Consider the following 72089-nt stretch of genomic DNA (forward strand, 5'->3'; position numbering starts at 1 on the left):
ACAGCAAGGCAGCTTTTACAGTAATTCAGATTAGTTCCCAGAAGTTGCATAAGGGGCAGTTTTCTATGACAATCAATCTTTCTCCCTTATTTCTCCAGGCTGGAGGGATGTACTATCTCTGCTGTACTGTTTAATCATATACTTCTGTATCCTCTCTAGGATTACTATATTCTGACAGATGGCCTTTCTGTCCTTGGTTAAGATTGTAGCTTAGAATCTCTCCACCTAATGCAAAGGAGACTAGAGCCTGATAAACGACAGTTACCTTCCTTTGTTAATATTCTCACTACCTCTCTGAGTTGCCTGGTTCTTATGTAATCTTTCCCTCCTATGGGCTGGTACATGGAACTAACTCTGGAGTTTTGATACCTCTCCAAGATGGCTGCTGAGGTGCAGCTTTGTCCTCAGATATCACACACACACATACTGACCTCCTTCTCCTTCGTACTGTGTGCAGAGCGGAGTCAGCCCTGGGAGGCTTGTTAGAACCTCCCCCTCCCTATGCAACTTTATTGCAACTCATATACAAGCACAATTTACATGAAACACAATCGCAGTATTAAGCAGTGTGTTCCAGGACACTGCATAGAGAAGTTCTATATCAGTAGTTGTGATGCAGTAAAACATTACTAATAGCTGCTGAAGCATGTCTGTACCTCTGTCTCTAAAACCGCTGCCCACTCTGCGCTCTGTCTACCTCCATAGAGTTCTGTTGTTTTAAGATTGATTGCTGGTACCACTGATCATAGATAGAATCTACCTGTATACAAGACAGAGGGCAAAAAAAAAGCTGCAATATATAATAGAAAAAGTAAACATATAGTAAAATTCATAAAAGAGTGGACATAATGAGCAGATATGAGGAAAGGTCTGGATATCTCTTAGTGAGATTGCTTGCTGAACAGTATCTTGGAGGGAATGTATGTGTGAACAGAACCCTTGGGACCCAGAGACTGTGACAAAGACCTTGAGAGAGTAGTCTGAGTGTTTTTGCATGCATGGTGGACACTGAGATGTTGGTATGAGACTGTGAGAAGCAATATAGGCGCACATTTATTAAGACTGGTGTTTTAAACGCCGGTCTTAATAAAGCCCTAAGCTGGCGGTGGTTCCGCCGAAGTTATGAAGAGCCGCAGGCCTATACATAACTTCGGCACATCCAGCGCCAGTTCTAAATATAATGCAATTCAAAGTGTTTATTTATTTATACAGTAGTTTCATCCAATTTCCCAATATTTGTATCCAAAGGTATAAACAGAATCTCTAGACCGGATTTTTCGGTCCAATTAGACCTTCATCAGCGGTCACATTTTATCTGCAATAATATAGAATAATAAAAATGAGCTGGACTAGAAACACTGAAGAGATTGTGGTATATACATTCAATAATATAGAAGTACATCAATCCAAGACGTTGCTAAATATACAGGAGATACAACATAATGGAAAATCCACAAAGTCCATGGAAGGGAGTTATATTAAGGCTTGATCCGGATTTTGTATAATTCATAAAGTCAAGAAAGAATCTGTAATAGTTTGAATTCTTTAGAAAGAGAAATAATGATTAAAAAATCCAAGAAATTCAGACACAGCAGTAGAGTCAACAATCAGTCACAGGACAATGTGAGAGCAGGACCTACTCACACACAGTCGAATCCCAAAGAAACGTTAACCCCTATCAGTATAATGCATCCACTAATAATAGATTTGAGGCTCTATCTTCTCCTTTTTTTTTTAGACCACACTCCCCCACATCGCAAGACGAGAAGACACAAGTCACACTCACTCCGCCACGTGGTTACACGAAAACACAAACATGGACACACGATTACAATTTGAGACCACACTACCACAACCACAGGAACACAGAACAACAGAATTATCCACCGAGACACTAACAACACCAATCGGAACACCACGAAGTCAGGGCACCCACCAGGATAAACATTCACTACGAAAACCAATACGCAGAGGAAGACACAAACAAAAAAGAGCTGTACACAGACAACTCAAGAGACATCCATAATAGTTAATCTAAGTGACACTATGCTCACCTCAGCACAATCTTCACTCTTGAATAAGGGATTGAAATTCTCACCCACTACCCCCCTTGATAGGTTCTCAATTTTTATAGGTATAGAAAAATTTGTAAGGAAACTGTTCTTGAAAAAATATTTTATGAAAAATCCAATAATTAGTGAAGAAAGTATCCCATCTCCGTTTACACACACTGATCTCAAGCCCTCTTCAAAAAAGTATCCCAGACAAGAGATCAGCTGTGAAATTGCCACCTTTAAAAAGAATGTGGAAACAGATCTCCGTAAACTAAAACAACCTAAGGTCACCAATAATTTAACTAAAAGAGAATTTGAGGCCATTAGACAACTACAGTTGACCAAAAATATATGACCAAAAATATAACAATAAGACTAGCCGACAAAAAGGGTGCAATGGTGATTTTAAATAAAATTGACTATGAGAAAGAGTGTAGGAGACAACTTCTGGACACAACCACTTATAGGAAATTACAGTCTGATCCCACGCATGAATATCACCAACAATTGATTGAATATTGCATAAGGGGCCAAGATAGAGGGATACTTTCAGACAACGAATTCAGATATATAATAGGAACCCTAAAGCGCATACCAGTTTTCTATTGCATCCCAAAAATACACAAAAGTCTAAGTAATCCACCAGGCAGGCCAATCATATCAGGCATCGGTTCCCTCTCTTCTAATTTATGACAATATATAGACAAACTCCTACAACCCCTAGTAAGGATGATTCCATCATTCATAAAAGACACTATGGACATCATCACTATCCTTGAAAAAATCACCTTTGATGAAAATTTGGTGATGGGAACCATAGATGTCTCTGCTCTATATACAAGTATAGAACACTCACAAGGTATGGAAGCGTTAGAGAAACAATTCACTCACAATAGCAAATTACATAGAGATCAGATCTCCTTTCTCCTGGATGGAGTCAATTATATACTCACTCACAACTATTTAGCTTTTGATTCAGATTTTTATATTCAAAACTGGGGGGCCGCCATGGGCACCAGATTCACCCCCAGTTATGCGAACTTCTTCATGGCCCAGTGGGAGGAGGATCATATTCTACCTAGACTGGGGACAGATCTGGTGCTATGGCGACGCTACATCGATGATGTTATTTTCATTTGGAGAAACTCAGATCACTCATTAGAGGAATTCCTACAGGACATCAACACAAATTATAGGAATCTTCAATTTACTAGTTCAATTAGCAAGATGAGAATAGAATATCTGGATTTAACAATAACTATAGATCACAATAAATTAGTATGTAGCACATATCATAAACCTGTCATGCGTAAGAGTTACATCCCATTCACTAGTTGCCACCTACCCAGGTGGCTCTTGAATATCCCTACCAGCCAGTTTAAAAGGATTAAAAGAAACTGCTCAGATACAACTCAATTTGAATGTGAGGCTATGGAGCTGAAACAACAGTTTACAATGAAACAATATCCCGATAAGACAATAGAGAGATCCCTAAATAAAGTTTGGACCATGAATAGAGAAGGGTTCTTTAAACCTAACCAAAAGAGAGAAAAAAGACCATTACAGAACAACAACTGCCGTATCATTTTACCATTTAATGCCCACTTCAAATCAACAGAAAGAATTATTAGGAAACACTGGCACCATCTTTTAGGATATAAAATCATTGGAGACACATTAACAGATCCACACATAGTGTACACCAGGGCACCCAATCTAGGCCTGAAAGTGGCACCGACGGTGAACAATAGAACCACCCCCAACAACTCAAATTGGCTCCGTTTTAAAGGTTTCTTTAGATATGGCAGATGTCGGAATTGTCAGATCACATATTTTCCGAAAAAAAACACACAGGTCCAATCGACCCAAAATTCCTTTAAGTTTATGATAAAGGATGGCCTGATCTGTGACTCAATGGATGTGATCTATCTCCTTGACTGTCCTTGCCGTAAACAGTATATAGGCAGGACAAAAAGATCTCTGAAAACACTAGTGGCAGAACATATAGCTAACATCAAAAAAGGTTTGGAATCCCATTCAGTGTCACACCAATTTAAAAACTTTCATAATAGTGACCCTTCCCTACTAAAATATGTAGCAGGTAAAAAGGTAAAAAAAAGTCATGGAGGGGCAGAAACCACATTGCGAATATGTCACGTACTGAATCAAGGAGGATTTTTGACTTTAACACCATCATTCCATTAGGTTTAAACGCCGAATTTGAATTATTAGTTTTTTTGTGATGACTCTCTGGGGTGGATGTTGGGTGGTAACAGGAAATTGAGTGTCCGGCTGTGTATCAGCACCTCAATCTCCTCTTCCCGTCCGACCCCCACTGCCCATCTACTGATCATCTTCGCACTCACTTTTAAATATGACACTTTTCAAAATATTATATTTTTCAAAATATTATATTTTTCAATCCATACGCAGGTGGTGCAGTTCCATCTCTACTTTTACACTAGTTACAAGTGGAACTGCCATCCATAGCAAGTCTTACTGACATTCCCATGCAGATAATGGTATATGTGATGAAAACGTATCAAAAATGCATTGCAACCGCAGATGCGCTGTACTACATGATGTTTGCTACAATGTACTACATGATGTTTGTTTCACCTTTCCAGCCATACTGTGATATATGTAATCAAATTGAATAGGGTACACTATATGTTTTTGAGATGTGGTTCTAACAAATATGCCATTCCAGGTTTTCCAAAAAATCCTGTTAGACACTCCCTTTTAGGGTTTAGCCTGCTATAAAAAGGAGCATTTGCCATCTGGTGCTAACCACTAAGGAACGGGCACGTGCAGCCCCGGAACACGTATGTGCAGTTTCTAGGTAGAAATTTCTCTCAGGGCGAGTGTCAAAAAAAACTCCCCCCCCATCAAAACTGCTCAGTGAAATCATATCAGAAGAGTACTTGCAACCGTCTCACCATATTTTTTATTTATTTTTTATTTTTTATGCTTAACACAAGATTTATTGAGAGTTAAAGAAAATCATAAATTACTGCTTAAACTGCTAAAAGTCGCAGGCAGAGTGGTACAGGAGAACTGCAGTATAAAGGCAATACCCTTAGAAGAGTAGTCATGTCAAAAACTGTCATGTTAGCATTTAATAACTAACTAAAACCCAATCAGGTCTCAACTAGCACACGCAAGTAAATGTACAAAAACCAAGTAACATATAAAACCAGATTCAAAGCATAGATGGCAAGGCGGATTACTGTATACTGTACATAAAATGTATGGAGGTTACACCATGCCGGACAATATAACCTCTGTGCCATGCTGTACAATAAACAGTATAACACCTACACAGTGTAGCGGTATACTCTATATTGTGGGGCACAGTGTAGGCTATATGTGTATAACATAAACATACTCCGCATGAAAACTTACAATTACTTGGCTTGGCCCTTGGGGATCTCGGACACCACTTCAACACTTTGGACGCGGGCTCGGTGGAGCTGATGTTGTGCTTTATCCTAATGAGAAATATTTCATAATAAGGATTTGGAGAAAGGGCAGAGGGATAGCAGAGCAGGGAGAGGCTGGTGCTGCTACTAGGGGGTCATACCATAATAAAGCCCACCATAATTCCCCCCAGTAGAAATAATTCTCCTTATAATGGGCAAAACATACCCCCTTGTAATGCCCCAGTTGAGCTAATGTTCCCATAATGTGCCAATATAAAATACCCCTTCTCAGTGTCCCCGTAGATGACCCCATAGTGCTCCTCTCCCGCCTTCCCCATAGTACCCACCATAATGTGTCCTAGTATAAAATGCCCCTATACAGAGCCCCCCATATAAAATACCCCTTCTTTTTAGCCTCAGTAGATGCCCCTATAGTACCACCCAATAATGTGACAGTAATAAGTGCCCCAATAGATGCTCCCCAATCATGTGCCAGTAAGATGTGCCCCCATAGATGCCCCCTAATCATGTGCCAGTAAGATATGCCCCCATAGATGCCCCCAATCATGTGCCAGTAATAAGAGCTCCCATAGATGCCCCCAATCATGTGCCAGTAATAAGAGCCCCCCCACCATCATGTGCCAGTAGTCAGAGTGCCACCCTATCATGTGCCAGTAGCCCCCCTATCATGTGCCAATAGTCCCCCTTATGTGCCAGTAGTCCCCCTTATGTGCCAGTAGTAGTCCCCCTTATGTCTGTGCCAGTAACCCCCCTTATATGCCAGTATTGTAATTTGTACATATATATATATATATAAAACAACAACTTAAACTTACCTCCTCCAGCGATGTGATGCAGGCCTCTTCCGGCCTGTGTCCCTTGCTGGCTCAGGCGGCGTGATGACGTCATCGCGCCGCCTGCACCGGGCTCTGATAGGCTGCCGGCCAAGTGGAACAGGGAGGGGACATACCTCTCCCTCCCCTGCCGCAGCACAGACATTTGTATCGCCGTCCTGAGGACGGCGATACAGATGACTATGGAGATGAGTGAGCGCTTCCACAATGGAAGCGCAGCGCTCATCTCCTGTTGTACCCTGCCGGCGCCCCCCTTCTGACAGCGCCCCGGGCGGACACCCGGCCCGCCCGGTCCAAAAAATGGCCCTGGGTACCAGCAGCCACTGTCAACTATATCCTTGGAATCAAGCAGCTTCTACAAATTTTATTCAGTTTTTAAGCTTGCAAGATAAAGAAGTTGTACACCATTACAACGCTCCAGCCTGCCCATCGAAGGCAACTCCAACCTCCTCATTGATCATGTGGGACGAAACGGAAGGTCCTTGACACTACAGCAGGTTGAGACACCGCACGCCACTGTATACCACCGCACGCCAGCCAGAAACAACTGGCGTACTACCACCCAACACAACAATCCTCAAGAAGGGTAAAGTAGTACATGAGCAGCGCTGCTTAAGCTATAATGAACTGTCTTTACACCCTAACTGTATATCAAATGCTTGTCTCTACACTGTCACTGTTGGAGTGAGAGACACTCTTCTTGTCCAATAGCTGATACCCCATTATTTGTGGATAAACAAGGAGCAATCATTGTTGACGTTATTTGGGACCTGGCTTTTGAGCAAGTCCCATAACCATCCAGTTTGGACATTGATTGTCTCCACTAATTGGACTGCTACACTTTGCTGCATTTCTTGCACACAATTGCTGCATCTCTTGTGGGAATTCGCTTCTGCCCCATATTTACACCATTTGGTGCCCCTTTTTAGTCTTTTTATCCTTTTAGGTGGATCCACAATTCTTATATGCCATATTATGTCCGTTACACTCTCCTGGTACTGTAATAAATAGTTTTGCTTTTATATCTTCAATTGAGTCCATCTGGTTCCGGCTAACCGAGTGCCCCTTACCAATTTATCCAATTCTTTTTCTTTGACCCGACCAGGGGTAGGTCGAAAGGGTTGTGCGCCAAACCACAGCTGGTACAAGAGGTTAGAGCCGCTTATACTCCCCCTTTTTCTCTTATTATCCAGAAATACGCCTGTATTAGGCATATTTCTTGCGCAGAGTGCGGCGCAATGGTTAGTTGCGCCATAATCTGCAACTTTTCCCCGCTCACGCCAGGTCTAAAAAAAAGTGGGTGTGGCGTGGGCGGGGAAGGGGTTGGGCCGGCTGTTTAAAACGCCAATCTTAATGAATGACCCTCAAATTGTTTAATGTTATATCAATTTGGTTATTCTGCAATGGTAAGAAATGTTGTCACCTTATGTGTACTGAAAACACCAAGAGTGTGCCTCTAATATGACAGTACCGGGAACACTTTGTGCACCACTGTGGAAATTTGGAGGGCAGCGTGGAGATTTTAAATTCTAATATGCTGATTACAAGTGTAACTTTGTGAGTACAATAAACCTTTTTACGGGACGTATATGTGAATGTGCTTCACTATTCTGCTACCCCTTGGTTTTTATAGGATTGGATGAGGGGAGGAATTTTATGACTACTTACATTTCGTCCCGTGCTTGGATCTGATGGTGTAAAACCACATGGTGTGAAAGAGGACCTCAGGAATATCTGCAGCGCGATCCTATTTTCGTACAATTATTTGGCTTATGATTGTCGGTGGAGAGTGTTGTATGTCAGCGAGATCCGCAAACAGTTATCTATTGTGCATTGCCAGCTTCGTGTAGCCATGCACTATATCAACCTGCTGCTGAAAAAGCTGCCACAATGCTTGCTCGGGAGCCTTCACCATTCATGATTTGGCCTTGCAGTTAAGTGTAGTTTGAAAAGAACAGACATATAAGGATCACTGCCTGGATTTTCTGTTAGCTCCATTTATTTCATTAGGTGAATGAAATGGGTTTGGCTTTATACCCTGATGATGAATAAAGTACAATACCAGAAATAACATAATACACCATTATTGAAGCTGCCTTGAGCTGCTGATATAAATCTGTCCTGGCCTTTACCATGAAGCCAGCACCTAGAGGAGACATACATGGGAATTGGCAGACCTCTTTTATTTCTAGCTGGAGGTTCCAGGAAATGTTTTATTTATTCTTCTAAATGTTACATTATTTACTCTGGTTACTTTACTAGATGAAGTCTAGTGGTCCCTTATAATAACTGCACACCTGGGGGCTGCACTGTTCTTTAGATGTGACAGGAGGACATTATGAGCTGGGGTTTCAGGCACCTAAATGCTTCAAACAATATGTGCCACGTAGAATTAGTTCAAACAACTGTAAAAAAAGCAGCATTTTGTGTGAGAATGAGTGATGATGGTGACATTTCAGGCTGTCACTCACCGGCTGTAGTAAGTACTTCATGCCAGCGTTATTTCTCCTTCACAGCGCCAGCATTTACATGGGCACAATGAGGTTCCGGTATAAATACAGGCCGTCAGTGACAAGTCCAGAGGTGGCCTCTGCTGAACTCTGCCAGCTCTATACATCTCTGCCCTCCGTGGCTCAATAATGACATTAATGGCTATTACCATAAATTTGCATGAGCTTTAAACACAATTTTCAATGTAATGATTAATCCAAATATTTGCAGGTGTTAAAGTGAGCAATTTACATCATAAAAAATAGAACGGGAGCGGGAAATTACACTTAAGAAGTAATAAAGATGACAGATCACTGATATATTTCCATTTAAATATGAAACTGCAGCACCTATTTGTGCAAGGCCAGCTACTTCTAACAGGCTGTGGAAATACCGGCCGGAAAATAATGATAGATGTGAGTCAGACCACATAGATATGAGATAGACAGGTAGTTACGAGAGAGGGTGAGAGATAGATAGAAGATAGATATCAGATAGATAGCTAGATAGATATGAGATAGATAGATAGATAGATAGATAGATAGATCGATAGTAGATATGAGATAGATAGATAGATAGATATGAGATCGATAGATACACAGATAGATAGATAGATAGATAGATAGATAGATAGATATGAGATAGATAGATACAGTAGATAGATAATTAGATATTAGATAGAATAGATGGATGGATATACACTCACCTAAAGAATTATTAGGAATACCTGTTCTATTTCTCATTAATGCAATTATCTAGTAAACCAATCACATGGCAGTTGCTTCAATGCATTTAGGGGGGTGGTCCTGGTCAAGACAATCTCCTGAACTCCAAACTGAATGTCAGAATGGGAAAGAAAGGTGATTTAAGCAATTTTGAGCGTGGCATGGTTGTTGGTGCCAGACGGGCCGGTCTGAGTATTTCACAATCTGCTCAGTTACTGATATTTTCACGCACAACCATTTATAGGGTTTACAAAGAATGGTGTGAAAAGGGAAAAACCTCCAGTATGCGGCAGCCCTGTGGGCGAAAATGCCTTGTGGATGCTAGAGGTCAGAGGAGAATGGGCCGACTGATTCAAGCTGATAGAAGAGCAACGTTGACTGAAATAACCACTCGTTACAACCGAGGTATGCAGCAAAGCATTTGTGAAGCCACAACACGCACAACCTTGAGGCGGATGGGCTACAACAGCAAAAGACCCCACCGGGTACCACTCATCTCCACTACAAATAGGAAAAAGAGTCTACAATTTGCACGAGCTCACCAAAATTGGACTGTTGAAGACTGGAAAAATGTTGCCTGGTCTGATGAGTCTCGATTTCTGTTGAGACATTCAAATGGTAGAGTCTGAATTTGGCGTAAACAGAATGAGAACATGTATCCATCCTCTGATGGCTACTTCCAGCAGGATAATGCACCATGTCACAAAGCTCGAATCATTTCAAATTGGTTTCTTGAACATGACAATGAGTTCACTGTACTAAAATGGCCCCCACAGTCACCAGATCTCAACCCAATAGAGCATCTTTGGGATGTGGTGGAACGGGAGCTTCGTGCCCTGGATGTGCATCCCTCAAATCTCCATCAACTGCAAGATGCTATCCTATCAATATGGGCCAACATTTCTAAAGAATGCTATCAGCACCTTGTGGAATCAATGCCACGTAGAATTAAGGCAGTTCTGAAGGCAAAAGGGGGTCCAACACGGTATTAGTATGGTGTTCCTAATAATTCTTTAGGTGAGTGTATACTGTAGATAATTAGATATGATATAGATAGATAGTAGATAGACAGATGGATGGATGGATATATAGATAATTAGATATGAGACAGATAGATAGATACAGTAGATATATAATTAGATATGAGATGGGGGACTGTATGTTGAAGGCGGCTGTGGGAGGGAATGATGTTATTTACATGGGACTGTGTGTTGGAGGTGGCTGGGGAGGCATTGATGTTATTTACATGGGACTGTATGTTGAAGGCAGCTGTGGTAGGGATTGATGTTATTTACATGGGAATGTATGTTGATGGGTGTGAGTTATGGTATTTACATGAGACTGAATGTTGAGAGGGCTGTGGGATGGAGTGATGTTGTTTACATGGGACTATGTATTGGAGGTGGCTGGGGAGGCAGTGATGTAATTTAAATGGGACTGTATGTTGATGGCTGTGGGAGTGAGTGATGTTATTTACATGGGACTGAATGTTGAGGGGATTTGTTATTTACATTGGACTCCATGTTGAAGGCGGCTGGGGGGAGTAATGTTATTTACATGGGACTGAATGTTGTGGGGCTGATGTTGTTTACATGGGATTGCATGTTGAAGGCAGCTGGGGGAGGGGGTGATGTTATTTACATGGGACTGTATTTTGGAGGGGGCTGTAGATAGAGAGGGATGTTATTTACATGGAACTGTATATTGGAGGGGACTGGAGAGATGGTGTGATGTTATTTACATGGGACTCTATGGCGGAGGGAGGGAGGGAAATAGTGTTATTTACATGGAACGGTATGGTGAAGGGGCTGAGGAATTATAAGCGTACTTTCATACTTGCGTTGTTGGATTCCGGCAGGCAGTTCCGGCAATCTGTATGCAAATGGATACCATTTGTAGACGGATCCGGATGCGGAGCCGTCTCACAAATGCATTGCAATACCGGATCCGTCTCTCCGGTTGTCATCCGGAAAAACAGATCTGGCATTTATCTTTTTCACATTTTTAAAGGTCTGCGCATACGCAGACCGCAAAACCAGACCCGTTTTTCCGGAACACTTGGGGCCGGATCCGGCATTAATGCATTTCAATGGAAAATAATGCCGGATCTGGCATTCCGGCAAGCTGCGGTATTTTTTCCGTCCAAAAACCGTACAGTGAATGAACTGAAGACATCCTGATGCATACTAATCGGATTGCTCTCCATTAAGAATGCATTAGGATAAAACTGATCATTTTTTTCGGGCTCAATACCGGAAAAGTTTAAAGCAAGTGTGAAAGTACGATAATTTCTGAGGACACTAAAGGGAGGAATATAACTACAGGGGGCACTATAGGGGGCATTATAAATACTGGGGGCACTTCAGGGTGAGCATTATAACAAGAGGGGGATATAAATACTGGGGGATCTATAGCAGTGACTTATATGTCGTACTTATTTCTAAGAGCACTATGGGGGGCCTTATTACTACTGAGAGGTCTGTAGAGAGCTTTATTACCACTGGGGGAACAATGGGGCCTTATTTCTACTAGGGGCTCTGTAAGAGCATTATTAATACTGGAGGGCTCTTCTATTAATGGAGGAACTTTTAGGGAGCATTATCACTTTTGGGGGCAATATAGGGGGCATTATTACTAATGAGGGCACTCTAGAAGGGAATTACTATTGGTAGGACTATGAGGAGCACTATTACTATTGGGGGCACTCATTTTCCTTCAGGATAGTATTTGGGGGTATTGGGGAGCACAGCGAGCAGCAGGATAACACTGTGGGGACTCAAGGTTGGGGGATGATGATAGAAAAGTGAGGAAGCTAAGATGTCTGTGGGTCAAACTCTGCTGAGACAAGGCACGGCTGAAAGAAGTTGTACGGACCAAATGTACGGACCAAATGGAGAAGGTGATGACAGAGAAGATCTACATTAGAGTAGACATCACCTGGGAGGCACTGGATGTGAGATGTATGGGCTGCTGTATAGCAAGTTCAGTAGAATGCGGTGTGTGAGGGGAGGGTTGACTTAGAGAACAGGGCCATATGCATTGGGGCTTGGGCCCCGGATCTTTTGAGACCCTAGCAATGCCCCTGCCTGGGGGTATCTGCAATTGCTGTGTTTTATATGTAATGTATTGTATTTTCATGGTTATACCTAGAGATGAGCGAAGTTCTCTAAAATTCAGTTCGGCTGCTTTGCTGAATTTTACAACAAAATTTGCTTTGTGACGAATTACTTCGTCACAAAGCACATTTCTTTGTAAATAGCGGGGTGCAATCACAGGGAACAGTGATTGCGCTGCCCCCCAACATTGAACCCTTCAGATGTCACATTCACCGCTGATCCCAGCATCTGAGCTCCATATTAAATCATTTGAGAGCAAAGAGGCTGCCACGGCCATCTTGCTTGAAGATCCAGTGTGAACACGTCGGCCGGTGTGGTGATGACATACATCACAGAGCACGAGATTTTGCACGGGATCTTCAAGCAAGATGGCTGTGGCAGCCTATTCGCGCTCAAGTGGATGAGATAAGTATGATTTTTTTATATTTCTACCAGCATTTGAGGGAAAATTGATTAGTTACCAGAAAGCACAATGAAATTTGGCTTCGCAGAGAAATACATTTTCCTGAAATTCGGATCAATGTCCACTTCGTGAACTTCAATTCGTTTAACACTAGTTATGTTCTGGTTCTGGCCAAGCTGCCAGTTCGGTTGATGTACTGCTCCAAATTAATTAATTAATGTACGTGCACGGAGAGATCAGACTGAGACAACTCACAGCTAGGAGTTAAACAGGATCTCTAGTTTATTTCGTAAAACAACACACAATACATAAGTTTTACGACAGGGAGGGGGGGTGAAAGATAAAGTATATCTTTTCTATTGGCTACAAACACTCTATGCTTCTCTGTAACCTTGACGGCCAGAAGAAGAAATTCCTCCACCCTCCCCCCTTGCTCGTGGGAGATACCGTTACTTCTTTCTTTGTAACTGCTTGCTTGAGCTGAACGGAAACCTCTTTGTAACTGCTTGCTTGAGCTGAACGGAAACCACAAAGAAACACATGATAAAACACAAAATAAGATTCTAGTTTATAGGTGTTGGCTGAATGCCTGGCCGCCATCTTAGCTAAACATAGTCCTCAACAAGCAAGTATCCATTTTGTATCAATAGTCCATAACAGTCCCCCCTTGGAAACTTGATTGTAGACTTTCCCTTCGCCTAGCGAATCCCCTGGGCATACCATTCGTATCCTCTTCACCCGCAGTGGCGACAACCTACCCCTTATAGGTAGGCTCCCGATTGCTCGGACTTGTGGTAATACCCTGGGATTCATCTCACCCTATCTCAGCCAGGCATCATTGTGAGGAGGGGGAGCTGTGTTGAATGATGTTTCCTTCTGTCCTTCCTCATCGTAGAGGAGCATAATAGGTCGTTCATCAGTTTTCTTCATTCTTTTTGAAAAGCGGGTCACACAAATAAGAACGAGCTTAATCACTACATATATCACCAATATTATTAGGGCTACCTGCAATATTACTTGGACAATTCCCATGAATCAACCCCCAATACCTTTGAACCAGTTATTGGGGTTAAGGGAAGAGAAGGTATCAGACCACCATGTATCTTTATCAACTTTATGTGCATCCAGCCATTTATCTCTTAAATCCGCCATCTTCTCTATATCCACCTTAACTTGCAAATTACCCTGCGGGTCTATGTAATGGCAACAAGAGGGTCCCACAACCTGGCACATACCTCCATCTTTAGCTCTAACATAATCTAGAACTAATGTGTGTTGGTTGGTGACAATGATTAACTGGTTTTGCACAATGTTTTAGGTATTCATAAGTCTCATCACCTCCCATATTTGGTCATCCAGGTAGTCTGTTGCTACTACCAGATGATCCCACATCTGCATTATCATGGGATATATGAAGATGGAACTAACAATTTTGTTGGTAATGCTCATCTCTACTACATGTGGCTTGCCATTTGGTCTGGGTGTGTTATCTTTGGCCCTACGATACAAGGTGTGTTTAGGTACTGCATTTATGTCAATTTCAGAGTGTGGTACTATAAAGGTAGCAGGAGTATGCCTGGCAATGGTGCACAGTCCTGTGACATTCTCGGATAACCATTTGTATGCTTTGTGTCCACAAACTAAGTATATGTCGTCTGGAACTGCTACTGCTGTGCCATTGAATAATCGGGTAATTAGTTTGGCTAATTGTGTCCCTTTCGCCAACTCATATCCTTTTGACTGACTTTCGGTGTCGTTAGCTAATATACCTGTTCGGAGATCCTGTACAGTACGGTTGTTACAGGGCAGATCCTTTCCGTTCACAGCATCTACATCATACACTGCACGTGGCTGTCTGTTTTTGAATCATTGCAACCTGAGTGTATGTGTGGACTAAATGTCATACCTTTGGTTTGTACTTGGAGACAATAACAGTGTGTCCAGCTAGAAAAACATGTGACATTAGCCCAGTGTCCCTCTTGCCAAGGAGTAGAGCTATGATCTACCGAGGGTCCTGATCTGTTTATCATGAGCCATGGGGCATCTGCCCACCCTGCAACAGGTAAGGCTACTTCCCTGTCCTTGTTTGTACTGGATTTAACTTGGTGTATACTAGTGAGAAAGATGGTAGAATTAGACAGGTCAATCAGTTCAGAAAGGTCCAGGGGTATTGCAAAATAAGGCATACTGGTTGAACTCACGGGACTGTGGGTACAGATCCAACAATCTCTCAGAGTTTCAGTCTCCTTCAACCCCTGGACTAAAATTTGATGGTGCCGTATCAGTGAATTGTCCCATTCATCACCCAGTGGCGTGAATACTGCAGATATGCCCACTGTCAAAGTCATGATCAGTATGTGAATCCTCATGGCTTATGGTTCCTGGGACGGTGGGACAGCCTTCACTCTTTTACAATGTGAAGCGTGGATCCAGGTGGGTCTCCCTTCGAGTTTCACAGAGGTTGGGGTGGTCAGCAACACCTGGGAAGGTCCCTCGTATCGTGGTTCGAGGGTGCTTCTGACGTGTTTCTTGACCACCACCCACTCTCCAGGTTTGAGAGTGTGGCTTCCCTCCAGGGAGTTAGGATCTGGAATGGAAGAGAAAACTTGTGCATGTATATTAGACAATTGCTTGCTCAAGGCTATCACATATTTTGCAACAGATTCATAATGCATTTGTAACTGTTGTGGGAAATACTGTCCCATTCTTGGCCCTGTTCCAAATAAGATCTCATATGGGGTTAGTTTGTGTGGGGGCCTTGGTGTATGCCTAACTGAAAAGAGGGTTATAGGCAAACACTGAACCCAATTAAGCCCTGTCTCCCTGGTCATCTTCAGCATTTTAGATTTTAACACCCTGTTCAATCTTTCGACTTTGCCGCTGCTTTGGGGCCTGTATGGGGTATGATACGCCAGGTGTGACCCTACCATCTTCCAGACCTCTTGGGTTAGACTAGCAGTGAATGCTGGGCCCTGATCACTCTCAATGACCTCAGGTACTCCGAACCTACAGACAAGCTCCTGGTTTCGGACGGGGTAGGCTTCTGGCCACCCAGAGAACAAGTCTATCACTACTAGCACATATTTGAAACCCTTGGCACATTGGAGTGGGAATGGGCTCGGTTCTGCCGGGGTTACACTCTGCACAGATGAGACACGCTTGAGTATGTCTCACCAGGACAGGGGTTATCCCTGGGGCCACCCATATTTTGTCAATTAGTTCTTTCATGATGGTTTTGGATTGGTGGGTGGGCCCATGGGCCACTGAGGCTATTAGGGGATAAAGAGCTCTGGGTAGGCAGACTCTCTTTCCTTGTGTCCAGAGTCCAGATTCTTCTTCGAGGGCTGATTCTTTCAGCCAGATTTCTTTTTCCCTGGGAGTGGCCTGTTTCTGCATTTGTTTCAGTAGGTCCCATGTGATTTCTTCTTGTTCCAGGTCCTCCTGTGTTATCATAATCTGGTCTGACTGGACTCTTTCCTCTTTCACTGCTGCTTCCTTGGCCGCTTGGTCAGCTAGGGCGTTTCCTCTGGCCTCAGGGGTGTCAGCTCGAGTATGGGCCTTTACTTTGATCACTGCCACTTGGTTGGGCAGGAGTACTGCTGCCATTAGGGCTGCTACTGCTGCAGCATTCTTAATCGGGGTTCCTGCAGCTGTGATGTAATCCCGGGCCTTCCATATTAGTCCAAAGTCATGAACCACTCCAAAGGCATATCTAGAATCTGTGTAGATATTGGCGGTAGAGTCTTTTGCCATGAGGCAGGCTTCAGTGAGGGCAATGAGTTCAGCTTCTTGTGCTGACTGGTCTGGGCGCAATTGTCTTGCACACAGCACTTCATGTTCACTTGTGACTGCCATGCCTGTATGGAACTTCCCCTTGTCATCGGCGTACCTTGAGCCGTCCACAAAGAGAATCCAATGAGGGTTTGTCAGAGGAGTGTCTTGGACTGATGGTGGTGTCCCTACTTCAGCTTCCATCATTGTGATGCAATCATGTTCTTGTTCCTTGTAAAGAGAGTCGGTTGAGGCCCATAGTTCTTCTTCCTGAAGATCCTCTTCAGCATGTAGATCAATAAAATCTTCAGAATCTCCATTATACTCCCCCCTTGGAAGAGGAAGGAGTGCAGCAGGATTGAGGATGTGGCACCTCTGAATGGTGACATTATCTGGCAGGAGCAGACTACACTGAAGCCGGAGGTGGCGCTGTGCAGTGAAGTGTTTAGGTTAAGTCTGCTGGAGGATGGCAGAAATGTCATGGGGAGCCAGAATAGTGAGGGGATGACCCAGCACAACGTCAGATGTGACGTTTAGAAGAGAGCTGGCAGCATGGATAGCTCTGACACAGGAAGGGGCAGCTCTGGCTACCGGGTCAAGACGCTTAGAATAGTAACCCAAGGGTCGATTGCGGCCACCATGAGTTTGAGTGAGGACTCCAGTGGCGTGACCTTGGCGTTCCATGACATACAGCCGGAAAGGAAGGTTGTAGTTGGGGATGCCAAGAGCAGGGGCAGATGCAATGGCGGCCTTCAATGACTGAAAAGCTTCTCCGGCCTCCATTGTCATCTGGAAAGGAGTAGCAGCATTACGAGGTATACAGTCATATAAGGGCTGCATGAGGACAGAAGCATCAGATATCCAAGGCCTGCAGTAGGAGATGAGTCCCAGAAAGGTTTGCAGCTGATGAGGAGTGTCCGGGAGTTGGATGTCAGAGATAGCCTTCTTCCTCGCCTCAGTTAGGTGCTTGTGACCTTGAGAGATGCAATGACCTAGGAAGACAACTTTGGGGAGACACAGTTGTAGTTTGGCTTGTGAGACTCGACATCCAGCAGAGGCTAAAAACTGGAGAAGTGAGACAGATTTTGTCATGCAGATTTGGGGAGAGACCGCACAGAGGAGAAGGTCATCCACATACTGGAGGAGTTCCACATCCGGGTGATCTGCTTGCCAGGGTTGCAGAACAGAGGACATAGCCTTGCTGAAGCAGGAAGGGCTGTTTTGAGCCCCTTGAGGCATAACAGTCCAGGTGTACTGTTTGCCTGCATGTGTGAAAGCAAAAAGAAACTGACATTTCTCATGTAAGGGAACAGAAAAGAATGCATTGGCCAGATCAATGACAGTGAAAGTAGTGGCAGTGGGTGGAATGCCAGCAAGGAGTGTGTGCAGATTGGGGACAATAGGTGTCTCAAGAACAGTAGCCTCATTGACAGCTCGGAGGTCCTGCACCATGCGGTACGTTGGAGGCTGTCCTTTCTCCCTTTTCTTCCGTACTGGGTAAAGGGGTGAGTTACAGGGAGAAGTAGTGATCTTGATTGCCCCATTCTGCAGGAGGGCCTGCACCTGGAGGGTAATAGCATCCTGTTGTGAGATAGAAAGCGGATATTGCGCTTTGTATGGCAGAACCTTGGGATCCTTCAGGGTCACAGTGACCGGTGGGACATTGAGGCGTCCGATATCATGGGGTCCTTTGGTCCAGAGAGTATCGGGGATGAGGTGCAAAATGGTTTGCAGCGGATCCCCTTGTTCATATGAGTCAGCGTCCTGAGGTGTGGTTAATGCCATAAGGAGGCAAGTATCCTCCGGGTGTAGGGCTGTACCGAGGGTGACTGTTCCATCCTCTTTGAACTGTATGTTAGTCTGGATTTTCTGAAGAAAATCAGAGCCTAACAGATTGAAGGGGCATGTTTGGCTGACAACAAACTGTGACATGACTCCTGCAGGGAGGTGGAGTTGGGGGATTTTAGTCCGGGAGAATCTAGGAGAAGTGACTGTGAGTGGCTTGGTCACGGAGTTATGTTGCACAACCCCCTCTAGTCCAGAACAAGGTAATTGAATGTCAGTGAGCCAAGAATGAGGTACGGCAGTCTCACATAATACACTGCGGGCTGCACCAGTGTCCACAAGAAATGAAAGTTCCTTCCCTGCAACCTCGAGAGTCACTCGAGGGGTGGGACCGGTAGGAGGGGTAGAGACTGTCATACATGGAATGTCCCCTCCCTGCACTGGTTTGCCAGCGTCCTATTGCGATGAAGGGGGCTGAGTGTCCCCCTGTCGCCGTTGATTGGTTGGCCACAGATGTTTGCTACGGCAGTGTCGTTTTATGTGACCGGGCTTGCCGCACCCATAACAGACATAAGGGGGTGGGTGTTCTCCACCATCTTCTCCTGACATTACGGCTATCACAGCAGCACGGGTTTTCTTTGTGTTACTCTCTAGACCCTTTGCAATCTGCTCCAACATATCTAGTGTCAAGGATTTCCACTCGGGGCGACAGGTCACAAGGGCTTTGTTTATCTCTGGTCGTAGACCATCGACAAACGAGCGGGCCAAGAGTCGGAGATGAACAGGCTCATTCTGACTAAAACCCATGTCTTTGTAACTTTGTTTAATCCTCTGAGCAAATTTCTCGACAGTTTCAACTTTTTCCTGTGTCATATCCTGTAATGTGGTGGATTGGTCTGCTAATCTTGCTTTCGCCCATTTCTGCAGTTGTTCTATAAAGAATTCTCCAGACTCATGATCCCGGGGGTCAAAGTTGGCACCTTTAAGTTCAGGGATGTGGATTTGATCCATTATCAGTGTGGAGTATTCACCTGTCTTGTTTTCCACTATACTTTGCAGGTCCGACCATGTGCACCCATAGGTTTGATGCACTTGGGACAGTTTCCTGAAAAAGGGCATGGGATGGGTCTCAGGGTCAGGCAGTAAATTCACTATGGTGAATAACTGTTGTGGGGTGAAAGACACATATTTTGGTGGTCCCTGTGGCCGGTTAAGTGCTAGGGCTTCTTTCAGTGTCTCAAGGTTTCCCTGCTCAATTTTCTGTAAGTTCTTTTGTAACTCTGTAATCTGACCCTGCAGTATTTGATCTTGTGAACGTCGTGATGGGCGCACGACCATGGGCACAGTCCACTGTGGTGCCAGGGATAAAGTTGGCGGATCACCGTAGTCTGTCAGGGTACCCCGCGAAGGAGTCTGCATATTACCCGGTGCATTTTGTATGCCCATTGTGGATTCTGCAGCACCGTCTGCATCCCCCTGTTCTGCTTCATCAGGTTGCCCTCCTACCATTATAGGAGTAAGGGTGGCAGGTGAGTGTGATAGCATGAATGTACCGTCCGGGTTAACCATGGGGTACAAGGTAGTAGGAAGGGGCAAGGGTGACATAGGAGTGACGGGGGGGTCCGGACCGGATGATATTAAAGGTCCGTTCATGGGCGTTGCCTGGGGACAAGATGGCGCTGTAGCTAACACGGGAAGTGATGGGACGTGCCGGGGAGTAGTTACCAAGGTGTGGTTTTGTGGGTGGGGAGCCCCACAAGCAAGGCACGTATTTCGGGAGGAGGGATTCTGTTGACCACATGTTTTGCAGGTCCACCCACCTGCTTTCTTCCCGGCGCCATTATAAAGTGTTGGCAAGTCATGTATCAATGCAACACCAGGTTTACAGAAATATCTCTGTCTTTTCTCATCAAAATTTTGTTCTCCCCCCCGTCTGTTCAAATTCTTTACAACAGTCCAACCACACACGGACCATGTCTGTCAATTTATCATCTTCTAACTTCCCCCTCTTCTCGTTTAACAACACTTGCCAGGTGGCACTACAAAGGATGCCTCCTTTACAGACACTATAACTCTTCTCCAACTTAGTTAATCCTTTTATGAAACGTTTGCCTCTCCTGTCCGCCACGTACTGTTCAGGAGAACAGTAACCCTTCGGGACACTTTCCTCATTTCCCATCTTCTGGATCCTTCACCTTGTTCTGGACAACACAGAAACCCGATATAACACGTTGAGCCTAATGTCCCACACACTCTGGGTAGACACTGGCCGGTCTCCTCCCTTCTGTCGCCTCTCGGTCACAACACCAGGGTGACCGATTGACACAGGCACTTTAGGAGACCTTTGGGTTTCTATCAGTCTGTGTTTCCGTTACAAAGGGTCGCACATTAAAAACAATAAACCACAATACATCAAGGAAGAACCCTTGCGTACTGTCTAATCGTCTCTCGCACCTACTGGAGCCGCCTAAAGACCTCTGTATAAAGTAATCACTGGACGTGAAGACCTTTGAGTCCAGGCAGCACACTCTGGGCTACCCCGAACCGCTCTCCACCCATCTGTGATCGTCCCCTTTATGGAGATTTGAGTCAGACGCCGGGCTGAACTCCGATACAGGCACACAGGAGAACTCCGTGTCTCAGTCAGTGATACTTGTCAACAGGATCTTCACAACTTATAGGCACAACACAGTACATCAAGACTTTAAAAAACATATGGGGTTCTTACTTTCATGCCCTCGAGGACGTCCCAGACTGCTTCCGCACCCCTCCCTCAGACGAACTCCAAGAGGCTACACCAGGGGACACTTTATAGGCAAGATGACTCAATTTTCTCACCTCATATCACGGGTTGCGATCCCGGTGTCCGTTAGTGCGCCTCTCCTCGTCTGGTCTCCGGGGGTACGGGAACAGAGGGTCCAATCCTCGAGCCCCACGTTTGGGCACCAAAATTGTTCTGGTTCTGGCCAAGCTGCCAGTTCGGTTGATGTACTGCTCCAAATTAATTAATTAATGTACGTGCACGGAGAGATCAGACTGAGACAACTCACAGCTAGGAGTTAAACAGGATCTCTAGTTTATTTCGTAAAACAACACACAATACATAAGTTTTACGACAGGGAGGGGGGGTGAAAGATAAAGTATATCTTTTCTATTGGCTACAAACACTCTATGCTTCTCTGTAACCTTGACGGCCAGAAGAAGAAATTCCTCCACCCTCCCCCCTTGCTCGTGGGAGATACCGTTACTTCTTTCTTTGTAACTGCTTGCTTGAGCTGAACGGAAACCTCTTTGTAACTGCTTGCTTGAGCTTGCTTGAACCACAAAGAAACACATGATAAAACACAAAATAAGATTCTAGTTTATAGGTGTTGGCTGAATGCCTGGCCGCCATCTTAGCTAAACATAGTCCTCAACAAGCAAGTATCCATTTTGTATCAATAGTCCATAACAGTTATACCAGCAGTGGAGAAAATGTTGGCAATGGTTGGCAAGAACAGGGCTAAACACCCTTTTCCTCCCCACGTGGTCAGAGTGCGCTTGTCCTGCTTCCTGCCAGGAGGGGGAGTGCTAATATAGTGTGACAGAAAAGAGAGAGAAAAGGGCCGTTCATGTTCGGCTTGCAGGGGAGTGAGGAAACACATGACAGAGCTCCCGCTCCCAGGAACCACACAGCCAGGGCAAGTAACGAGTGGCTTCGTAAAAAGCATTTAGAGGCCCTGGAGTGGCATAGCCAGTCTCCAGACCTGAACCCAATAGATAATCTTTGGAGCGAGCTGAAACTCAATGTAGCCCAACGACAGCCCCGAAACCTAAAAGATCTGGAGAAGATCTGTTTGGAGGAGTGGGCCAAAGTCCCTGCTGCAATGTATGCAAACTTGGTCAAGAACTATACAAGATCTCATCAGGGAAAGAGATCTAAGAATTTATTTGTTGCTGAAAATTGTGAAACGGCGCCAGTTGCGATGCTTTGACATAATAGGGGTGAACCTGTCCAGAAAATAAGTGTTCCCCAGTGGTCTGTTATGATATGGCGAGATGAGGGTGAAATGCTGGCTCCAGTCAAGAATATCGAGGCGGTCACAGAAGCACGGCTCCGACAGTTTAGAACGGCTGCCCATCTGCAACTCAAGGCCTGCGGGAGTCCACTCACAGGACTTTCCACTATGGGCCTCTGCCTCATCCCAAGTTGGAACCTTTGACTCTTTGGTTGTTAGATTCCCAAACTTTTGCTGCCCTGCTACTGGCCTGGCCACTGAGAGCCCCAACATCAGCATTTGGGCCACCTATGTGCTTCCCGGGAAGTTATTGCCAGATCAACAGGCTTCGTACCGGGAGGCACACAGCCCAAGACTGCCCCCTGAAGCATATCTGCCACCACCGTTGGAACCAGAGCTTCTCCACTCCTCTGCTTCGGCCATATGATCTGGGCTGAGGACAGTGGCGTACCTACCATATAGGCAGACAGCTGCTATATGGCCCGTGAGGAAGGGGGGCCCGCAGTGGAGGAGAGTCCCCCCCCATCTATCGTCCTACCTTTCTCCCGTCTGCTAGCCCCGCCTCCTAGCTCCGCCTCCCGCCTGATTCCTCTGGATTGCCACAACCCCACCAGTAATGAAGTGATGACTTGTAGGTGAGGACAGTGCAGAGGTGTATGTGTGTGGGGGGAGGGGGGTCACTCAGCTTTCCCAGGCTATTCCTCTGCACATATGCCATTCAGAACAGGAGGAAAGCTGGGTGCTATTATGTAATGTGACTGAGCTTTCCTGATGTCCTGCATGGCACAAGTGCAGAGGCATGAGAAGATATGAGGGGAGGTGGGAGTTGTGTTAGGCTACTTTCACACTTGCGTTCGGGGTTCCGCTTGTGAGTTCCGTTTGAAGGCTCCCACAAGCGGCCCCGAACGGATCCGTACAGCCCCAATGCATTCTGAGTGGATGCGGATCCGCTCAGAATGCATCAGTCTGGCTCCGTTTGGCCTCCGTTCTACTCAGCAGGCGGACACCTGAACTCAGCTTGCAGCGTTCGGGTGTCCGCCTGGCTGTGCGGAGCCAAACGGATCCGTCCAGACTTACAATGTAAGTCAATGGGGACGGATCCGTTTGAAGTTGACACAATATGGTGCAATTTCAAACGGATCCGTCCCCCATTGACTTTCAATGCAAAGTCAGGACGGATTCATCTGAACAACTTTTACACTTAGATTTTTTTCTGAAATATAATGCAGACGGATCCGTTCTGAACGCAAGTGTGAAAGTAGCCTTACTCAGCTTTCTCAGACTATTCTCATGTCTCTCCACATGTGCCATGCAGGGCAGCAGAAAAGCTGGGTGCTATTACATCATGTGATGTCACTCAGATTTCCTGCTATCCTGCAAGGCATAAATGCAGATAATAAGAACATGGAAAGGCAGGGGGGAGGGGTTCACTCAGCTTTCCCAGAGACTCATGTCTCTGCGCATGTCATGCAGGATAGCAAGTAATGTCAGTGTCTCCCAGCTGTCCTGCGTGACACAGAGGATGGGGGAAGGGGGGCACTCACTTCCTCAAACTTTTCTCATGTCGCTGCGCATGTGCAATGCTGGACAGCAGGAAAGTTGGGTGGTATTACATCATGTAATGCCCCAGATTCTTGTCAATATATGCTGAACACCGCCGGGAGCCAGGGTGGGCGGGGCTAGTATACTGGCACTGGAACGGGTGGGATGGATCCGACCCAGTTTAATCAACTAACCTACCAGTAACTGGAACCCTCCCCCCCAAATGCACATTTCTCCAGTCCAACTGTCCAAACAGAACCAGGGCGGGCTAGTATACTGGCACTGGGATGGGTGAGATGGTGCCTGGGATGGATCCGATCCAGTTTAATCAACCAACCTACCAGTAACTGGTTGGTTGATTGAACTGGATCGGGATCCATCCCAGGCACCATCTCACCCATCCCAGTGCCAGTATACTAGCCCGCCCTGGTTCTGTTTGGACAGTTGGACTGGAGAAATGTGCATTTGGGGGGGAGGGGTCCAGTTACTGGTAGGTTGGTTGATTAAACTGGGTCGGATCCATCCCACCCATCCCAGTGCCAGTATACTAGCCAGCCCTGGTTCTGTTTGGACAGTTGGACTGGAGAAATGTGCATTTGGGGGGTGTGAGGGGGCCAGTTACTGGTAGGTTGGTTGATTAAAATGGGTCGGATCCATCCCAGGCACCATCTCACCCGTGCCAGTGTACTTGCTCGCCCTGGTTCTGTTTGGAGTCAGTTGGACTGGAGAAATGTGCATTTGGGGGGATTTTTACTTGTACATGTTGCTTTGCCACTTGCATTTGTTTACAATACGGGACGTTAAAGTCAGCAAGTGTCATGTGGGGGGGGGGCCCTTATTGTTTTCCGCCCCAGGGCCCCATTTCACCTAGAACCGGCCCTGCGTGGGCCCTTGATCAGGATGCCAGCCTTCTGAGAGAGAGAGGGACAGCTAGCTCAGGCCTTTCCTCAGCATCAAACCCTTCTTCTGCCAGGGAAGAGACTCTGCCAGACTACTGAGTGACCAGAAAAAGATGCTGAGACGGGGATAAGCTGCCACAGACCCTGGATCTCCAGCTTTGGACCAGGGTGCCAGTCTTCTGAAGAGAAAATGAGACAGCTAGCTCAGGCCTTTCTTCAGCATCAAACCCTTCTTCTGCCAGGGAGGAGACTGGAGAAGCCAGCCCAATATTTTGCATGTATTGTTTTGTACCTGAATTCCTCCAGTAAAGAAGCACCCTGGTTTACTACAGACCCTGACTCTCTGGACTTATTTCCCATTGGGATACACTACGCCTTACCATCCCTTCCGGAGAGCAGCAACACGTGGTGACACCTCGGGCCACCCCAAACCCGGCCACTGCACCAGCTGCCGCCATCTTGATTGAAGATCCGGCGCAATATCTCAAGCGACCCATAATGACATCATCATGTTGGCCATCGTGGTTGTGTCATACATCACCGCGCAAGGGATTTCATGCGAGATCTTCAAGCAAGATGGCGGCGGCCAACTCTTCGCACACAAATGGATGAGATAAGTTAAATTTTTATTTTTTACCATTCAGGGTAAATTGATTTGCTACCACGAAGCACAAGGAAATTCCTTTTCCCTGAAATACTGGTCAAATTCCACTTCGTGGAGTTCGATTCGCTCAACAGTAGTCATGGGTTCAGACGCCGGAGCATGGCGCTACATTGTCTCCATGGAGACCTGAGTCAATATATGGGGCTTTTATGTGCACCTTGGGCTGGGGAAGACCTGGAGAATAGGCGGCCAAGGGCTGATGGTCATTGCCCTGAGCTGCTCTTGGATCCTATTCAGACTATGGCCATTTTCTGCTGAATCACGTTCTGGGAAGTATGCCACGTACATCTAGTGTCTGCATTGGTTCTGATAAAGGAGACCTGTCTCTTACACTGCATTTGCCTTTACTTTTCACCATGTCGTGCTAACAAAGCAGCTGACAAATAAATCTGGTGTCTGTAACCACTAAGAACAGCACCTGATTTAGTATAAAGCAAGGGAGAGCAGGAGGAATAAATGGGTTGTCCAGGATCAGACAAACATGGCTGATTTCATCCAAAAACAGCGCCACCTATTTTCACAGGTCTTGTGCAGTATTGCAGCTCTGACCAGTTGACTCCAATGGAGCCAATCTGCAATAACAGATGCAAACCATGGACAGGATGCTGCTGTTTTTGTAAGAAAGCAGAAATGTTTTTTCTAATTTTGGACAATCCCATTAAAGGGGATAACCTGTAAATCATATTGATGACCTAACATCGATATCAGATTGTTGGGGGTCTGACACCCGAGAACCCAGCCGATCACCTGTTAGAAGAGGCTGGCGCTCGGTGAGTGGTTACGTCACATGGCCTATTTGCAGCTCAGCCCCATTGAAAAGATTGAATATAAAGTGATTAAAAAGTCATACAATACACAATCCAAAATGGTATCAATAAAAACTACAGTCATGCAAAAAATTAGCCCTCACACAGCTCCGTAGATGTATAACCCAAATTCCACAAAAGTTGGGGTGCGGTGTTATATGTAAATAAGTGTAAATAAAACAGCGTGCAATGATCTGCAAATCTCACAGACCCATATTTTATTACCAATAGATCCCAGAACAAATATCAGATTTTGAAAGTAAAACATTTTACCATTTCATGAAAAAAAATTAACTCATTTAGGACTTGATGGCAGCAACGCATATCAAAAAAGGTGGGATGGGGCAACAAAAGGCTGGAAAAGTAAGTGGCACTAATGAAAAACAGCTGGAAGAGCAATTTGCAACTAAGTCACATCACTGGGTATAAAACGAGCAGGTTAGAGAGGCTGAGACTCTCAGAGCAAAGATGGGCGGAGGTTCACCAATCTGTGAAAAACTGCATCTAAAAATTGTGGAACAATTTAAAAAAAATGTTCCTCAATGTAAACTTTCGAAGACTTTAATATCCAGCCATCTATAGTACATAATATCATCAAAGGATTCAGAAAAACTGGAGAAATCCATGTCCACAGGGACAAAACTGACAGTCAGTACTGGATACTCATGAGTAGGGATGAGCGAACCTGTGGAAGTTAGGGTTCAACGGGTTCGGCCAAACTTCAGGTCAAAGTTCGGCTTCGGGACTTTAACTTGACCCCGAACCCCATTTAAGTCAATGGGGACCCGAGCTTCACTTTATTATTTTCTGTTATGACATGGTTATATCGGAAAATAATAGCATTCTTAGGACAGAATGCAAAACAATATGCATGGCAGAGTGAGGTGACGTCGTCGCGCACCTTGCAGGTCCTTTGGCAGGTCCTGTTCAGTGAAGAAGAAGCTGCTGCAGGGCGATCAAGTGGATAAGGTATGTTGTTGGTGTTTTTTAACCCCTAAATGGCCATATCGTTTTGCATTCTGTCTTAAAAATGCTATTATTCTCCGATATAACCATTTTATTATGAAAAATAATAAAATCACCCGAACACCAAACCCGAACCCAGACTTCGGTGAAACTTTGCAGTTCGGGTTCGCTCATCCCTACTCATGATCTATGGGCCCTCAGGTGACACTGGATTAAAAACCGCCATGAATCTGTACGGGATATCACTGCATGGGCTCAGAAAAGCTTCCAGAAATCCTTGTCTATGAACACAATTCTCTCTGCAATCCCCAAATGCAAGTTAAAGCTGTATCATGCAAAGAAGAAGCCATGTAATCTGGTCTTCACACGATGGTCTTCTCTATGCCAAAATGAAAGACTTCTGTAATCAGATGAATCAAAATTTTAAATTCTTTTTGACAACCACGGAAACCGTGTTCTGTGGACTGAAGAGGAGAGGAACCATCCAGATTGGTACCAGCTCAAAAGCCTGCATCTCTGATGGTATTGGTTTGCATTAGGGCCTATAGTGTGTGCAGCTTACACATCATGAAAGGCACTATCAATGATGGATAGTGTGTAGGTTTCAGAACAACACAAGCTCCTACCCACACAATATAAATATAGAAAATATATAGGGATCAGAATATAGCAGTACAAAGTTTTTGATTTTTAAAACGTATAACATAGTAACATAGTAACATAGTAACATAGTACATAAGGCCGAAAAAAGACATTTGTCCATCCAGTTCGGCCTGTTATCCTGCAAGTTGATCCAGAGGAAGGCAAAAAAACCCTGTGAGGTAAAAGCCAATTTTCCTCACTTTAGGGGAATAAAAAATTCCTTCCCGACTCCAATCCGGCAATCAGAATAACTCCCTGGATCAACGACCCCTCTCTAGTAGCTATAGCCTGTAATATTATTACGCTCCAGAAACACATCCAGGCCCCTCTTGAATTCCTTTATTGTACTCACCATCACCACCTCCTCAGGCAGAGAGTTCCATAGTCTCACTCTTACCGTAAAGAACCCTTTTCTATGTTTGTGTACAAACCTTCTTTCCTCCAAACGCAGAGGATGTCCCCTCGTCACAGTCACAGTCCTGGGGATAAATAAATGATGGGATAGATCTCTGTACTGACCCCTGATATATTTATACATAGTAATTAGATCTCCCCTCAGTCGTCTTTTTTCTAACGTGAATAACCCTAATTGTGATAATCTTTCAGGGTACTGTAGTTGCCCTATTCCAGTTATTACTTTAGTTGCCCTCCTCTGGACCCTCTCCAGCTCTGCTATGTCTGCCTTGTTCACTGGAGCCCAGAACTGTACACAGTACTCCATGTGTGGTCTGACTAATGATTTGTAAAGTAGTAGGAATATGTTCTCATCACGGGCATCTATGCCCCTTTTGATGCAACCCATTATAACACAAGAAAAAAACTGTAAAAATGATTATAACACAAACTATAAAAATGTGGTATCACTGTGATTGCAGTGACCCATAGAATGAAGTTGAAAGGTCATTTTTACTGCATAGGGGACGCTATTAAAACAAGGGCGGAATATTTTTATTTATATTTTTCAATTCTACCCTATTTCGAAAGCACAACTTGTCCCACAAAAAAACAAGTCCTCATGTGACTATGTGAATGGAAAAATAAAAAAGTTATGGCTCCTGCAAGGCCACAAGTGGAAGGCTGAAAAGTCAGCCTGAATTTGTGGGAGGGGCATCTTACCTTCTTAAAAGGTTTCTGTCACCCCACAAAACTCTTCTTTTTTTTTTTTGGATAGTTAGATTCCTTATAGGGCGATATAGGAGAATATAATAGTCTTACTTACTTTCATGCGGCCGATTCTTTATAAAACGAAGTTTTATAATATGTAAATGAGGGCTCTACCAGCAAGTAGGGCGTCTACTTGCTGGTAGCTGCTGCAGAAATCCGCCCCCTCGCCGTGTTGATTGACAGGGCCAGCCGTGATCTCCTCCTCCGGCCGGCCCTGTCAGTAGTTCAAAAATCGGGCGCCTCTGGTCATTCGGCGCAGGCGCTCTGAGATGAGGAGGCTCGTCTCCTCAGCACTCCCTCAGTGCGCCTGCGCCGATGACGTCTTCTCTTTCGGTGATGTCATCGGCGCAGGCGCGCGATTTTTGAAATACTGACAGGGCCGGCCGGAGGAGGAGATCACGGCTGGCCCTGTCAATCAACACGGCGAGGGGGCGGATTTCTGCAGCAGCTACCAGCAAGTAGACGCCCTACTTGCTGGTAGAGCCCTGATTTACATATTATAAAACTTCGTTTTATAAAGAATCGGCCGCATGAAAGTAAGTAAGACTATTATATTCTCCTATATCGCCCTATAAGGAATCTAACTATCCAAAAAAAAAAAAATGAGTTTTGTGGGGTGACAGAAACCCTTTAAGCTCCAGCCCCCAGCTCCTCAGGGCGCTTCTGTTCACAGTCTGGATAAGGAGTCGCTTGCTCTGGTACTGCATCCGTGCACGTCATGAGTTGCTTTCATCTGGTTTGTTCGTTTCGTTTTCATACACTGCCGTCACGTCTTCAGGAGAGGTAACTCTGTGCAAACAATGCGCCACAAGGGCTCCATCAGCGGCGGTCACATACCTCCGGCTCCCTGAGTCGGCGTGCGTTCCAGCGTGGAACGCATGCCGATACACACTTCTGCCCAAAATAGTTTTTCTTTCTTGTTTCTCCCCTGTCTTTTCCCATCCAACTCCCTCCCGAGACAGCAGGGGGGGCAGGGTCTGACCCGCGGGTTCCCCCCTCCACACCGCCTCCCCCGTCCTTACCTCGGGATCCGCTGCAGGCCGACGTGCGTTCCAGCATGGAGCGCACGCCGGAAATCCGCCACCGGGCATGATCCGGGTCACGTGGTCGGCGTGCGTTCTGGCTTGGAGCGCACGCCGGAGTCCCTCAGCCGGGCCTGGTCACGTGTTCGGCGTGCGTTCCAGCTTGGAGCGCACGCCGGAGTGCCTCCGTCGGGCCTGGGCTGGGTCACATGTTTGGCGTGCATTCCAGGGTGGAGCGCACGCCGGAGGTCCGCCGCAGGCATGGGCCGGGTCACGTGGTCGGCGTGCGTTCCGGCTTGGAGTGCACGCCGGAGTCCCTCAGCCGGCCCTGGGCCTGGTCGCGGATTCGGCGTGCGTTCCAGGGTGGAGTGCACGCCGGAATCGCCATTCGGGCCCGGCTGATTCATGCCATGGTGGCTCCGGTGCCTTGGCTCCTACCTGGGTCATCCCTGTCCCCTCTGGGTCCCTCCCCTTCTTCTATTACACCCTGTTTCTGGCCTTACTATTAGGTCTACGGCCCCCAGACTGGCACCCCCGTCGAAACAGGCCACACGCAGGGGTATCTAGCGCCTGGGCAACGACAGCCCATGCCCACAAACAGCAAAAAAAAAAAAAATATATACAATGAAATCGGTAGGTTCCAATCATGAGCCATTTCATACGCACTCCCGCCGTGCCGCAGCAGGAGGAAGGCAAGTCATCCTCGGTTCCTCATTTAGGGGGAGGGCCCCGGGGTCCCTGCTGGGTGGAAGGGACCTAGTTTCAGCACGGTGTTCAAAGGAACCGGGGTCTCACCACGAGTAGGCCAGGTCATCATTGCACGCCATACCCATTCAGCGGTCACTAAACGCTCATTGCAGTCATCTATTCTATGGTGGCAACAGTGCCATGTGTTATAGGTATGTACTTCACGTTATATGCTGCTGTCTCATCTACTGGTTCGCCAGGCTCATACCTTCTTCTGTCTCCTGGATCACCCAGGCTCACACCTACTTCTGTCTCCTGGATCGCCCAGGCTCATACCTACCTCTGCCTCCTGGATCGCCCAGGCACGCACCTACCTCTGTCTCCTGGTTCGTCCAGGCTCATACCTACCTCTGCCTCCTGTATCGCCCAGGCACGCACCTACCTCTGCCTCCTGGATCGCCCAGGCACGCACCTACCTCTGTCTCCTGGTTCGTCCAGGCTCATACCTACCTCTGCCTCCTGGATCGCCCAGGCACGCACCTACCTCTGCCTCCTGGATCGCCCAGGCACGCACCTACCTCTGTCTCCTGGTTCGTCCAGGCTCATACCTACCTCTGCCTCCTGGATCGCCCAGGCACGCACCTTCTTCTGTCTCCTGGATCACCAGGCTCATACCTACCTCTGCCTCCTGGATCGCCCAGGCTCGCACCTACTTCTGTCTCCTGGATCGCCCAGGCTCATACCTACCTCTATCTCCTGGTTCTCCCAGTCCCGTCACCCTCCTCAGTTATGTTCTCTTTTTCCTTCCGAACCTTATGATTTGCCCTCTCAGGAACGTGTCCTGATCGTTCACTTATGCGACATTTGGATCAAGGTCAGGTGACCCAACACATCGATACAGGTAGTAGCCTCTAAGCCAGGTACGTTGCCCAGACCGACTCAAGCCTTCTCGTAGGCACCAGTCGTACTACGTTCCGATTTCATATCCCTCCTTGCTCACGCCAGGAACCTGGTTCAGCACTCCCTCTCCTCCAATACCATCAGGAACTACCAAGCCGGTGTCAGGGTTTACGAAGGTTTCGCCAGGTCCCACCCGCAAGGTGGCTTGGACGATGTCTCCTACACCCTGGCGTTTATAGCCCACTATCACCGCAATCTCAGGCTGTCATTCAACACCATCAAGCTGTACTTAGCGGGGAGACAGCACTGCGCAATGCTCCATAACCCGAATGGAGGTTCCATTTTTTCAGTGCAGGCGGTAAAAGCTGCCCTTAGGGGGATCCAGAAGTGCGGGGACGTCCCTCCCGCCCGTAGGCAGCCTGTCTCCGGCGAGATGTTTAGGCGACTCTCGTCCGCGCTGGATGGATTTTCTTTTTGGGCACTCTCCTAGTTTGATTATTAAGGCAGCCATGTATCTCGGGTTTTACGGGTTCCTCAGGCCAGGTGAGTTCACCAGCACCTCCCCTAAACGTCAGGGGTTGCAGGTGCGACAGTTGTCCTGGGCCCATGACCATTTTGTCCTCTGGCTCCCTTCCACGAAGGCCAATCAGCATGGACCACCCTCGGAGGCCAGGTTTTAAAACCTCCAACGATTGGTGCCCAGTCATGGTCCCCCGTCAATTGCTGGCCCTGTTGCAAGATGCCTCCCCAGAGGCCCCGCTGCTTCCTTGGCGTGGGGGGGCCCCTGACGTCAATCCAGTTTGTGTCCCACATCAGAACGCTGGCCTCAGGTCTCGGTTATAACCCGCTGGCCATCACAGGACACTCGCTCCGAACCGGAGCCGCGTCCTCAGCATCAAAAACAGGGTCCCAGCGCACGTGATTAAATGCATGGGTAGGTGGCGCTCTTCTTGCTTCACGAGATACATACCGAACCCGCATGTTGAGATTTCCCAAGCATTTTGTAATCTTGCTCTCTGGGTGGTATTAAAGACTTTTGGTCACTACTCTGCTCTCCTCGTTTATTTTGCCCACTACTAGGCTTACCCTCGCTCCTGGCTTCCGGAACAACACAGCCAGCTAGGTCAGGGGAAGCGCTTCACCCACTCATCACAGTTAAGCCTCTCCCATAAGTGGAAGGCTGAAAAGTCAGCCTGAATTTGTGGGAGGGGCATCTTACCTTCTTAAGCTCCAGCCCCCAGCTCCTCAGGGCGCTTCTGTTCACACCCACCCACCCCCCCTGTTCTCAAACACTCCCTTTAGGGTACGCCCACTACTAGGCTTACCCTTGCTCCTGGCTTCCGGCACAACACAGCAAGCTAGGTCAGGGGAAGCGCTTCACCCACTCATCACAGTTAAGCCTCTCCCATAAGTAAAAGATGAAAATGGCTCATCAGAAAAGGGTTAGAGGGATCCAGACTACATTGTTACAGACCTAAAATTAGGGTAACAGTCCTTGCATTATGAGTTACAGTACTAGAGAGTTTCTATTTACAGTGGCAAAGAGAAAACTGAGGTTTTTCACGATCTTTGAATGTTAGAACCAGAGGTGTTGAATATTAGGATCCAATAAAAGTACTTGCTGAGACCTCTGAGGGCCGGCCTCTCTCTAGATGCTGTTTTGTTTGTATTGGTGGAGGAAAGGAACTCTAGTCTCCCGTTCTAGCACACTCTATCATTCCCCTGGGTATGGGAGTGGAGGAGATGCTACAAGCGGAATCTGGCCACATCAGCAACCCTTTTTTGTTACCTGAACCTGCCATAACCCTAAGCAGAGCATCCAGCCACATACTATGCCCGGCGGAAACATGGCACCGATAAGTGTATTTTGAGGTTTAGATTCCTTTGGAGATGATGGGTTGCTGGATTCTATCCCTCCAAGGGTCCTTTGATGTAGATGGTGGTTGTTTGGTGTTGCGACTGGAAATTTAGGCCATGGCTTCTGCAGCTCAGAAGGTGCACTTATTGCAGGAGAGGTGATTTACCCCTGATGATGTTGGCAGTGAGGTAACAATTGTAAGGGATCGCCTCTTATTTGGGGGGTCATTCTCACAGATACGACTTTAGGACACCAGGTTTCAGGTCCAAACCGTGCATTTATTGTGCACACTCCAACCAATACAGGTTATCATGAAGTCGCAGCTTCACCTAACACATGTGACATCCACATAAAATAATAAACACTTGCCCGGCTAGGCTCTAACTAACACAGAGTTTCCTGACTCACCTAAGTCCTTGTTCACCCTGTGAACACAAGCGGCTTTCTCAGCCAATGTCCCACAGCCTCCTGGCTGTACAGAGCACAGTACACCCACTGCCTCCAGTCCAGTGTCTCAGCACACATGGGGAATAGTGGTCTCTCAGCCCTCCTGGCTTGGACCACACAGAGCCTCCAGGCCTCTGTCCACAGGCAACACACTCCCCCCTTTCTGACACTCTGGGAGGTGCCTTATGCCAGGCTGATTACCTCCAGCTTCTCTCACCTGTGGTGGAACAGGGGTGTGGACCGCACTATCCACCCCTTCCTTGCCTCTAACCTGAGTGAGACCTGTCACTGTCTCACATATCCCCCCCCCCTTTGTTCAAGCCCGTGAGGGTGAACACCTGCATAACCACGGGAGGCTGGTGAGAGGGTATCGACCTGGCCTGGACGTGGGGAACAGCCACCCACCCTGCTCTTTGGCTGCTCCCAATAAGAACCGGCCCAGATTGGCTTTACAGCCACACTAAGTAACCCAGTGTCAGCGAGCACTAGCTGCCGCTGACACAGAAAATTACCGGTTCTTATTTCACCGAGGCCAGGAACCTCGGTGACACGTACCTTCCCTTTGTTCTGCCAGACCCACGCCAGCAGAGCATGGTTTATCACCAAAACCAGCATCTTGCCTAAAGGCCTCATGTGCCCATCTCATGGCCAGATACTCTTTTCTTACTCTTTCCCGAGTGATGATGATGCGCTGTCGTATATTTTGATCTCTCTCTCTTTTTAGATCCTCTGGCTCCTGTACATGCGCCTCACGTCCTTTCTTGGACTGCTGCAGCTCTTGCCTAAACTGTTCCGAGTCATGGTCATATCCCGACACTTTCTCCTTTGCTTTGCAGGGCTCCTTCAGCAGAGCATGCTTGCCCCTACTCGCTTCTTTTACGTGCATCTGGGTCACTTCTTCCTTCTTTCCAACAGTAGTTACTCCAGCTACTATGACAGTTTTAGAGACCTCTGCTTCTTTAGCGGCTTTTTCCACTTCGGCTGCGGCTCCCTTTGGCTTAATTTTGGTCTCTGTAGAACCTGGGGACTTCATGTCAACCAACATATCGGCCTTAACTTTTTCAGTCTTTGTCTTCTTGAAGTCTCCAGTCTCTTTGACCGCCTTCTCATCCTTCTCGGACATGGCACCATACACTTGCCCTGTTAACCCCTCCCCCTCTTTCTCATCGAGGCAGGAGGCACCAGGGTCTTCAGCAGACTCCTCGTCTTCTGTCATTTTCTCCAGAGGGTCACCCAGGACCCTGTTCTCATTTTGTGGAGGATTCAGGAGATACAGCCCATTGTAATAGCTCGGATCCGAAAACTGATCGTTCACCTCCTCGTACTTCTTCCCCAGCAGGCTGCTGGCTATTTGGAAGGCCTTGTATGCATCGGGGACATCTTCCAGGCCTAGGCTACACGCTACCACGGGTCTGTGGTCTTCGGCATCCACATCAGCCCCATCATCTGGTTTAGCAGAAGCATCTTCCATCTTCTCTGCCACAGCCAGCACCACAGTGCCACCCTCTCCAGTCCCATTTTTAACAGGCTCTGGCTTCTTGACGTCTTCCAGAGAACTCTCCTCTTCAGGTTTCTCACCTTCCACCTGCTGTTTGAGAGCACACTTAGATTTCTCCAACTCATCTTTTAAGCTCATGAGATTTTCATTCTCTGCTCTGAGTTGCTTGTTCAGCCTCTCCAATTCAGCATGCTCCTCAAGCGCTTTTTCCAGGGCTTTAGCCAAGGAGAGGGCCTTGGTCTCCTTTTCCCAAGCATCAGTCTCTGTTTGGTCACGTTTTTCACCATATCGAGCCGAGATGTATTTCTCTTCAGCTAGGAGCCAGTCACACTTCTCCTGTTTCTTCACTGGATTAGACATAACTTGCTTCTGGTGGTCCAGGTCCACCATCAGATCATCCAATCCTCGCTGAAGTTTGTTCTTGGTTTTCTCCACCTTTTTGTATGTCACACCCTGTTTCTCCAGGCGCTGAACCACCAACTCCATGTTTTTCAGCAGTTTCTTTTCAGCTTTTTGCACAAGCTTGTGGGAAGTGCCCCGCTTTTGGGCCTCCGGTTCCAGCTGCTCCTTGCTCGGCTCTGCTGCAGCAGATGTAGGAGTATCACCATTCTCTTTCTTTGCCCTTTCTGAAATTTTCTTCAGTTGCTCTGTGAAGACAGCTAGTCCCGTCTCTAACGTTTCTAGGGAGCGTGAGGAGAGAGAGAGATCATCCTCCTGTTTGCAGTTGTACTGTAGTGTCAGGTCATCTACAACTGTCTGGATATGGGCTTCAGACCCTAGGCTGATGTCACCCGACTTAATTCCCATCTCGTCAGATAGAACTGTCTGGTCGCTACTAGTAACCACCTTTGTTTCACAGGACCTTGACATGGCAGCTTCACTCTCTGGGTTGCTACCGGTCACAGCACATACGTCAACTATACCGCTCGTGTCATTATTAATCCTGACCTCTAGGGGCACAGATGAGCTAATCCCCACCTGGGACACTTCCTTAGTAACCAACCAACATTGTGGAGACTGCATTTCCACCTCTGGTACGTGCGGTACACCCTCTAACCCTATCATATTTTCCTGCACCTTCAAACACTGAGCTGGAGCTGGGCTTTGCTCCACACTACTTATAGGCATGTCTTCAACCCTTTTGATTACGTCATATCGCGCTTCATGAAACATAGCAGATGCAGAAAATAAAGTTTCATCATCATTTACATTTTTACCACCAGGGGGCGCTTCTCCCCTGATCACAACCTGCAACAGAAAAGTTATATCACTGTCACCACATATTTCATATGACATCATATTTTCCTTATGCATTTCCGCACTTTTGTCACCATCACTTTGCACTTGACCAGCACCATTGTTTCCAATGGTCAATATTCTTTCCCCATGCAGGTCAAAGTGAAGCTCCCTTAGATCCTCACTTAAAGGGACAGGTACAGGTTCTGCAGGAGTTTCGTCACTATCTGCAGAAGTGTCTACCTTATCCCACAGCAACAAACCGATATCACGGCCCAACACTCCCTCATGCATGAGCGTATCTGTAACATCAAATTCATCAGTCTCTATTCTCATTGGAGTCTCACGCTCAGTGAAAATCAGCGGATAGTCCTTATCCGCACGACTGTCCAGCACCTTTAATATTTTACCAGTCTCAGGTTTCAATATTGTGCTGCCTCTTACCCGGGCTAGCATGGGATCCCGGATCCTTGTGTAGTGTCCCACTAGATAGGCGTGGGCACTACACTAGGGTCAATTGGTGTGTACGTTACTCATCCTCACTAGGGACAGAAATGTCATATTTAATTGTGCATCTTTTGTATTTTCTAATGTAATTGTTGTATGCAATGTTCCCCTGTAATATGCAATAGCAGGCCTAGTTGGATGCAGTTAGTCATCCCAGACGTTAGAGGGAGTTAGAGAACCCCTAGTATAAAGGTCCAGGCCCAGACAGGGAGTGGGAGTTCAAGGTCAGGAGTCTGCAGAGGCAAGTTGGAAGGCACAAGCCAGAGCCTTCTCCTGACATGCAACTAGACAGCCCAGGCTTCTAGTTGTTATCAGGAGGCTAGTAGAGGGATCCTAGCCTACCTGCTGATCAAGAGAGCCATGGTTAGCTCAGAAGATTCACCCCAGGGGAAGAGTTTGCCTCCTGGGAGAAAACCTGCAGTTCCCACCAGGTCAAGCAGAGTCAGCATGTCCAGCTAGTACAAGTAAGCTGAAGGGCAGAAAGGGTAGTAATGTAAAGCAAGGATGAGTACCTGAGGAAGATTGTTACCAAGGATAAAAGCCAGCATTGAGGCATCCGGGCCTTGGGATCAAAACCAGACAGGAGTTCTAAGGAACAGTGTACACTATCTCCGAGGAGTCTGTACAGCCTGATTCTGCGCGTGTGGATGTTTACCCTCTGTGTATCTTGCCAGGAAACAGTATACCTGCCATGATTGTGAAATCTTGCTTGTGAAGTGTACTTGATATGTGGAACTGAATTGACATCCAACTGTATTAAGTTGAACTGATTACAGTAAAGCAAAGTTTGGTTCACCATACCATCTGTGTACCTCACTTATTAAGACCATCCATTGGTGTGCCACCGTTACCGGCACTGGCGTCACGAACCTTAAAGGGACCTTGCCCCAGGCACATAAAACACCTGCAACATCCAGGGCACCTCATCCACCACCAGGCCTGGTCCCTAAATACAGAGCGTGCCCCAGAGGACTCCTGTGCCAGCCTCTCCTTCACTGCTGTACGCCTGCCCAGGGTTTCCCTCCAGAACTGTGAGTAACCATCGCTTGCTGTTCACCGTGACCTCACAATCGCAATACCCTGCAGGTCTGGTTTACTGCATAAATTGGCGTCACGAACAGGATACAGAACATTCCTGCGCCATTGCGGATATAAAACTGTGTGCTGAAGACTACCTTAAAGTGACAAGCCCTAATTGTTTTATTGAAAATTGCTGGGCCCAAAAGACTGTCCTAAGTTGCGGTGTGAAAATAGTGTTTTCTGGACTGTTTGCTGCTTGTTTAAGCCACCGCTTGCTGTCAGTGAATAGACAGCGTTTTTACTAAAGATGGCCGCTGAGCTTGCTTGAGTTTACTGCTGCGTCATCTTCATCCTGAATTGGCGGTAAAAGTTGGCGCCTTTTTGCTGAGAAGAGCGGGAAAAGGCTCAAAGTCGGCGCCACCGCCCTGTCTGGACATTTGCATGTCTGCAGAAATGGACTCCGCCTCCCCATACTGGAGTACCTGGGGGGCGGCCTCCCAGTGCAATGGGAGGAACTGTCTGAACTTATTGGCGCCACCCTGTCTCTCTCCAGAGAAGGATCGAGCATGTTGCAGAGTGAAGACTGCTCTGCTGGGATGTCTGCGCCTGATTTACTGGAAATGCATGATGTTGGTGTAGAGCCAGAGGACGCTCCACCGGCCTACTCTCCGGGACCGGAGAAGCCCGCCTGCCCGCCACTGGGGACGCAACCGGAGAACTACTATGGCTCCTGGAGGGACTTCTTTCAGCCCTCGTTCAAGTGGTCAGCACTAATGGCAGAGATTCGGGAGGCCGCCATAAAGAAAAATACCAAGACCAAGATATACTACGAAGAACTGGCAAAGACCGTTCACGAGCGACACACTAACGCCCAACCCCGCCTGGAAAGGAGGAAGGGGTTAGTTGTGTCCTTCGATAAGAACCGTGGCTACGGGTTCATACAAGACTATACTACCGGCAGAGACTTATATGTAAACCGGAGATCTGTCAAGCGGGGTTACCTCCCCGGGCATCTGCATAAGCTCCGCGAGGGAGAGGAAGTGGAATTCACCCCTGCCGAGAGCCTGCGAGGTCCATATGCTACTGCCGTGACCCGTCCCAAGAAAGAACCGGAGGACTGGGAGGCAGATGAGGACTACTCTGGCTGTGAGTGCAAACCAGCGCGCTCTCCAGAACCGGCCCATCACGCATTCCAAGAGCGGGGCTCTTTCATTGGCCCTAACGTATTTTGGCAGCCAACCGTGTTAGAGAAATGGGTGAGTCCCTATCCATCCCCCGAGCTGCCTCGCCGGGAGAAAACAATCCAAGAAATGGAGAAGCTGAAAGGACTCTGCGTTACCCTGGATAATATCCGGAAGGGTAAGAGACCTGATGCGGCACCGGAGCCTGCAGCGGCTGCGTCCGATGCATCATCTACTGTACCTGTGCCGGCGGCGACAGCGGAGGACAGCGACCCTGAGACCGAGAGCCTCGACGACCAGATCGTCCGTCTGGAGGAGAAGTTGCGGGAGTTACGCAAGATTGCCACCTCCAGGATCCAGACGCCGCCTAAGAAGGAAGAGGTAAGGGTACCTGTCCCTATCGGCCGGCCACCTTCTGCTACCACAGCTGCATCAAGGCCCTCAAGAAGGTCCTCTCACCCTGTGACTTGCTGCGCAGAGCCCACCGGACCGCTTGCGGCGGCGGTACCTAGGCCAGCACAGCCTACCATAATTATGCCTGGACCGGTGCGGTCCCCAACTGTCGTTACCCCTAGGCCTATGGGGCCAATACCTATTAGGGGTCCCTTCATGCTGCAGCTGCCCCCTAACACCGTGTTGTGGGCACATCCACCTGTGGAGGATTATTACCGGCCTCATTTGCCAGCAGAGCCAGGTGATTATGATATGCCCCTGTGAATTAGCCTGCTAGGCCGTTGATTTATTGCTTTCATCAAGGGACCTCATTACTGAGAATTTAACCCTTCCAGGACAGGAGTCCTTTGTTTTGGTCCTTTGTTGCTGCTGCCAGTTACCCACGGCTCAGTGGTAGTGGTCACCCACTGAAATAAAAATGTCAGCAAAACCATCTTGTTTCCAGGACCTCCTGCCTGTTTCTACTATCACGGTCGGCGTGGCTATCACATACGTGACACAGAGGGAGGGAACGAAGAAGGCCCTGCCCAAGTGAGAGGGAAGATGGTGACCCCTGACTCACCTGGCGGCTGGCACCTGGCTGCCCTGACGTCCCTAGACGGGTTCCTCACCCGTACGCCGATCACGTGCCTAAAGCCCTGGCTTTCCCTGAGCTGAGCCCTAGGTAGTGAACAGGGCGATGGGAACACTAGTCCGCACCACTAACTCTAAGGGAAAACACCAAGGGGAGGACAGACAACACAGACTCAACATATATTCCCAGGTGGGCGACAACAGGAGACAACAATAAGCCAAACAGGGATCCGGAGGGTAGCACACAGGAACAACAACCAGGATTAACCACTCCAGTGGGTCAGTATAGATGTCCAGGCAGGAAGCTCTATAACTGGCAACTAGAGAAGTGTGAGGGGAGAATATAAGGAGGTAGGGAGTGGCAGACAAGAAACAGCTGAGGAGGAGAAGCTACAGATCCCTGAGAGAGACAAAAAGGATAGCAAGGCAAACACAGAAAACAATAACTAAGAAACACCATGATCTTTAGATATAGAGCGCGCAGCCACCCGCTGCGACTTCCTGACCCCGGGTATAACGGAGTCAGACGTGGCTCTTGATACCCTCGTGACAGTACCCCCCCTTTCACGAGGGGCCTCCGGACACTCAGGACCAGGTCTCTCCGGATGAGAGGCATGGAAAGTCTGAATTAACCTGTTGGCGTTTACCTCTGACGCTGGAACCCACATTCTTTCCTCGGGACCGTAACCCCTCCAATGCACAAGATACTGAAGAGAGCGGCGGACCCGACGAGAATCAACAATTCTGGCTATTTGAAACTCCAGATTACCATCCACAATAACAGGAGGAGGTGGCAGCGGCGATGGTTCTAGAGGTGGAACATACTTCTTGAGTAACGATTTATGGAAGACGTTATGGATCTTAAAAGTCTGAGGTAGCTCCAGGCGAAAAGCCACAGGGTTAATGACGGCTACTATTTTATAGGGACCAATGAACCTAGGACCCAGTTTCCAAGAAGGAACCTTCAACTTAATATTCCTAGTAGACAACCACACATAGTCATTCACTCCTAGGTCCGGACCTGGCGACCATTTCTTATCGGCCATGCATTTATATTTACCACTCATCTTTTTCAAGTTAACTTGCACCTTCTGCCATACCGATGAACGAGATGAAGAAAACCTTTCCTCTTCGGGAACCCCAGAAGACCCCCCCTCTTTGAAAGTACAAAATTGGGGATGAAAACCGTATGCACCAAGGAATGGTGACTTGCCAGTGGACTCCTGATAATGATTATTTATGGCAAACTCAGCTAACGGTAAATATGATGACCACAACTCTTGGTTTTCAGACACAAAACACCTTAAATATGTTTCTAGGTTTTGGTTGGTACGCTCAGTCTGTCCATTCGACTGAGGATGGAAAGCTGAGGAAAAGGACAAGTGAACCCCCAAACGGGAACAAAAAGCTTTCCAAAACTTAGAAATAAACTGGGTTCCCCGATCCGAAACCACATCGGAAGGGACCCCGTGAAGCTTCACGATTTCACTGATAAACACCTGAGCGAGAGTTTTAGCATTAGGAAGTGCGGGTAGCGCAATAAAGTGTACCATTTTGCTAAACCTGTCTACTACTACCAAGATAACTGTTTTACCCGCCGACAACGGTAAGTCAGTGATGAAATCCATTGACAGATGTGTCCATGGCCTATTGGGGATGAAAAGTGGCAATAAAGACCCTGCTGGACGTGTATGAGAGACTTTCGCGCGTGCACAAGTAGAACAAGTAGACACGAAATCCATTACATCCTGACGCAACCTTGGCCACCAAAAACGACGAGATAAAAGCTCCAAGGTTGCTTTACTACCCGGGTGTCCAGCAAGTGCCGAATTATGATGTTCTTTTAATAATTCAAGACGCAGGTTTAACGGTACAAACAATTTCTCTGAGGGGCAAGAGGCCGGGGCGTCCCCCTGAGCCTCTAACACCTTTCCCTCTAGAACAGAGTGTACCGCAGAGACAACCACTCCTCTTTGTAAAATAGGTACCGGATCACAAACATTACCCCCTCCAGGGAAACTACAAGATAATGCGTCTGCCTTGGTATTTTTTGCCCCAGGACGATAGGTGATTACAAAGTTAAATCTGGTAAAGAATAGCGACCACCTAGCTTGTCTAGGGGTGAGACGTTTAGCCGATTCTAGGTACAGAAGGTTCTTGTGATCCGTAATCACCGTGACGGGGTGGATTGCTCCCTCTAAGAAGTGACGCCACTCTTCAAGCGCCAGTTTAATCGCCAACAGTTCCCTATTTCCAATATCATAATTCTTCTCCGCAGAAGATAATTTTTTGGAAAAGAAAGCGCAAGGACGCCATTTGCCAGGAGACGGACCCTGAGACAATACAGCTCCCACTCCCACCTCTGACGCATCTACCTCGACAATAAAAGGCTGGGAGACATCAGGTTGAATTAGAACAGGTGCCGAGGTAAACCTCTCCTTTAGAGAGGAAAATGCATCTTTAGCGGCGTCAGACCATTTGGAAAAATCCGTCCCCTTCCTAGTCATGTCGGTAAGGGGTTTAACGATCACTGAATAATTTTTAATGAACTTTCTATAGAAATTAGCGAAACCCAAAAACCGTTGTAGGGCTTTAAGGTTCTCAGGAAGATCCCAATCTAAAATTGCCTGGACCTTCCCAGGATCCATGCGGAAACCTGAAGCAGATAATAGATATCCCAGGAACTGTAATTCCTGAACAGCGAAGACACATTTTTCTATTTTCGCATATAATTTATTCGTCCGTAGGACCTGCAGTACTTGCCTGACATGCACCTCATGAGTTTTCAGATCAGCCAAATAAATTAAGATATCATCTAGGTATATGACTACAAACCTGCCGATGAGATGACTAAAAATATCATTAACGAAATGTTGGAAGACAGCAGGGGCATTGGTCAGACCGAAAGGCATAACAAGATTTTCATAATGCCCCTCAGGGGTGTTAAAAGCTGTCTTCCACTCATCCCCTTCCCTGATACGAATCAGATTGTAGGCCCCCCTAAGATCAAGTTTGGAGAACCACTTAGCACCCGCAATCTGATTAAAAAGGTCAGGAATGAGAGGAAGAGGGTATGGGTCACGGATGGTTATCTGGTTTAACTCACGGAAATCTAAGCAAGGACGCAGGCCCCCATCTTTCTTTTTAACAAAGAAAAACCCTGCAACCACGGGTGAAGAAGAGGGTCTGATGTGTCCCTTAGCCAGACTCTCGGAGATATAATCTTTTTAATGGCTTGTCTCTCGGGACCCGAAAGATTATACAACCTGGACTTGGGTAATTTTGCCCCGGGAATCAGGTTAACCGGGCAATCATAAGGACGATGAGGTGGTAGTTTCTGACAACCCTTTTCAGAAAAAACGTCCTCAAAGTCCGAAATAAATGTAGGTAGGGAAGCTATGGAGGCGATTAAGCAATTGTTATTTAAGCAATTCTCTCTGCAATGCTCACTCCACTCCAATATCTCCCTGGCCTGCCAATCCACCACTGGATTGTGCGCTACCAACCAGGGAAGACCCAATACCACCGGAGAGGGAAGGCCCTCCAGAACGTAACATGAAAGACACTCATTATGGTGGTCCCCTACCCGAAGGTGTAAATTACGAACAATGTGGGTGAGGTTTCTCTGAGACAGAGGAGCAGAATCTATAGCGAATACGGGAATAGGTCTCTGCAGCGTACAGAGAGACAAACCCATAGTGCGGGCAAAATGGGCATCAATCAAGTTTACCCCTGCTCCACTGTCTAGAAAAACAGAAATAGACTCTGTCTTAACACCAAAAACAATGACCGCTGGTAACACAAATTGAGATGTTCGTATGGAGGAAACGTATACCCCCCGGCTGACATCCTCCGCACAGCCCGGGGTTAGTAGTTTTTTCCGACGGTCTTTTGTTTTTGAGAAAGGAGGGACAGACATTAATGAAATGACCCCTCCCCCCACAGAAAAAACAAGCCCCCCCCCCTACGGCGAATCTCGGGAGGACGGACCTGACGAGAAGTTCCGCCTAGCTGCATAGGCTCATCTAAGTCAGTACAGGCTGACGGTTGCTTGGGAGAGGTAACCAATTGCTCCGGAATTTTCGATCTCTCCCTAAGACGTCTATCAATTCTGATAGAGAGGGACATAACAGCATCAAGGGAAAGGGGGGTCTCATACAGCGCCAGTGCATCCTTAACCCTTTCAGATAACCCAGAGCAGAACTGACTCCTGAGAGCCGGGTCGTTCCACTGAGTATCCGTAGCCCACCTACGGAACTCTGAGCAATATTCCTCTGCTGACCGATCTCCCTGTAGGAGTCTCCGTAACTTCGACTCAGCCAGGGCGACTCGGTCAGGGTCATCATATATGAGACCCAAAGCCCCAAAAAATCCCTCCACTGACCGAAGAGCCTGAGAACCAGGGGGTAACGAGAACGCCCAGGATTGCGGATTCCCCTGAAGCAGGGAAATGACAATCCCTACCCGCTGTTCTTCATGACCTGAGGAGTAAGGGCGCAACTTAAAATATAATTTGCAGGCCTCACGGAACGTTGCAAATTTGTCCCTTCCCCCAGAAAATCTGTCGGGAAGAGCAACCTTGGGTTCAGTGACAACCTGGTTACCCATAGCAACCGCTGGGGGTGCGGTCTGCTGCATTTGCTGCTGTTGTTGGAGAACAGACGCCTTCAATCCTGCCACCTCCAAAGACAGGCTTTGAAGCTGTTCTGCCAAGGCATCAATAGGATCCATATTGGATTCTAAGTAGAGAGAGAAAAAAAAACAACAAACAAAAAATTAAAAAAAAAATTTTTTTTTTTTCTCAAAAAGTAAGGGCCAGTTATAATATCACGGTCGGCGTGGCTATCACATACGTGACACAGAGGGAGGGAACGAGGAAGGCCCTGCCCAAGTGAGAGGGAAGATGGTGACCCCTGACTCACCTGGCGGCTGGCACCTGGCTGCCCTGACGTCCCTAGACGGGTTCCTCACCCGTACGCCGATCACGTGCCTAAAGCCCTGGCTTTCCCTGAGCTGAGCCCTAGGTAGTGAACAGGGCGATGGGAACACTAGTCCGCACCACTAACTCTAAGGGAAAACACCAAGGGGAGGACAGACAACACAGACTCAACATATATTCCCAGGTGGGCGACAACAGGAGACAACAATAAGCCAAACAGGGATCCGGAGGGTAGCACACAGGAACAACAACCAGGATTAACCACTCCAGTGGGTCAGTATAGATGTCCAGGCAGGAAGCTCTATAACTGGCAACTAGAGAAGTGTGAGGGGAGAATATAAGGAGGTAGGGAGTGGCAGACAAGAAACAGCTGAGGAGGAGAAGCTACGGATCCCTGAGAGAGACAAAAAGGATAGCAAGGCAAACACAGAAAACAATAACTAAGAAACACCATGATCTTTAGATATAGAGCGCGCAGCCACCCGCTGCGACTTCCTGACCCCGGGTATAACGGAGTCAGACGTGGCTCTTGATACCCTCGTGACATCTACGATCTCACACCAAGTTGTGCCTGTTTTTGTTGCACCTTTAACCCTTTTACCCCCTTTTCAGGTTGATTAAGGGTATTACAGCACTTGTTTTTATATTGCGCCATTTGAAAGGATGAGCTATCTTTTATGTGCTGTCATTTTGTTGTGCAACCTAATTCTAAAGAAATGTGCCCAGTGATAGACTCAAAAGTACCTGAGCCTCTGAGATTTTTGCTCTTTTAAAGAAATGTGCCCAGAGATGGACTCCACTGTAAGCGAGCCTCTGTGATTGGCTACCTTACCTTGCTGGTGACAGACACTCACACTAAATAAGAAAGGAACCTGGGTACGGACTCATATTTGTTCCTTGAGCCTCCAAGAACTTTTAAATTGTTTACATTTTTCTGCTGTTCTATTAAGGACAATTTGCACTTATGGACTATCCTGGTAATAATGCTACGCTGTGCCAGGTCAGCGCCCCTGTTCCCTCACACTATCCTGAGAGAAGAGAACGACGCCCCTTTTCACCGTCACTTGTTCCTAAGCCAGTGGAACTGCCTGATTTATGCATATAATGTGCTTCTGCAAATGTAGATGAAATTTTCCTGCTTTGCGTTGTTTTCTCTTTTTCAGATGCAGTATCCAGCTGGGCAGGGCCCCTCCATGTTGCGCCGAGGTCAGGCAACGTTATAGCGTGGTGGTATGTAGTGTCCCACTAGATAGGCGTGGGCACTACACAAGGGTCAATTGGTGTGTACGTTACTCATCCTCACTAGGGACAGAAATGTCATATTTAATTGTGCATCTTTTGTATTTTCTAATGTAATTGTTGTATGCAATGTTCCCCTGTAATATGCAATAGCAGGCCTAGTTGGATGCAGTTAGTCATCCCAGACGTTAGAGGGAGTTAGAGAACCCCTAGTATAAAGGTCCAGGCCCAGACAGGGAGTGGGAGTTCAAGGTCAGGAGTCTGCAGAGGCAAGTTGGAAGGCACAAGCCAGAGCCTTCTCCTGACATGCAACTAGACAGCCCAGGCTTCTAGTTGTTATCAGGAGGCTAGTAGAGGGATCCTAGCCTACCTGCTGATCAAGAGAGCCATGGTTAGCTCAGAAGATTCACCCCAGGGGAAGAGTTTGCCTCCCGGGAGAAAACCTGCAGTTCCCACCAAGTCAAGCAGAGTCAGCATGTCCAGCTAGTACAAGTAAGCTGAAGGGCAGAAAGGGTAGTAATGTAAAGCAAGGATGAGTACCTGAGGAAGATTGTTACCAAGGATAAAAGCCAGCATTGAGGCATCCGGGCCTTGGGATCAAAACCAGACAGGAGTTCTAAGGAACAGTGTACACTATCTCCGAGGAGTCTGTACAGCCTGATTCTGCGCGTGTGGATGTTTACCCTCTGTGTATCTTGCCAGGAAACAGTATACCTGCCATGATTGTGAAATCCTGCTTGTGAAGTGTACTTGATATGTGGAACTGAATTGACATCCAACTGTATTAAGTTGAACTGATTACAGTAAAGCAAAGTTTGGTTCACCATACCATCTGTGTACCTCACTTATTAAGACCATCCATCGGTGTGCCACCGTTACCGGCACTGGCGTCACGAACCTTAAAGGGACCTTGCCCCAGGCACATAAAACACCTGCAACATCCAGGGCACCTCATCCACCACCAGGCCTGGTCCCTAAATACAGAGCGTGCCCCAGAGGACTCCTGTGCCAGCCTCTCCTTCACTGCTGTACGCCTGCCCAGGGTTTCCCTCCAGAACTGTGAATAACCCTCGCTTGCTGTTCACCGTGACCTCACAATCGCAATACCCTGCAGGTCTGGTTTACTGCACTTGTCATCCCATGTCTAGCCTTGATTCCGGGCATTTTGGGTAACACAAGAACATTCTCCCCTGCAGATTCCTGCGAGTGAGCAATCACAACAAGCTTACCCGCCTGTTCAGACACTGGTTTTTCCATGTTATCACACATTTTCGCAATAGTTTCTTGCCTCCGCGACTTATCACCTACCGGCCCGACAGGTATCAACTGCCGCCGGCTCACTGTCACTGGATCTGCCACATAATCAATAACAGGAACAATCTTTCCCAGCGATGTCACGGGTTTAGCAGTCCTGGGAGCCAAGGATACTCCAGCCGCAGAATATGAGCCACTTGCTCCGCTCCATAACTGCTGGACAGCCGCACGCTGTTGTGGTTGGTCGCCCTTAGCAACCGCCTCGCAGATCCTCGGCACATCCTTTCTAGGACTCTGTCTCCACTGGTAGGGAACACTCGACCTCCTGAGAGCCGAACCGCTCTCCCCCTTTTTATCTTCCCGACGGTTGCCCTTGGCAACGGCATATCTTTGCTTTTCCCTCGATAGTCCCGGCACACCACCAACCTCTTGGAACTTTGTACAGGGTCCATACAGTGTTGAGAACCCATTTCTCAAGGCCAGCTGCAACTGCGCCTCCAAAGCCTCTCGCTCTGCATTAAATTTTGCCAATTCATTTTTAGTGTAGCCAATTGCTATGGCCATTTCTTCTGCCTGCTGTATGCGCCAGCGCTGCCGGACGTACTCTTCCCCGAGACCCATGGTAGGAGGAAAAACTTTCAGCCACAAGTCCACTTTTGCTGGGCTACTGGCCCTTTAATTCACTAGTTTTACTTACACTACAGCAAAATAGTCCACAAAAGCATGGCCAGCACCTGCTCCACTGGACAAACAGGCTTCCAGCCATTTAACTCCAGAGCACAGCAGGATTCAGCAGCACCTGCTCTTTCTCATCGTTGCTCCTAGCAACCGACCGTTGCCCTTCTCTCATGGACAACTTGCCCGCATCCTCCACCAATTGTAAGGGATCGCCTCTTATTTGGGGGGTCATTCTCACAGATGAGGCTGAAAGCACATTTTGCGCAACCGTCTCTGCCTGTTCAACGCACTGACATTGTACCAGCTGAAACATGCCTGTATTTGAAAGATCTGGGACTCAGTAATAAGTCCACATTCATGCCGCTGAAAACGTACCATCCGGTGGAGACATATGCACAATTAATACTTAAAGAAATAAGAGAGCATTGTGACAAGGTAAAGCATGGTGGACTATTCATGACTCCAAACATTACTGTGGAAGAAAAAAGAGCGATCAGGGCTCTTATGGAGGACAATACTCTTATGATAAAACCTGCTGATAAGGGGGGTTCGATTGTGGTGATGGATAGGGAGAAATATATCAATGAAGTCATGAGACAGCTGTCTGATGTTCAAACATACCAACTACTTGATAGAGATCCAGTTTGGAGAATTAAAGAGAAAATTGTCACTATGGTTAAGCATTTTGAAACAGCTGGAACGATCGACTCAGACATGAGTAGATTCTTCATTAAGCAATCCCCCATCACCCCGGTATTATACATTTTACCTAAAGTGCACAAGACCCTTATAGATCCCCCTGGACGCCCTATTGTGTCCTCAGTAGATTCTATTCTTAGTCCACTGGCCATAGTATTAGAAAAAGCCCTGACACCACTTGTTAGAAACACTAAATATTTTCTATTAGATACTCCTCATTTTCTACGACTGATTAATGATTTGGGCCATATTCCTGAGGATAGCCTCCTTGTGACTATCGACGTTGTGAGTCTTTACACGTCGATTAGCCACAGGGAGGGGATCCAGGTGGTTTCTAAGATTTTGGAGACTAGTGAATACACTGCATCTTTAAGTGATTTTTTTCTACATCTGTTGAATATTGTTCTGATAGAAAATTATTTTCTATTTGGGGATAATTATTATCTCCAGAAGCGTGGGACCGCGATGGGGTCAAACGTGGCCCCGCCCTATGCAAATATATTCATGGCTGCATTTGAGGAAACATATGTGTATACCAATGAATTATATATATTGAGAATATTTTGGTTTGGAAAAGGTTTATTGATGATATTTTTTGCATATGGGCGGGGCCACGTGAGACCCTGGTGGCGTTTATGGATCATCTGAATTCAGCATGTGAAGGTCTACAGTTTACAATGACATGCGATAGAGATAAAGTCAGCTTTTTGGATACATTGGTTAAAAAAAAACAGGAAGGTGAATTATCCACTGACCTCTATAGGAAGGAAACAGTATTTTGCATTATTCGAGTGCACACCCCCCTTCCTTAAAAAGGTCTATACCTAAATCTCAGTATCAGCGGGTAAGGCGAATTGCTACGGATCCGCTCTTACAGGATCAGAGGCAGGGGGAAATGACTACTAGATTCAGAAAAAGAGGATATCCCTTAGATGTATTATCGAACAGTGGTGCTTGTCAAGTGAGGGTTAAACATAAGAAAAAGGATGATGCTAGGATAGCATTTGTCCATAAATTTCACCCCTTTAATGCATACATTGACAATATTGTAAGAAAACACTGGCATTTATTGGGTAAGGCCTATCCAGAGGTCTCAGAATTTACATAGGAAGAACCCCAGTTATAGGGATATGCTAGTGAAAGCGGATATAGGGGGCACTAAACATTGGTTGCGTCAAAGTGTATTATCAACACCACGTAAAGGTACGTTCCCCTGCCTGCATTGTCTTTAATGTTCACACATCATAAAGGGCCCTACATTTTATCATCCACACACCGGGAATCCGTTTGAAGTAAAAGGTTTTTTTACATGTGAGTCTTCAAATGTTGTTTATCTGATTAAATGCCCTTGTGGTCTGTTGTACATTGGTCAGACAATGCAGGCAGTGAGGGACAGAATTAACAAGCATAAATCGACCATTAGAACTAAAAACTTATTATTACCTATCCCAAGCCACTTTGAAAAGTGCAGACATTCTATTGCCCAACTGAAATTTCAGGTTATAGAGCGGGTGATTCGACCACGGAGGGGGGGTGACATTAATAAGATGTTGCTACGGAGGGAAGCCTTTTGGATCCATACATTGGACACATTGCACCCTAGAGGCCTCAATAGGGAATATGAGGTTATGTATCTGTAATAGAATAATTTTGTTATATATTTATAATATATCTGTTGTTTATTTCTCAGGTATTGAAAATTTGAACGTTATACAAGAGTATTATCTACAAATGTAAGATGAAATATCTATCTAGATGCTTTTTTTCTCTGCTTTTTTTCTCTGCTTTGGCTTGTTTATTATTAAATTGATTACACCTGTAACTTTGTGGCCATTCCCTCTATGGGATGGACTTTAGCTCCTGTGGGCGGTGACTGTAGAGCATATATAGTTTGTTAAGATTGTATTTGGACTACCTGTTGATGAAGGCACACTGCCGAAACCTGGTCCTGGTCTTTTCATTTATGGAATAAAAGACATCTGATTCACAAAGACGCGACTGCTGGGATCCTTTGTTCATATTCTCACAGATACGACTTTAGGACACCAGGTTTCAGGTCCAAACCGTGCATTTATTGTGCACACTCCAACCAATACAGGTTATCATGAAGTCGCAGCTTCACCTAACACATGTGACATCCACATAAAATAATAAACACTTGCCCGGCTAGGCTCTAACTAACACAGAGTTTCCTGACTCACCTAAGTCCTTGTTCACCCTGTGAACACAAGCGGCTTTCTCAGCCAATGTCCCACAGCCTCCTGGCTGTACAGAGCACAGTACACCCACTGCCTCCAGTCCAGTGTCTCAGCACACATGGGGAATAGTGGTCTCTCAGCCCTCCTGGCTTGGACCACACAGAGCCTCCAGGCCTCTGTCCACAGGCAACACACTCCCCCCTTTCTGACACTCTGGGAGGTGCCTTATGCCAGGCTGATTACCTCCAGCTTCTCTCACCTGTGGTGGAACAGGGGTGTGGACCGCACTATCCACCCCTTCCTTGCCTCTAACCTGAGTGAGACCTGTCACTGTCTCACACAATCCATGTTTGACTTGCAAATGAGGCAAAAATGAGCAGGATTGTCTCTTTGCAAACTGGCTGCACAGACCATAACTTCCAAGTGACTTTCGTATTCTCATTTAAAAGGGTATTCCCATCTCAAACAATGGGGACATATCGCCAGAGGTGGGACCCGAGATTGGAGCGAGGAAGTTGGTGGCCGGAGGACCCCGGGTGGCTTTCCATGATCTGGCCACTGCGAAGCACTCTCCCTATAGAAGTTAATGGGAGCGCACAACGCTTGCACGGCCACTGCTCACATTCATTTCTATGGGACCGTCAGAAATAGCCGAGCCAGCGCTCGGCTATATTCTGCTGCCGCCTTATAGAAACTAATGGAGGGTGGCTGCGCATGCACAGTGCACCCTTCACAACTTTCAGGGATCCTTTCTCATTGTAGGTGCAGGTCCCAGAGGTAGGACCCGCACCTATCAGACAATGGGGGCATATCCTAGCGATATGTCCCAATTGTCTGAGAATACACCTTTAATCTTAACCAGGGTTAAGTTTCAATTCACTGCCCATAGTCAGTATTTGAATACCTTGGCCAAGGAACACTGGCTTTCTACGCCCCTGCTCAAATGCCCAGATGTTCTAATGTCCAGAAGCTTTGCCATGTGGAGGTGCAGGACTTGAACTGTCTGCAAAACTTACAGTATACCTTTTTTCATTAAAAAGTGTATGCTAACTAGTGACCGAATTACCTGCTGAAAAGAAGTGGTTTTGCTCTGCAGCAGTTCATCATGATCACACTCTCGTAGATATATTGGATGCCCCTTTACACATTTTCCACAAATGTAATTTATAATGCATAAAATGGCAACCTCTGCACTCAAATATATCTATTGGAATATCCAGCCTTGCCATTACCACCTTCTTCATGCCACTTCCAGAACATGCCTCTTGGTCACCTCCACAATGTTCCCTAGTTACAATAAGTTGCCTATAATGATAAATAAAGAGACTCGGACACATTGTTTGCTACCTCATCTTGTGGCTTTTATTAATAACAAGGCAGTAGATTGGAAATAGCCCTGTGAATCCCTGACTCTTGCAAAGAGTCGTACTTCAACACTCAGGAGAGGAAAAACCCCCAGTGGAGGAAACCTCTAAGGAGCCATGGCTGAAGGACTACCCCTCCTCTGGGCATAGGGGGTAAAAAGCCAACATTTTACGTGAGGTAGCTGAGGAAAGTCTGATAAATGACAAGTCCGGTATTGAGAACAGAAACCGAGCCCGGAATCTGCCTCTTCATGCAGCAGAATATATCTGACTGCGGAAAGTCCAGTAAATGTCAAGTCCGGTATTGAGAACAGAAACCGAGCCCGGAATCTGCCTCTTCATGCAGCAGAATATATCTGACTGCGGAAAGTCCGATAAATGCCAAGTCCGGTATTGAGAACAGAAACCGAGCCCGGAATCTGCCTCTTCATGCAGCAGAATATATCTGACTGTGGAAAGTCCGGTGAATGTCTTGTCCAGCGATGTACAGATGGATTAAGTTGTCTTCCTGGCGCTCTGCCCCTGTTTTTTAACTTTAGATTTCATTAGGGGTTTTCTGGGTCCTGGGTCTTTTGCCTCAGAATGATGGAGACGCCTTCTCTGGACAACATTAATGACAAACGCTGAGAAAAATAGAAGAAAGAACATGTATCATAAAATGTCTCTCTACAATATATTCTTATCTAAAATGTTTCTGGGCACATGCGATCTTCACACATCATCTACTCACCTGGAAATCCGTATAGTACATGATCGGGAATATTGTCAGGCCAAAAAATCCCATCCACTCGCCCACCATGCCTGTCATAGAGAAGATCTGCATAAGATAGAGGGAGAGAGTAGAGGATGTTAGTGCCCAAATATTCTCACCAGTGGCTCTGGTATGGAGTGAGATGGGAGGATGGCATGTCCTTCAAGAGTTTCTCTATTACAATTACACAAGATTGTGAATATTGACAGGAACTCACCTCTTTACAGTGATCGGTGGTACATAGGCGGAAGAAGCCCACACCTACATCAACTGGAAGAACATGTTAAGGAGAAGTAACAGAAGTGTATTATTATAGTGTTTACTGTCATGTCTGATCAGCTCTACAATGGAGTCCCAGACAGCTGATAATCTCCAGTGTATCTAGCACACAACATTGCACTGTACCAGCCAGGTATAAAAGGATACAGATCAGCAGTGCCACAATGGTCACCAAGGTTGATGCCAGTCTTATGTGGCACAGCCGACGACTGCTGAAGGATTTCTCATACAGGCATATAGCTTGGCTCAGGTTGTAAACGGCAAAGAAGAAAAATCCAGTTCCTGCGCCGATACTGTGGGCTATCGGACTGATCTTCATCTAGAACATAAACAGAAATATAAATGTCATCAATGAGGTCACCAAGAAAATCTGAGAATAGAGAACAGCAGAGGATGCAGGTGGAGTGTAATTATACAGGGGCAGTAATACATGAGGATAAACACTTGGGGGTGACACTGAAATGTATCCTCCACTGGGGACTATAGAAAACTATTAGTAATATACAGTATATACCACTGAGCACCTCTATAACTACTTGTACTGAGCCCTCTGTCTACTACTGGATACTTTTATAAAACCTGATAACTCACCGAACATACACCAGTCACGGCGTTCGCAATACAAGCGAGCCATCCTATGGCGTATAGGATTTTCTGGCAGATGATATTTCGCTTCTCAGATGGTTCAGAATGGAGGATCATGAACCTGTATTGGATGGAAGCGACGCCAGCTCCTGAAATATACAATACATGTCATCATTATCATTTTTATACACACTTGTAATAACCTACAGGAGTCAGTGATGATTATAATCTCCAGTGATGACCACCGCTCAGCGCTAAATAATGATTACAGCTCTGGAGTCGCTGAGCTCTTCATCATCTTATCTCTATAGAGGAAGCTGCATACACTTACCTAGAATGGAAGTCACCATGAAGACGACAGTGAAGACCACCGATTCAGGAAATTGTTCTCCTATGGCACTGGGGAAAAAAGCAAAATATTTGGAGTTAATAGGAGACAAGTGGCATACATTTCTCATCATGAAGAGCAGAGGAGACTTTATGTACTTTTACCTGCCCCACTATATATCCATTACTTCCACAGTACAATTAATAATACAGTAATAATAATAGTGATAATAATGTAATAATAACATCCCCGGAATGACACCGATAACAAGACAGTAATAATTACACTGCACGGTCAGGAACCCTCGTTCTGTCCCCTCTTACCTGATGTATGGTAATTTTGAATGGCCTAAGATGACAGTAATGGCGATCCCGGCGCAAAGGCCTAAAAGCGTCCATGTGACTAAGAGGATAGGCAAGAATGCTAAACCCCGAATCTCCATGGCGCAAAGGAAAAGATTCGCAAAGCGAAAACAAAGATTTGCTCAGCAAAAGCAAACGCCTGTCTGTCTGTCTCTGTATTCACAGATAATCTGGCTCAGGTAATGTCAGGCAGTGGTTTTCCTAGGCTCAGAACTCGGTGATGTCACTAGCTTCTATGATGTCATCAGTGCCTGAATCTGATTGGTCCTCATACATACCTGGATTCAGTGGCGTAGGGATCGCCATAGCAACCATAGCAGTGGCTATGGATCCCTACACCACTGGGGGCCCGTCCGGGCCGCCTTCTGTTTATTTTTTTATTTTTATAATTTCTTTATTTAGACACACACTACACACAGGCAGCCAGGCCCGAGCCGCGGACCGCCCGCCCACTACACTAGTGTAGTGGGCGGGGCGCTGGCGGGCCGCGGCTGGGGCCTGGCTGGGGAGAAGAGAAGGAGTCAGTAGGCGGTGGAGGGGGCCTGAACGGGGGGCGTACCTGAGGGACGGAGGCAGAGGTGGACACCAGCGGCCACAGCGCAGGAAATTGGAATGGAATCCTAAGTTCCGGAATCCATTGTGAGCTGCCTGCAGGGCAGGCTAGAAGAGGGCCGAGGGCGGGCGCCGGGCACAATTAGTGGGCGGTCCGTCCGTGGCCCAGGCCGGCTCGGGCCTGGCTGGGGAGTGGGGAGGAGTCAGGAGCAGTACCAATGCCAGCAGTAGATAAGGAGGTAGATAAGTAGATAAGTAGATGCCAGCAGTGATAAGTAGGGGCACACTCTAGTTCTGGGTTCCCCCCCCCCCCCCCCCCTTATATGACAGACTAAGGGTACTTTTACACTTGCGGCAGGACGGATCCGGCAGGCTGTTCAGCCTGTCGGATCCGTCCTGCCGCTATTTTGCTAGACCACTGCTCCGTCCCCATTGACTATAAAGGGGATGGGGGCGGAGCTCCGGCGCAGCACTGCGCGGTGAGAGGCCACCGGACGAAAAAGTCGGACTTGCAGTACTTTTCGCCCGCCAGGCTTTCACCGCACACTGCCGCGCTGCATCGGAGCTCCGTCCCCGTTCCCATTATAGTCAATGGGGATGGAGTGGCGGCAAGGCGAAATAGCGGCAGGACGGATCGAACAGGCAGAACAGCCTGTCGGATCCGTCCTGCCGCAAGTGTGAAACTACCCTAAGTTCTGCTCCTTATTGAAGGTTGCTGTACTTGCAGTAGATGGTTCCACTGTGGGCGGGCTCAGGGCTGGTGGTCTGGTGGTGGCAGAGGCACTACTGTGGCAGGCACAAGCTTAGTCTGGACTGGGAGTCTGATGGGACTGACTTGTAAAAGTTAGATGAGAGAGAAAAGTCTGAGTGCCCTCAGACTTTTCTCTCTCATCTAACTGAAGACGCATGGTAAGGCCCCATTCACACGTCCGTAATGTTTTGCGGATCCACGGGCCCGTGGATCTGCAAAACACTGACATCAGTAATGTGTGATCCCTAATTTGCGGACCGCACATTGCCGACACTGCATAGAATATGCCTACTTTTGTCCGCAGTTGCGGACAAGAGTAGGACATGTTCTATTTTTTTTTTTATACTTATTTGTTTTTCCTCTGACTTTTCTATGCTCATGGCGGTGGGAGATCTAGGATGGGTGTTTGGGTGGGAGCTCTGGAAGGGGTGGTGGGAGGCCCGATAGATATGTGGGGGCTAGGGGGGGCCCATAATTTTTTTTTGCTATGGGGCCCATGCATTTCTAGCTACGCCCCTGGCTGAGGAGGTGCTCATCCTGTGTGCAAGCAACCAGAGCATCTGCAGCACCCCATCCCTGCCAGAGCTTCTTCCACAGAATTCTCAGCATCAGGATGCCTTCTGATTCATCTTGGAGAAGAGAGAGGAGAAGGGAGCTCCTGTTTGGAAAGTGAGGGTGTGGGCAGAAGTGTAAGCCGTGTACCGGGGTGGGCTCCCCAGAATACAGCGAAGTCACAGACAAGGAAAGCGACACTGACACCAGCTTACTATGCAAGAACAGAAACTTTACTTAGACAACGAGTAATAACATAAGCATCACCAAAACAATACAAACATGTATAGAAAACGCTATATCCCCTGACCCACAGTCAATGTCCCTGCCCACTGGACAGGCCTAGCCGATGGCAGACACAGCAGAGCCTGCAAGTCGTGCTGTGCCGCTACAGAGGACACCCCTAGACGATGGCAAATGCAGCAGAGCCAGCAAATCAATAACTGCGCTGCAGTCCAGTACAGTACAGCCTAGCAAAACTATCTAATCCTAACTAACTAACTAATGCTAGGCCTAGGCTAGTCTCTGTAACTTCAGGCGCCACACAATATAACAATCAGTAACCAGGTGTACTGACCTGCGTCCGTTCTGGGCCCGAGGATGCAGCCTACCAGGGATGGCCACCAACCTCTTAGCAACCGTGCGGCCTTGCTTGATGATGAGGCCTTCTGTCCACACACTGAACTGGTCTTCCTGGGACAACCTCTCTTTCAAAAGAGCTGGATTCAGTCAGATGTATAACAGCTACTCTCCTTCTTCTGAGTGTCCATTAACTGCCAGACATCTGCAAGCCAGGATGGAATCGGATTCAGTCCCTCACAGCACAATCCTTCCACCATGCCAGATCAACACTTCCTGGTTCACTCACAGGCAACAGCATGAGTCATCAGCATGAGTTATCATCTGTTTTGCATATTCAAATCTCAGAGTGTGCTGGCTGTAGCTGCAAAGCAGTGGCCTCTAGTGCCCGGAATGCCAAATGACAGTTTAAGTACAGATATTATGCAGAAATAGCTGTTTCACAATCTCACAGAAGCACATGTCAGAGCTCCCACTCCGAGGAACCGTATCTTAGGTCGATACGGGAAATCTCACAAAACAGATATTATTCTCCTGTGAGAACAACTTAATCCTGCCTCAAGAAAACAATTGAGAGACAAGACAGCAACATGGCAGCAGAGTGATCAGCGAAATACAGCTTTACAGATGCTGCTGCAAGGTGGGGAACAACAGCTCAGACATCACCATCTACCTCAGACACGAAAACCCTACCTAAACCATTGCTAGGACAGGTAAACATTAACCCTGTACCACAGTGGACACCTATATCCAAAAGTTCTTGTGCAACGGGCGCCTCACCCCAGGGCCTCTATATCGCGTCCCAGGTGTAGTAGGAATGCCGAGTGGTGTAGTGCGGCCTAAATGTCTCTTGATGTGTCACGGTGCTCCTACCTGGATACTGCTGGACCCCAGGCATTGGCTCCGAAGCAAATAATAGGGGGAATAATTGAGGGATTGGAGAGAAAAACTTGAGTCCAGACCTTGAGATGAAGTTCAATGGCAGCTTTACTTTGAATAAACATTTCTTCAAACAGTTTACAGGCTTTGTCTTGGTTCCAGCAGGCTTTAGCATTAAAATGGCAGGCAAACTCAACTTTGCTACATCTTTCTCTCACTCTGCTGTACTGACAAGCTGACTGGATAACTTAGCTTCTTCTTGATGCTGCACGAGGAACTAATCTCCTGGCTCCTGAGGATTCTATGCTTCAGCCTCCCTTGCCAGCAGAGCTTAAGGTGCTCTGACTGGTGGGTGCACGTCCAGCAGAGACATGCCCTGTTTAAGGAAGACTACACTCTCTTCTAACTAGTACCCACCCTTCCTTCAGGAAGTAGGGCTTGCCCACTTCCCTACAGAGGGGGTTAGAATAGAACACTCCATTCTAACTAAGTACAGCTCTGCCGTGTTTGCTGCCACCTGCTGGTAATCCAAGCACATTACATGAACAGTTACATAACATTAATATAGATGCACATTGTTGAGGGACCTGGAAATAAATACACAAGATGACATACAGGTTAGACCAGGGATCAGCAACCTTCGGCACTCCAGCTGCTGTGAAACTACAACTCCCAGCATGCAAACATGCTCGGCTGTTCTCACAACTCCCATAGAAGTGAATGGAGCACTCTGGGAGTTGTAGTTTCAGAACATCTGGAGTGCCGGAGGTTGCTGATCCCTGGGTTAGACCATAAAAGATAGTAGCAAGGTGCAGAAGTGGTAACACCAGTGGGGTGCCTGGGGGGGTTGTGGGGGGCGGTCCGCCCCGGGTACCGGCTCTCAGGGGGGTGCAGTGAGCGCTTCCATCAATACAGATGGAAGCGCTCATTGCTGGAGGGCTGATGCGCCCACATACTGCGGCTGCCCCGCCGCGATCACCGCCTGAGGCCTTTGCGGTAGTGAAATCCCCGCGCTGGCGTGCGTGATGACGTCGTGCCGGGACGCAGCAGCACAGTGAAGTGTGCGCGCCTTCCTCTGCGAGCAAGCGCAGGTGAGAATTTAGCTTTTCTTTTTTTTTCTTTTAAAATTTTTACAAGCCAACTTTGGGGGACATGGGGTGGGGGCACACAGGCGTACATGTGGGGAGAAAATATCATGGTGGGATACTGTGTGGGGGCAAATTATTATGGGAGGGATTACCATGTGGGGGCAAATAAAAGGGATTACTATGTGGGGGCAAACGATTATGGGAGGGATTACTAAGTGGGGGCAGTGTGGGGGAAACTACTGTGTGGGGACAATTACTGTGTGGGGGCAGTGTGTGGGAAACTACTGTATGGGGCAGTGTGGGGGACATTACTGTATAGGGGCAGTGTGGGGGAAATTATTGTATGGGGGCAGTGTGGGGGAAACTACTGTATGGGGCAGTGTGAGGGGAAACTACTGTGTGTGGGAAAATACTGTATGGGGCAATGAAGGGGAAATTACTGTGTGGGGGCAGTGTGGGGGAAACTACTGTGTGGGAGCAGTGTGGGGAAACTACTGTGTAGGGGCAGTGTGGGGGAAATTACTGTGTATGGGAAATTACTGTGGGGGCAGTGTGGGGGAAACTACTGTATAGGGGCAGTGTGGGGGAAACAACTGTGTGGGGGCAGTGTGGGGGAAATTACTGTATGGGAGCAGTGTGGGGGAAACAACTGTGTGGGGGCAGTGTGGGGAAAATTACTGTGTGGGGGAAATTACTGTAGGGGCAGTGTGGGGGAAACTACTTCATGGGGGCAGTGTGGGGGAAATTACTGTATGGGGCAGTGTGGGGGAAATTACTGTATGGGGCAGTGTGGGGGAAATTACTGTATGGGGCAGTGTGGGGGAAATTACTGTGTGGGGGAGGTCAAATTACTATGGGGGGATTATTATGGTGGTAGTGTGGGGGAAATTACTATATGGGGGCAGCGTGGGGGGCGTTGCTATTGGGGAGGCATTGTAGGGGCAATTTTATTATTTCTTGGGACACTATACAGGGATTATTACCTGGAGCACAATATACGGTAGGGTGTTATTATTACTTGGGGCACTCTAGGGGCATTATAGCTGCTGTAGACACTATAGGGACATTTGTTTGAAATATCTTTTTTATTCCAGTATCCATATAATAAAGCATTTACAAACATCAAGTGTCTTTTGTATATTAACATAATCTGAACATGAGATTAGGCATACTAGATTATATAATCCAATGAAAAAGCACATGTATAAATCAAACCTATTGTTGGCCTGTGGCACACCAAGCCTGCAGACCCTAAGAACATTGGGTAGCACCCATAGTATTAACAGGTATTGGTAATATTTAATTTGATCAAACTGTGAGCAATGCCTGAAAGTTTTGGGATAATAAATTGGCCCTAGACCTCCGACTTATTTCAGAAATTTCTATTTCCTGCATTTCATTACCTTATTTCAAGGTCCAGTCCTCCACGCAGAACTATAGGGACATTTGGGGTAATTTATCAAACTGGTGCAAAGTAGAACTGGCTTAGTTGCCCATAGCAGCCAATCAGATTCCACCTTTTATATTTGACAGCTCTTTTGGAAATCCAGTTCTACTTTACACCAGTTTGATAAATGACCCCAATTATGTCTACTGGGGTCACTATTTTTTTTAGCAGTGTACCTGGGGCATGGGGAGCACAACTGCCACAGTATTGGGGGTGGCAGCAGGATGACACTGTGAGGACACCAGGATGGGGAGGTTGATGGAAAGGCTGAGAAATCTAACGTGTCTGTGTTACAAACTCTGTAGAGACGAGATGCGGCTGAAAGAATCTGTTATGGCGGTCTAACGGAGGAGAAGAGGAAAGAGAAGGTCTACATGACAGGAGATGTCCCTGGATGTAAGAGGTATGTGGTCAAGTATTGGGGGAGGGGCAGAGAAAGGACCCGCCCCGGGTGCCAAACACCCTAGGCATGCCACTGGGTAACACCACTCTGGGGTGTTACACTTGCTAGTGCCAACCGATTGCTATGTAACCGGCCACTATACCTCCTCTCCTGAACTGGTGCCAGAGAAACTGCACTTTGTACTTAATTCTGCTGGATGTGCCACAAGTTATATTTTGCTCTCACGGTTATACTTTTCCTTCTAGATGGATTCTTCAAACTGCATTTTAACTGCACCGAACCCCAGGGAGCGATGGACTGAGGGAGAACACCTTGACACAACATCTCATCAGGGCCACTACCACTCCCATCCTCTGCACGGGCTCCTCAGGAGCTTACTGCACACCTAATTTATTAAGTGACATACACCTCTTAATAAATTAGGCGCCTCTTTCAGCAGTCCATGCAACTGTCACAACTCACTGACAACTTGTCATGTCACACAGCGGCTCCTGCTTCTTCTTACGCATTGTTCCTCGTTGTCATTTTTAAAAGTTGGGAGGTATGCATCACTACCCTGCCTTCAGCCCCCTTGAACCTACAGTCTCATGTAAATACATCACACCCTCTCTCAAGTCCCCTCTAACACACAATCCCATTTAAATACCATCATTCCCTTCCCCAGCCACATCAACATACCGTCCCATGTAAACAACATCACTTCCTACAGTACCTTCAACATACAGTCCCATGTAAAGAACATCCCTCACTTCATCCCCTACAACACACACCCTTCATCCCCTACAACACACAGTCCTATGAAAAAAATATCATATACAGTCCAATGTATATAACGTCACTAGCCCCCTAGTCACGTCCAACTTATAGTCCCATGTAAATAACATCACTCCTTCCCCCAGCAGCTGTCATGGTCTCTCCCGTGACAGTGGTCAGAATATCTAAGAGACTGGCTGCACGTGATGCAATCTGACAGCCTCTTTGGTTTCACTTGTTTCTGTGTTGTTGCTGGGTATGACCACACCTCTTGTCTCAGATGTAGCTTAAGTGGTCATTCCAACTCCTCTATTTAATCTGGTCTCACCCATCATTCTATGAGGTTGATAGCTCCTTTTTGGTTGTGGAAGTGCTGGTGTTGGTTCTCCTCTGAGTTCCTGCTCGTCCACGTACTTTGGAGTTAAGTGTATTTTCCTTATTTCTTGTTTGTTGTATTCCCCTATCATTTGGTATTAGGCCTGAGGGAGTCTCATGTTCCTTCACCCGTGCGGCGATCACGTGCCTAAACCCTGGCTTTCCCTAGAATGAGCCCTAGATAGTGAACGGGCCGGTGGGATCGCTAGTCCGCACCACTGACACTAAGAGGGAAACACCAGGGAGAGGACAGACAATACAGACTAACACATACACCCAGGTGGGCGACCACAGCAGACTACAAAGGTCCAACAGGGATCCGGAGGGTAACGTTCTGGACCAACTACCAGAGAACGCAGCAACACAGCTCTAGAGGGTCAGAATAGAAGTCCAGGCAGGAAGCTCTATATCTGGCAACCAGAGAAGTATGAGAGGGGAATATAAGGAGGTTGGGAGTGCTGGACAAGGAACAGCTGAGGAGAAGGAGCTACGGATCCCTGAGTGAGCCAAAAAGGGTTGCAAAGCAAACCCAGAAAGCTACCATAAGGAAACAGCCCTATCGTACATAGAGCGCGCAGCCAACCGCTGTGACTTCCTGACCCCGGTTATAACGGAGTCAGGCGTGGGTCTTGACACCCTCATGACAGTAGGTAGGTCCTGCGACAAGTAGCTCACCTGCTGACAAACAAGGTATGAAATCCCAACAACTTATCTTGCTCAATACAAGAAAAACTCAAAAGAGCAATAGCAAAGGTATACCAATAATCTCCAGGAAACTACCCCATATACCCATATGCCCTATGTACAAACATCCACATAGGGTTCCAGCAAGAAAACCATCTGTGGATGCATAAACAACAGGCAGCTAAAAGGGAAAAGGACAGTGAAATACCTAGGAAATAGTACAATACGGGGATCAAACCTCTAGTCAGCTGTGAGCGCATCCCGATGCACGTTTCGCTCCGCTTCTTCAAGGGGCGTGTCTGATTTGAGCACTCTGCCACACTATATACCCAGGTACTTATTGGAAATGCGGGACACATGTAGCGGGACCAATAGATGCAATCGATCAAATCCGCTTAACTCGGGCGAGATCTCGCGAGACCAGTAGAGTGACGTCACCTATCACCTCCATCTAAAGCGTGATAGGTGACGTCACTCTACTGGTCTCGCGAGATCTCGTGCGAGTTAAGCGGATTTGATCGATTGCATCTATTGGTCCCTCTACATGTGTCCCGCATTTCCAATTAGTACCTAGGTATATAGTGTGGCAGAGTGCTTAAATCAGACACGCCCCTTGAAGAAGCTGAGCGAAACGTGCGTCGGGGTGCGCTCACAGCTGACTAGAGGTTTGATCCCCGTATTGTACCATTTCCTAGGTATTTCACTGTCCTTTTCCCTTTTAGCTGCCTGTTGTTTATGCATCCACAGATGGTTTTCTTGCTGGAACCCTATGTGGATGTTTGTACATAGGGCATATGGGTATATGGGGTAGTTCCCTGGAGATTATTGGTATACCTTTGCTATTGCTTTTTTGAGTTTTTCTTGTATTGAGCAAGATAAGTTGTGGGGATCTCATACCTTGTTTGTCAGCAGGTGAGCTACTTGTCGCAGCACCTACCTACATTGCTACCTACATTGCTGCCATACCTTTTTTTTTTTTTATGTTGTTGTAATTATTCATTACCTAATAAAGTTTTTAATATTATTTATATGTGTGTCCCTATGGGTCTTTTGGTGTATACAGTCCAAAAGACCCATAGGGACAGGCAAGTAACATGTAGTGTACGGGAACTGTAATACCCGTCACTACCAAAGTGTCACTTGGTGTGCTGTCGTCCCTCCTTAACTATGGAGAAGTTGGTATATGTCAGTTTTATAAAATGTCATGTAATGTAATGTTATGTATTTCCCTGTTACTGTGAAACTTGCATGTACAGGCCTGCAGGGGTGTCATTCCAGCTTCTAGTCGCTAGAGGGAGCTAGGGAGCCCTAGTTTATATAAGGCCACACAGGGAAGTGCAAGGCGGACGGAGTCTAGTGTCTGTAATCTACAGTTGGAGATTAGACAATGTCTGAGACAAGTCCAGGCCTGAAGCCTGCTGTCCAGGAGAAGATTCCCTCCTGAATTCCCATATGCAGAAACAGGAATATGTTAGATCAAGAACCTGAGGAAGTTTCCAGCAGCTGAGAGAGACAGAGGCAAAGATCAGGAAAGCCAGAGGTACTCAGAAAGACAGAGGAGGTACTTATAGAAGCCATAGCCAAGGATATAAAGCCAGAACTAGGTTAATGGGCCTTGGTGAAGATATGCTATATTCCAGGATCAGACAGAATTAGAGTGCAAGCTCCTGTGCTGCAAGTCCTGTGTTCAACACTCTGTAATTACCCTGCTATAACTGAATTGCCTGCATCGACCGAATTGCAAAATCGACTGTATGCTAAGGAACTGCATTTCCATTATTGTCTCTGCTTGGAAAACTACTAAAGTTGGAGTTCTGTTTTAATACTACGTTTCCTCAATTTATTCCTGCATCCGCAAACGGCGTGCCACCGTTTACTTGGCACTGGCGTCACGAACTATTCCTTACCTATACCTGCCCTTGCAGAGAGTCAGCTGTACCAGGTTAGTGTATATTGCACTACATCACCCAGAAACACCTATTACACACAACTTGAGTACGCTGCACCTCTCTTTTGGCGTCACGAACAGGATACGCACGCTTTCCAGTGCAAGAAGCGTGAACTTTGTGCCTTATACCGTTGCCCTGTGACCAAAGTGACAATTTGCCTGTTTATTGCAAGTGGACTTTGTGGACTGAAAATCATACCCAAAGTGTGTCAAAAACTTCTAAAAAGCGCTGTGCAGTATTGCGCTGCACAGAGGAAGAAAACCGCCGCATTGGAATGTGGTTTTGTGGACTTTTTGCAATCCTGCTTGCTGTCAGTGAATGGACAGCGTTTTGCTAAAGATGGCCACCGGCTGCCTGGAGTAAAGTTTCCCGCGCCGCTGAGGACTTTCGTGGGCGGATCCCTGCAAAGACACAGAGAGTCCCGCCCCTCTTCATCATCGCACCGCCGCGGCCCTGCTTCTCCTGCGTCACCGCGGTCTCAGGACGTCCGGAATCTCGCGAGACTTGGCCTGCGCAAGACCAGCGATACCGGTAAGCACTTGTAACCGGAGGGAAGGGGAGTGTATCGGCCCTTTAGTCGCCAGCGGTCACCTCTCAATAGACTACTATGTCAGAGCCAGGAGTGCCTGAGCAGCCGGCCCCAGGAGAGCTTGCGGCTCCTAATCAACCGACAGCCCCCAGCATGATGCCCTTTACCATGCCTTATTATTTCGGGGCCCCATGGTTCCCCCGCTACAGGGGAGAGACCCATACCCTACGGGACTTTGAAGAAAAGTTGCTGGCACTATTCCGATTGTACCCTATAAATGCCGACCAGCAAATGGAAATCCTGCTGGCACAACTGGAGGGAGCGGCCCGTAGAGAAGTGTTATCCTGGCCTGCTACTGAGCGGAGTACTCTAGAACAGATATTCACCCGCCTCAGAGCCACTTTTGAAACTAGGACCGCCTCAGAGATAAAGATGCACTTCTTTGGCAAGAAACAGAAGTCCGGTGAGTCCCTCCGTGACTATGCCCTATCACTTCAGGAGGCTTTAGGGGCTGTAATTCAGATAGATCCCAAAGAGGCTGATAACCAGGACCAGACCCTGAGGGAACAATTTATCAACGGGGTGTCTAGTGAACAAATAAGGACCCAGTTAAAGATGCTGGCCGCCCAGCACCCTAACAGTGCCTTTCTGGACTTTAAAGAACTGGCTATAAAAATTCTGGGGTCCGCAGTATCTCCTGAGTTGAGCACCCCACCTGAGTCATCAGCCTGCAGGCCAAAACCGCTTATCACTAACCGAGCTGAGGCCGGCCAAGCTGTTCAAGTGTCAGCTACTGATACTATTGCCATGCTGACAGAACAAGTAAATCACCTCACTAAAAGTCTAGAGAAAGTGTGCAGAAAAATAGAGGAATGGGAAAAACCCATAATGCTAGATGAAGAATTCCTGTCACCTCCTAGGCCGTTCCCACCTCCTTACCAAGAGACTCACCCCAGGGATCCTGGGAGGCGTAATAGAGGTCGCAAGAAGCCCGTGTGTACATACTGCAAAAAGCTGGGACACACAGAATCCACGTGCTGGCAGTTAAACGGGCAACCCCTGAGGCTGAGGACCACCCCTCGGGAGGTAGAACACTAGGTCCAGAGGATCCAAATTGGATGCCACGTTATGTAGGACCCCATCCTAAAATCAATATAGAGATCAACGGGGTCCCCTTTGAAGCCCTATTAGATACTGGGTCTCAGGTCACTACTATTCAGCTGCCTGCATTTGAAAAGTTCTGGGACACCAACCAGTTGACCCAACCGCCTGACTCCTGGGTGGAAATTATCGCCAGCAATGGCAAACCAGTAAAGGTTCATGGATACTGGGAACCCACCCTGCAGGTGGGAGAAGTAACCCTGCCTCAACAGGGAGTGATTGTAGTACAGGCCGGTGACAGAGGAGGACATCCTGTCATTCTAGGCACTAATGTCTTCAAAAACTTATTCAGAAATACTTGCTGTATTACATCAGACTTTGCCCACTGCTTCCTCTGCATCCAGGAGGGTGATTCAAAAGACTATCACTGTGTTAAGTGCCCAGCAGAGGTTTGCTAATGGGAAAGGAGAAATTTGTACTGCCAGGATCCGTGATATTAAGCCTGTGACTTTGCCTCCTAATTCTCAAACTCTTTTGTGGTGTCGTGCTGTCCTGGGAGTCGAAGGCCGAGATTATCCAGCCCTGGTGGAACCACTCCAGATGGAGGATTATCCTTATGTGAGAGCTGCCAAGTGCCTGGTGAACGTCTCCCAAGGTAAAGTACCTGTCCGTCTGATTAACCTGAGTAATCATCCTGTTGCGCTTACTAAGCATTGCAGTGTTGCCCAGCTGTCCCAGGTGTCCTTCCAAGACATCATTCGTCTTCCAGTGACGGAAAAGCCGCCAGCTGCAGTCAGCGGATGTTCGCCGGTGACCCAGCCACAAGTGCCCTGGTGGGAAGAGCTCCATGTAGGGGACGAGACTACCCCCCAACATCAACAAGAAGGGATTCTACAGCTTGTCAAGGAACACCACCAGGCCTTCAGTAAGCATGCTACTGACTATGGAGAGGTTAGTGTCATACAACACACCATACCTACTGGCTCTCATCCTCCTATCAAGGAGAGATACAGACCCTTACCACCTACTTCATATCAGACTGTAAAGGAAATGATCCAAGAGATGAAAGACTCTAATGTGATCCGGGACAGCCGTAGTCCGTGGGCTGCACCCCTGGTTCTTGTAAAGAAGAAGGACGGTAGTATTCGTTTCTGTGTGGATTATAGGAAAATTAATCAAATAACCCACAAAGATGCATACCCACTGCCCCGCATTGAGGAGTCACTAACTGCTCTGGGCTCTTCTGCCTATTTCTCCACATTGGACTTGACCAGCGGCTACTGGCAAGTACCCATGGCCCCTGCAGATAGGGAAAAGACTGCTTTCACTACTCCCATGGGCCTGTTCGAATTCAATTGTATGCCGTTCGGGCTATGTAATGCCCCAGGAACTTTCCAGAGACTAATGGAACGGTGTTTGGGTCACAAAAACTTCGAAACAGTGCTGCTGTATCTAGATGACGTCATTGTGTATTCAAAAACATATGAAGACCATCTGAAACATTTGGCAGAAATATTTGAAATCCTTATCAAATATGGCTTGAAGGTAAAGCCATCCAAGTGTCACCTGCTCAAGCCTGCAGTAAGATACCTGGGGCATGTAGTAAGCGGAGAGGGAGTGCAACCTGACCCTGATAAATTAGCAGCTGTCCGTAATTGGCCGGTTCCTACTACTGTCAAAGAGGTGAGGAGTTTCCTGGGTTTTGCCGGCTACTATAGACGTTTTATCCCCCATTGCTCAAATAGCTGATCCTATCCAGGAGCTCTTGAGGGGGCAACCCAAAAAGAGTCCTAGAACTCCTGTGCCCATTGAGTGGAATGAGAAAAGAGAGATAGCGTTCCAATTGCTAAAAAAGAAACTGACCGAGCCTCCTGTGTTAGGTTATCCAGACTACAGCAAGCCCTTCCATCTGTATACTGATGCTAGCAAGCGAGGCCTGGGAGCTGTGTTAGCCCAGATCCAAGAGGGAAAAGAGAGAGTGATAGCATATGCAAGCCGCTCCCTGAAAGGAGCTGAGAAAAATCACCAGAATTATAGTTCCTTCAAACTAGAGTTCCTGGCATTAGTGTGGGCGGTGACAGAAAAATTCAAGGATTATCTAGCCGCCACCCCGTTCATTGCATTCACTGACAATAACCCTCTGGCACATCTCAATACAGCTAGATTGGGGGCCTTGGAGCAGAGATGGGCCTCTCGCCTTGCCAACTATAATTTCTCTGTAAAGTATCGTGCTGGACGTACTAATGATAATGCTGATGCTTTATCCAGGCTTCCCACAGAGACAGCTCCTGATGATGTGCGAGATGCTTGGGAAGATGTAGAGATGCCGGCTTTCTATAACAAATTTGCTCAACAGGATCAGGCTCGAGCTACCAATAACAGAGCTGCAGTTCCTTCACCCTCCAGTAGGCCTGATCCTAAAGAAGAAAGGTGGGTGAAACTACAGTCTGAAATTAGAGTGCTGGGTGAGTTGTTGGACTTCATTACTAGTGGCAGAGCCCCTGAGAGGATTCGGCGTAAGAGTGCAGATCCTGAGCTCATCAAACTGTGGAGACAGCGCCATCAACTCTTCATACAAAAGGGCCTATTGCTACGGAGAAGCCTAGACCCAGTGTCCAACGAAAGAGTGCACCAGATTCTCATACCCCGACGAGATGCAGGTATGGTGTTGGAGATGTACCACAATCAATCCGGTCACTTTGGGGTCCAAAAGACTGAAGCTACTATCCGCCAGCGGTTTTACTGGGTAGGCATGAGAGAAGACATGGAGAAGTGGTGTCGAGAGTGTGTAGCCTGTGCCTTGAAACGAAGTGAGCACCATGATCAGAGGGCACCACTGAGACCCATTGTAAGTACCCGTCCTCTTGAACTTGTCGCCATCGACCATGTAAAACTGGAGCCTAGTCGCTCAGGGTATGCTTATGCCATGACTATTATTGATCATTTCACAAAGTTTGTTGTAGCAGTGCCTGTGAGAGACCAGACAGCCAAGACTACAGCCGAAATGTTCTGGAAGCACTTCCTCCTGCCCTATGGATGTCCAGAAAAGATCCTCACCGATCAAGGACCTGCTTTTGAGTCCCATCTGTTCCATGAACTGTGCCGCTTACACAACTGTAAGAAGATCCGGACGACGGCCTACCATCCTCAAGGTAACGGATTATGTGAAAAAATGAATCAGACCTTGATAGAGATGCTGAGGGCCGTACCTCAAGATAACAGAGGAGATTGGCCCAGTCTGTTGCCACAGCTCATGTTCACATACAATCATACCATACATTGTTCCACCGGGTATACCCCTTTTTACTTGATGTTTGGGCGCCAAGGGACATTGCCTGCTGATCATTCATTGGACATACATGTGCCTGATTGCATTAACCCATTACCTAACACCGACTGGGTTGCTGAGCACCAAAGGCGATTAGATGCAGCCAAAGCCATTGTTCAGGAACGTATGGACCTTGCTAGAGACCGACAGCAGAGAGACTATGATCAGGCAGCCCATGCAGAACCCTTGACCATAGGGGCCGTGGTATGGTTAAAGAATAACCGTCGTACCAGCAAATTGGACAGTAAGTGGGAGCGAAGTCCCTATGTTGTCACTGCAATCCCAAATGTTGGAACTCACACTTATGAGATCACCCGGGAAGACAAGGGATCCCAAATTGTACACCTAAACCGGTTGAAGCTCTGCCTGACACCAGAACCTAGTGATGAGAGTTCTGGATCTGAATATCCTGTGTCAGAGTCAGCAATACAGCCCGAGGATCCTATGCAGGCTGTTAGTAATCTGAGGTATGACGCTGATCCCATGCATTGGCTTCTGACACCTTGGTTGAACTTGCTGGTGCCTGCCCCGGCACCTACTGTAGCTTCACCTCCAGAAGAGCCGGTTCAAGATGCTCCGGATCCAGTTCCCTCTCTCGTGGATATTGTTGTTCCAGTTGTTCCTGTTGTTCCAGTTGTTCCTGTTGTTCCAGTTGTTCCTGACCAAGGTCTCATGGATGGAGACCCTCCTGTTGCTCCTCTCCCTTCTACCTCGTTGCTAAGGGAAGAGGAGACCCCGGTGTTGAGACGGTCTACTCGGATGACCAGGGGACGCCCACCAGTCCGTTTAGGAGACTTTGATTATTCTGGTGGTGTCTCCTCCCAGACAGTTGCCACGGGCAATACCTTACTTGACATTTGTGCGCAAGAATGGACTCCTCCACGTGAGCCCTTGCCTGTGATACACCTACGGGAAACTCCTGGGTAGTTCCGTTATTTTGCTGTCCTTTTATTGTGCAACTTCATACTAAGGAACCGTGCCCGGAGACAGACTCAAAAAGTACCTGAGCCTCTGAGATTCTTATTCTTTTAAAAGTAATGTGCCCAGAGATGGACTCCACCGCATGAGAGCCTCTGTGATTAATAAGAAATAACCTGGGTACGGACTCATGTTTGTTATTTGAGCCTCCAAGAACTTTTATACCGTTTTCTACTGTTTTATTATGGACTTATTCATTGTCATGGACTATCCTGGTTATAATGTTACGCTGTGCCAGGTCAGCGCCCCCGTTCCATTCACTATCCTGAGAGAAGAGAACGACGCCCCTTGTCACTACCCTTCACTTTTGCCAATTGGACCTGATGTAAATGTAAATGCAGATGAATTACATGTATGTATGCCTGCATGTCTCTATTTTCTATTTCAGGTAGAGATTCCAGTTGGGCGACCCATGATGGAGTACGAGGTCGTACTCAGCTTAAAGCAGTGGGGTATGTAGTGTACGGGAACTGTAATACCCGTCACTACCAAAGTGTCACTTGGTGTGCTGTCGTCCCTCCTTAACTATGGAGAAGTTGGTATATGTCAGTTTTATAAAATGTCATGTAATGTAATGTTATGTATTTCCCTGTTACTGTGAAACTTGCATGTACAGGCCTGCAGGGGTGTCATTCCAGCTTCTAGTCGCTAGAGGGAGCTAGGGAGCCCTAGTTTATATAAGGCCACACAGGGAAGTGCAAGGCGGACGGAGTCTAGTGTCTGTAATCTACAGTTGGAGATTAGACAATGTCTGAGACAAGTCCAGGCCTGAAGCCTGCTGT

This window comes from Bufo bufo, chromosome 1, assembly GCF_905171765.1.
Source record: "Bufo bufo chromosome 1, aBufBuf1.1, whole genome shotgun sequence".
In the NCBI taxonomy this organism is placed as follows: Eukaryota; Metazoa; Chordata; class Amphibia; order Anura; family Bufonidae; genus Bufo; species Bufo bufo.